General features: G+C 40.0%; 1 protein-coding gene across 1 annotated transcript; it reads left to right on the top strand.

Moving 5' to 3' along the window:
* The first annotated feature begins 46,141 nt into the window (after window positions 1-46,141).
* Window positions 46,142-52,441, top strand: LOC122005665 (serrate RNA effector molecule homolog). The gene is made up of 4 exons (XM_042560783.1): window positions 46,142-46,393; window positions 46,511-46,950; window positions 47,048-47,139; window positions 52,105-52,441. Exons 1-4 carry the CDS (start codon window positions 46,282-46,284, stop codon window positions 52,109-52,111), a joined length of 651 nt encoding a protein of 216 aa, XP_042416717.1. The 5' UTR covers window positions 46,142-46,281; the 3' UTR covers window positions 52,112-52,441.
* The last annotated feature ends 19,648 nt before the right edge of the window (window positions 52,442-72,089 follow it).

Below are 72,089 nucleotides of genomic sequence, written 5' to 3'. Positions count from 1 at the left end.
ATCATTGCACGCACGACGAGCAGTGTGATAGGAACCTGACTCCTATTGTTGTAGGGAATTAGAGAAAGGTCTTAAGTGGATTTAATGGTCATAGAATTTTAATAATTAAATTGATTTAATTAATTTATTATATTATTTATTTTTAAAATTACATGACGTTTTTTATATAATCACATAAAATTGCCTTTTTAAAAAAATATTTAATAAATCTAATAAAGTATTATAATTGAAAAGAGAAAAAAATCTAATAATTTATTTTAAAAGAAAAATTAAATATAAACCTATTTTAAAAAGAGAATAAATAAATATAAGATTTTGAAGGAGTTATTTGAATATACAAGTTAAATAATTATATGTTTCCATAGCCCTTCAAAATAACTTTGTCCTTAAGGTGCTTTAGTAATAAATTTTGACCGCTTCAGAATTTTTCCTTCAAATGGGCCACGCAACTAAAGGATGTTGGGCTCCTAGACTACTTGTTGCGAGCGCTTCCCAATTTACCCTGATGGTCGGTGGGAAACTTCCATGAGACTGGGTTGGTCACCCCATGCTCGACGTTACCCAGCCTGATTAATCATTTTTTCTTTTAGTAATAAATTTTGAAAAATTTTCTAAGGTTCAATCTTAACTTCTCCATTAGAATTCACTTCAAGAAGATACTATTAGGAAGTAAATTTGTAGCCTAATTTTTTTTCTTTAAACAAGACACATGAAATAAAGGATGTATTTTAGAATTTTGTGAAGGCTACAGACGATAAACAACTGATCCAATGTGCTCTATCATCTTAAGGACCATAAAATTTTGGTGACAACTTCATAAAAGTTAAAGTATAGATTAAAGCTTACTTGTATGTCTTAAGTCTTTGGGAAAAAAACTCAATCTTCTATTGCAAATTATCTTTTTGAATGATGTTTGTCTGTCAATTGCTTCATTCTTAATTGTGCATGCATAAGTTATTTTTCAAAAGTTGCAATACTTAATCTCTTACGTGTAGGTTTTGGTCGACTTGATGCAAATTTATTGATCCATATGTGTATGAGTTGATCAAGGATGGTACACATTCATAGATTGACTCAAATGGTATAATCTTAGTAACTAAGTCGTGTTGTACCACCATTCTAGCTACATATGCTAATGAACTCATTCCTTTGGTTTATCATCAATTAGGCAACATAATTAGTTCTCTAAACATCGATTAACCACCTCTATTTATCCATCTGATTGTGGGTGGTATAGTGTGTTGAAATTAAGTTTAGTGTCCTGTAATTAAAATAATTCTTTTCAAAATTCACTCATAAATATTATATCTCTATCAATGACAATAAATCTTGATAGGTCACGTAGCTTGATTATATGGTTGATAAATACTTTAGCAGCACATGGAGCTATATAAGGATGTGATAATGGATAAAAATGAACATATTTTATGAGGTTATCAATGACCACCATGTTGGGTTTTTCGGGCCGCAAAAATCACTTTTTACGTTGCGGAAACCCCAAAATTCCCATGCCACAGATCCATGCGAAGAAATAAACACTACAAGAAAATCCCCATTCAACAACACTCAAACGACAACGATTTTATGCCAAATCGTTGTCTTTTTGCCTTTTAACAACGGTTTTAACAAAAACTGTTGTCTTTTAGCAGTTTATTTAGCTTACGACAACGGTTTTTAAAAACCGTTGTCTATTTATGCTTTTTTAGGGCTACGACAACAGTTTTTAAAGGCTACGACAATAGTTTTTGAAAATTGTTGTCTATGTGCGCTATTTTTTGGGATTACGACAACAGTTTTTGAAAACCGTTGTCTATTAAATGTTGTTGAATACCATTATTTTTTCCCTTCGCCATTTTTCCCCTTCGCCATTTTGTCGCCGCGTTTTTTCTTTCTCTCTCCTCGAAATTTTTTTGCCGCCGCATTCCCCCCCTTTACGATCTCTTCATCTACTTCACATTTTTCTTTCTCCTTTCCTCTCCAAGCCCTAAACCCACCGCCCCTTCTCCTTTCCTCTCCAAGCCCTAAACCCGTCGCCCCTTCTCCATTCCTTTCCAAGCTGCGCTGCCCAATAATCACTACTTCTACAAATCCTCCTCCCAGTCGTCACTGACCGCGAGGGAGACGCTTCCCTGCAGGGCAAAGCTGGATTACTCGCGCAGCCCAATAATCAGCTCGTCGTCGCCCATAGATCTGATTCCTTCGTCGAAGACATTTCCGACTAGCGTTCCGCGGAGTCGATTCCCAGTTCTCGCATATCCATGTTTTTCGAGTACTGAGCCCTACGATGCATCCCGACCAAGGAAGTCGGTGCTCGAAGTAAGGAGAATTGATGGTATTTAGGAGAGCTTGAGTTTGATGCTAGGTTTCCTTGCTTTTTGGGTTTGATCCCGACCAACGGGCCATGCGCTGGTATTCTTTGTTGTACTAGGGGTGAACTTCTTTACGCCTTCATCTGATTCTTGTATTTATTATTATTTTTTAGTTTGTGCGGGATCGAAATGCAGTTCGATAGTGGGAATGCACTCCAGATTGGAAAAAGTTTTCCTTTTTTTTTTTTAATTTCTGATTCGAAGGAGGTGTTGTAAGGGAAAGGCGGAGAGGTTGTTTTTACAAAGTCGAAGCTGATTTACTGCATCAATCCATGGATGAAGGAGGCTCCTTAGATGGACTATGGTGGACCTTTTGAGGGATATGTGGTTGGCTTTGGGACAACCGATGAGCTACGTACTGAGGTGTGATAAGTCGACACCAATGGTTGTGTTGATGATATTGCAACCCTGGTGCTACTTCTTTATGTTATTTGATACTTCACTTATCCATCTTGCTTTTGTCTTGAGATTACTTAGTTTTCTCCTCTTGTGTTTTCTACTATTGTAGGATAATTACTTGCCTTTGGAAGTAAGAGATCCTTTCAGATAGGACAGTAATGTCTACTTAACCCGATCAAAAGTTTTCCATGCTAAACTTAAGGTTGATGCTACTTCGATTTGTTTGCAGAATACTTGCAACATTTCTTGGGTGTCACAAATAAATGATATCTGAATTTCTGAAATAGGAATCACTGTTCTTTAAGTTCCCTTATTTTTATGTTCTGAATGTCTTCAGCCTGATGCTTTAGTTTGGTATTTGATCTAATAGCCCAATAATCACTGTTCTTTAAGTTCCCCTATTTTTATGTTCTGAATGTCTTCAACCTAATACTTTATTGGATTACTCGCGCAGCCCAATAACTGCTTTATGCATCAGAATATGTTATTTTTGCCTTTTGCGCATGTAGCTATAACATATTTTTATCTTTAATTTGGTCATTTACTTTTCTCATTAAAGTTTGTTGTATGGATTAAAGCTTCAGGATATAGATGTTTTGTCCAACTTAAACATAACGTCATACATTTTACTAACACATTAAAATGAGTCCAACTCAAGTACAACTACATCAACAACTTCCCCTTAAGTTTCTGAAAAACGATTGTACCATAACTAGAGATGATACTTTAGGAAGGTTCAAGTCTATCTAAGTACTCACTAGAATTCATGACCTTGCTTGCCTTTCATGTAGTCATGTTGGCTTCTAGGAGATGATACCATAACTAGAGATCTCAGCATCCAAGTCGTTACAAAGAAAATAACCTACAATCCAATGGAATGGACCAACAAATAGACTCCATCAATACCAATAAGTATAGTTGTATGATAAGTTATATGCATTGGCTTGTGATATGAGTAATCTATTATGTTTGTCATGTTAAAGGATTATTACTTCACTTCCATAATGCAATAATTCAATTGATGTCTATTGTATCGGTTAAAGGATTGTTTTTGACCTCACATCAATTATTGTTTTCTTCCTTTTTTAAGCAGAAATGGCTAATGAATGTTGCTCTATCCAACTGATTGACGGAGATGGTGTATTCAATGTCACGAGTCTTGAACACTTGATGAAGTCAGTAAAGTTGGCAGAGCATGGATTCTCCTATGCTGTAGTTTCTATCATGGGTCCACAAAGTAGTGGTATGTCTTTGAGTTTCTTGAATTTTATTTTCGTATTTTATGTGCTTGAAGGCTATGTTTATTATAAGGTGATTTGGTCAAATATTTTTCCCTAATTGTTTTTATTGTGTTATCAGGTGATTTGGTCACATATTTGTGAATCTAGGGAAGCGATATCACTTTCAAGATGCAGAACGAAGCGGGTGAAATGATGAATCTTTATATCCTTAGAAAATGGTGATTATCTTATTAGTAATTAGATCTTCTGCAGCATGGATATATTGATCGATTATGTTGATTATTGTGATGTTTTTTCCAACTTTCGCTTTCTCCCCTAGTTCTGCTATGAACAGACTAATCACTGCCAAGGATCATGCATCCGTCCAAATCAATATTGGACACTTGGATGATAATGGAGTGTACACCGGCCAGTATACCACTTTTGCTCTTTCTGGCTTTATTCGTGCTCAGGTTTGTTCCATCTTTGAACTAAAAGTATGATTTTTATATGTATTCTCCCTCTATTGAAATTTACTTTTTTGTATAGTGTAGCCTGTTTAGTTCCATATTAATCAGGTCCTAACCAGGATTTATTCCATTATAGTGTAAAATGACCTGATAATTTCCCCTAGTCTCACCTCCAAAGTGCATGTTATCAAGTTGTCTTTTTTGCTAACAAAAGTTTACTTTTCAATTTCGAATGACATGCAAACTGTCCTGGATTGGTTGCGTGATACCTTGTTTCAATGCATTATTGATGCAAGGAAAAGTGGCAAGCTTGAACATTTGTGATGTTAAGTGTTCAGATCAATAAAGTCTGTTAAGTTTCAATGCCCATAGCGATTTTTTACAAGTAAAAAAAAATCTAATTACAATTATCATGTCATATGTTTCGTAAAAATCACATGTTAAGGCTATTAACTAAGCATATCGAACTTGAAGCTTTCGAGCATCCAATGAGCAACAATTAACATATTGATATGGGGATATTTTCTTCCCAGATTAGTTTGCCTTTTAGAATTTTGACTTGGCATTTAAAATATACTTGCAATCTACCTATTATAGATCATGGAGGAAAGTGAGACCTCTAAGGAGAATGCTGAAAGGCCTCCGCGAGTGGATCACTGGGCAGAGAAAGGATTAATCCCCTAGCACGAGAGCCAATATCCCTGTCAGATAATTAGTTTGTGTTTGATGTATCTGCCTTTATTGTGCTGACTTCCTTTTACCATCATGCTTTGTTCAACTACTTTATTTTATCAAGATCGATTAGAGCAAGGATTAAATTTTGTTTTCCCTTTCCATTCGATAACTTTTGAATTGGTCATGACTTTTGCAACTGCTTCTAAGATTCTGTTCAACTACCTTCTTCTTAAAGAATTGGATGCTCCATAGTTGTGGGCGAAGTAATACTGATGACCTACTTGCACAAGAAGCACAATGAAAAGGGAAATACATAATTAATATAAGACAGTTCTATAGTGGTGTAGTGCAAATGTACTATTATTAAAGGTTAAAACAAAATGATAATCTTAAAATTACCAACTTGTGTTGGAAAGCTTGCAATGCCCCCCTTTGATGGATCAAATCAAGCTCGATTATTATAAGTTAAAGGTAATAATCTGCAGTCCAATGTGATGGATATAGTTTCCCATTAGATGTGTAATGGGCATTTTTCTTGTAGGGGAATGGTTGGCTGATCAAGAATCGGACAAGTAATATATATTATGTGACTTCCTTTTCTCCAGAACATAAATAAACAAAGGAAATAATGCCTTCTAGTTTTAAGTCTGAAATTTATTTCTTGTTTTTATTTTTGATTTCTCTTGCATGGCATAATGTTTTCTGCTTGATTTTTCTGTTGGAGCAGCTCATGCTATCCGATGGTTCTGGAAGATACTCTATTTTTTAGGATCTACTATATGAAAATACTGTATGAGAAGTTTAATTTAGAGTATATCACAATGAAGAAAATAACAAACCTTGTTAGCCAGTTTTTGTTATATACTTTGCAAACTCTAAAGCTCTATATTACTGGAGACTAGCTAGACTTGTTGTTGTTAAATTGGATTAAAATCATGTGATTTTTATTTTCACAAGAAGTAAAAGGGTGTTTAGAAGATGCACAAGTAGAGAAGATTTGATCCAACAAAACAAGATACTTTGGCATATATATGTGTGATATATTGTTATGGGTACTATTTAGTTTTGTAAACTTTGGTGATGTTTGGATGTTGATGTTTGGTACTTTAATGATGTTTGGATGATGATGTTTGGATTGTAGGTTCTTGATCAATGATATTTTGTAGATAACTTGAACTGAAAGTGAGGTGTGCAGTAATTTTAGTTTGTGCCTAGAAAGAAGTATTGTTATCATATTCAAATGTGTACAGCGTCTTTGTCATCATCATCTTTACGCCATTTACTCCTGGGAAATGACTTAACTTGCAATCATATGCTATTTACCTTAGGGAAAAGATAATGACCATACCCAGAAAGGAGAAGAAAAGAGAAGCTAGGAGGGAGGAGAAAGTAGAAAAGGTTGCAGTTCTCGATATGGTGTTTAGAAGATGTACAGGTAGAGAAGATTTGATCCAACGTAACAAAACAAGATATTTTGGACTTCATATATATGTGTGATATATTGTTATGGGTACTATAGTTTTGTAAACTTTTGTGATGTTTGGATGTTGATGTTTGGTACTTTAATGATGTTTAGATGATGATGTTTGGTACTTTAATGAAATTTGCACTGGATTATGATGTTTGGATCTGATTGTAGGTTTTTGATATATGATATTTTGTAGATATATTATTTAAATAAAATAATGGTTATTAAATGATGGAAAAAATTCAATTTTTTATTTATTGTCAAAATATTGTATATTGTACCCAAAGACATCAGTTTAAATATGTGAAACTGTTGTCAATGGCATTAAAAGACAACAGTGAAAAATCATTGTCAAACTGATGTTAAATAATATTGTTGGCTAAAAAGACAACGATTTTTAACCGTTGTCAAACCGTTATCATTGGCTAAAAAGACAATGGTTTTTAGCCGTTGTCGTAGACAGTTCAAAACTGTTGTTGAAGAGCCTATTATTAAAGGCATACGTTCAAAGACAACGGTGAAAAACTGTTGTCAATGACAAGACAACGGGTTTTTACTGTTGTAAAATTGTTGTCTGTCTTCAAAGACAACGGTTAAAAACTGTTGTCTTTGAGCACCCCCTTTAACAACACAACCTTTAACAACAGTCCGAAAGGGGCTACGACAACGGTGAAAAACCGTTGTTGTAAGGCTTTTTTCTTGTAGTGAAAATTCGTAAAAACTTTCACGTACGAGTTTTCTAAGCCTAGATCTACTTTAGATCTACAAGATAAGAATTTACCCTTGATGCGAAGCCCTTCGCTTAATCCTGCTCGTCCACGGTTCGCCGAATCTTGAAAGTATCAAAGTAGATACTCCTTTATGTGTATCCACACAAGCAAGAGATGGAGAGAAACCACTAGGATGTGCTAGCACCCTTGATGGTCTCGGCAAGGAGGAGGAGAGGGAGAAGAAGAAAAACAAAGTGAAGAAGATGAAAATCAATTAGCACACAAAATGCACTAATTCACATCTTTAAGTGGCTGGCCACTTAATGGCTTGTAACCCCCATGGAATATCAAGAGTCAAGGCTCTTGATTTCCCATATGAGGTGACACTCCACTTAAGCAACCTTGATGATGTGGCATATCACCATTAGCCACTTAATGCCAACTTATCAATGAGGTGACAAATGGTCAAGTCAAACTTGACTCTTCATCTTCCTCTCAAGTCAAGTCAAACTTGACCACTTCTCTCCCTTGGTTGATCTAATCTAACCATTGGTTCAAGTCAATTTTAATTTAATGAATCTCTATTCATTGAATTAAATTAATTAAATAAGTCTAAGTCCAAATTAGACTCACTTAACACATGAACCAAATTGAGTCCAACTCAATTAGCTCAATTTGGATTACTCTTAATCCAATTTAGTTCATCACATGAACCTAATCCTTTAGGTTCATCAAATGAACCTAATCTCCATCTAATTGCCCTTTGTGTGTGACCTTATAGGTTCTTGTAACGTTGGCAATGCTCCTAAACCCATTTAGAAGCATAAGTAATGAGTGGTATCTAGCAACACATCATTACTACCCAAGTTACAAGAATGTCGAGATCCGACATCACCTTGTGACTACTAATTGTGACTCCTCACAATATATGACAAGTGTCATTCTATCCTTGACATCTAGATTGATCAATATGAGGCATAGACCGTGTCATCCTCTAATCAATCTAAATCTTGAATCCCAAGTAGACTCACTCAATCAAATGAGCTCAATATCTCATATTGACTCATTTGGGCATAGCCATGCACTTCGTGATCTCACTCTATCAAGAATATCGATGTCACTCCCGTCATATAGGAGGGATAGATCCCATCTACATCACTCACATCCCTTCGTATAATTTGTTACATACCCAGTAATCGCCTTTATAGTCCACCTAGTTATGGGTGATGTTTGACGAAGCCAAAGTACGTAACTCCTTATGTATGGAACCATGGTGACTTCAGGTCCAAGGACTAGTAGTCATACTAATAGCCACATGAGAAAGTATATGACACTCATATAACGATCCATGATACTTTCTCATGGCAGGTCATTCAGTATACATTCTCCAATGCATACCCATGTGTCAACTTGATATCTCCATATCCATGACTTGTGAGATCAAGTCATCGAGTTGGCCTACATGCTAGTCTCATCGCATTAACATTGTCCTTGAATGCTAATACTTGACTAGGAATGATTAAGAGTAGTGTTCCCTATATCATCTCACTATCGATTCACCCAATCGATTAATATAGGTAAGAACATTCTACTCAAGGACGCTATTATACTTAGTTATTTGGCACTAATACAAGTAAATATAATAACCAAAAATAAATACCTTTATTTATATATACAAGAATATGATACAACGAGTTCATACAACAATCATCAAATGATTGACTCTAGGGCTCTAACTAACACACCATGATAATGATTCATCCTTGTAATGTTGGTAACTCATCTATGAAATCTATAGAAATGTCTGTCCATATTTGTTTGTGTATAAGAAGGGGTTGAAGACTCGTTCTTGTTATATTTTCTCTTTTATTTCTTTGATATACATGGCATTCAACAATGAAATTTTTTATGTTTTTTTTCATTCCTTTCCAATAAAAGGCCCTTAAAATTCATTTATACGTGCGCAGGAAGCCAGAATGCCCAACAATTGGTGAAGAATGTAATTCCTTTAATATTACTCTCTTTTCCTCTAAGTTTATCGGAAGGAAGTTTCTATCTTTATATTGTAAAATTTTTCAACCCAAGAATGGTTGGGTTATGATGATGAATTTTGTAGTATTCTTTGAATGAGAATTTAGGCAGTTGAATTTTCCTTTAACTCTCTTTTTATGTTGCCATATTCTTGAAAGTTACTAAATATAAAGTAGCAAACTCCATTTGGTTAGGAAGTTTAGATAAAGCATCAATGAATTCTCTATTCCTTTCTCGTAAATGATTTCATAATCATATCTAAAGAGTGTCTTAATCAATTTCTATTGATTCATGTTAGAGATATGTTGATCCAGGATGGACTTAAGGCTATTATGGTCAGTTTGTATTTGAAAACATTGCTCAAGAAAATAAGATCCCCATTTTATAATGACATGTATGATAGCCAATATCTCTTTATCATAAATAGACATCTATTAATGTAGAGGAGATAATGCATTGCTAGTAAAAACTAATTATCATCCTTCTCGCATAAAAACTGCTCCAAGTCTAACTCTAAATGCATCGACTTCAATGACAAATAGTTTATTGAAACCATGTAATGCAAGAATGGGTGTTATCATCATAGCCTCTTTTAAATTATGAAATGCCATGTCTTTTGTGCTTCAGGACACTATTTGAATGCATTGATAAAGATGTTAGTGTGGAACACAAATCTTTTCATAATTTTTTACAAATTTATGATAACAGCTCGTGAGACTCAGAAAATTTCATAGTGCCTTGATATTCTTTAGGGTGGGTCACTCCTTCATACCATGTACTTTTGAGGGATCAACAACTACTCCCTCTCGACTGACAATGTGATCAAGGCATTCCACCTTAGTTATTCCAAAGCTACACTTGAAATTCCTAGCTCCATCCTTGAAGAAAATCAACACAAACTTATGAAGACAAGACTTGAAGATATCATTCAATAAACTTTGGAAGGTGGAAGGTGCATTAGTTAAGTTAAATGGCTTGACTAAAAAGTCATAACGACCATTTATGAGTTTGAAAAATTATTTTTGGAATATCTAACTAATGGATTTTTATCTGATGGTAGCCTGAGCAAATATCCAACCTTGAGAAAAATGAGTCACCTCTTAATTCATCAATGATGGAAATGAGATAGTTGTCTTCACTATGGGTTAATGATACAAGCTTGAAAGCATCTCCTATACAATTTCTCAATTTCCTCCTTCTGAATATGAGGGTAGCGATAAAACCTAACATTTACTGGTGCAATGGTTAATATTAGAGGTATACGATGATTATGTGAATGTGGTGGAGGAAGCCCCTTTGGCTCACCAAAGATCTTAGAAATTTTGAAAGAAGTCTCTCGTAATTCTTGGGAAGTATGTGATGTATCTCTAGATTCCTTCTTAATAGAGAGTTGCATGAGAAAAATAGAATGATCTTTCTTTAATAATTGCTCTATTTGACAACTACTAATTGATGTAATAGTATCATGCTCCTTGCCTTTGATAGAAACTTTTTTTTCTTGATCTAGAAATGCATTGTTAGCTAAAAGAAATTTCATATTATATCTCCTAATGTTCTCAACCATTATGTTTTGAGTATGACATCACATCATGTAGGATCGTTGCACTAGAGAGGCAATGAATAACGCTCGCGGCTTTTCATGTTTTTTGAAAATTGATCGCGTAAAGAGTAAGTGCAGTGGAAATAAAGAAGTAAAGAAGGAAAATAAAAAGCCAAGCTAACACTTTTGGTTTTATTTGGTTTGAAACCTGTGATAACTCCTACTCCAAGGCCCACACTCATTGAGTGTTTACTTTGAATAATTCACTAGCAATTCCGAATAGTACAAAGACGAGCACAATAAGTTAATAATTTAAGTGATACTACTAAAAATTATATCGACAACTAAGGTATTGAAGTTGCCAATTTTTGATCATCGGAGTAGCATTATGGCTTTGTAGGGTCATTGGAGCAGTGTGCAAGAGAGAGATGGTCAATCTAAGTTTTTTCCAAAGGGATGCTCGAATGCTTCTTTTGTAAGTTGTTAAAGGTGCCTCCAAGACCATCCAAGACGCTTCCAGCTGTGATTTTTATCCCCAAAGCCTCGATCATGATAAACCCCGCATTCTACGAAATTTATTCCACTGAAGGCACCTTCAAGACATTCCAAGCCACTTTCCATGTATTCCAGGGTGCCTTCTATGCACTTCAGGGTGCCTCCCACAACGAAAACCTTATCCCCAAGGTTTATCCGTGTGATGGCGCCTTCGCTCCATCCAGGGTGCCTTCAAGCTGGTCTGAGACACCTCCAATCATCTCTGAGGCACCTTGAGTATTGTTCACCTGAGACTAATTGTGTGTTTCAGCTCCTACAAAATACATTAGTCTAAATATACAAAAATACCCTACAAAATAGAGTTAGCATAACAAATAATGTGGAATTAAAATATTCAACAACCTCTAAACTGTTTGGTTCTGATTTTCAAATTTCTCAAAAATCCTATGTCAAACTGATACCTACTGTTCCTTTAATGGGGAACACGTACTCACCTACTCCTCTCAGGAAAGTTTACTTTTTTCCAAATCGGTCCTCCAGACCATTTGAACTTTTGATTAGTGTCTGAGACAATAGGATTTTCCGCTGAACATTTAACTCCCGATCTGTCCAGTCTTCTTCCTGGTGTCCGTGACCCCCAGGACTTTCACCTAGTGTCATTGACCCTAGAATTTTGCCTAACGTCCTCGATCCGCCAAGACTTTGTCCAGTCCCCTAAACCAGGACTTCGTTGCCTAACCACAGCTATGACTTTCCACCTGCTTAGTGCTCATTATGACTCTTTGCCTAGTGTGCAACTAGGACTTTCATCTTACCTAAGTTCACTTAAGATTTTCCTGCACTCTCAGTCAAACTTATTAAATAACAACTAACCTTAACTTTAAACTTTTACCAATCATCAAAACTAGGTTCGATTATTTAGTGCTCCATGCACTAACAATCTTCCCCTTTTTGATTATGACAATCTAGTTCAAAGTTAAGTAAAAACATAGAACATATACAAAGAAAATAAGTTAAAAAATGCTATAAGTTAAAAAAAAATGCTCCTCCTTAACTTTATCTCTCCCCTGAAATTAAAGTCTTAGGGAACCTTAACTTTTAACCTTATTCTCTCCCTCTTTGACATATATAAAAAAAAATCAAGGAATCAAAACAGCATGATATGGAAGAATAATTAAGAGAAACACTTGGAATTTTTAAGACAAAACATTATTTTCAAAAGATTTAGTTTTTTTAAAAGATTTTTCAGAATAATATTTAAGATATTCCAAAGCATTTGCATAAATTTTCAAAGTATCTAGAGGGTTTTAAAAATATTTATCAATTGTATTTGATCATTTCTCTCTCTTAAAAATACTTGGCTAAATACTTAGATTTGAAAAAGAACTTGACCTTAAATTTTGAAAAATACTTGATTTTGAAAGACTTCACTTTTAAAATAACTCTTAATTTTGAAATCAGTACTTTCAACAAATCATAACTTTTGAAAAATACTTTTGTTTTAACCTTCTTTTTCTCTCCCCTTGATTAATGTCTTTAGAAAATTTTAAGTAATTCAAAAATTTGGAGAAAGAGAAAAAAATTATTTTGTATAAAGGAAAAATTGTAAGATTAAACATTAGATAAGGGTTCATAGCATAAGTATAGATTAGAAAAAAAAAATTCCAACTCCTTATTTTCCATTCCACCCATTCTATATTATAAAACATGTTAAGTCTTATGAGTTTGCGTAAGATAGAATTAAGTTAATCTTAAGTTGATTTTTTAATCTTAAGTTTATTAATATTTGAAAAATAAGTCAAGAAATTTAAAACAATACTTAAGTTTTGACAAATAATTAGATTTAAAATTTGAAGAAAATAATTGAATTTGAATTTTGAGAAATATTTAAGTTTAAATAATTAAATTTAAATTTCAAAACATATTTAACTTTGAATGATTAAATTGAATTTTGTAAAATAATTAAGTTTGAATTTAGAATTTAAAAGTGTTAAGTTTGGATTTTTGAAAAATAATTAAGTTTGCATTTTAAATTTTAGAAAAATAATTAAGTTTTGAATTAAAAAAATAGTTATGTTTGGATTTTAATTTAGGTTTTTGAAAATAATTAAAATTTGAATTAATAAAGGTTTTTGAAAATAGTTAAGTTTTGAAATTAATTAAGTTTTGAAATTAATTAAATTTTGAAATTTATTAAGTTTTGAAATTAATTCAATTTTTAGTTTGATTAGGTTTGGTGTGAATTAGGTTAGACAAATTCTCAATTTTAAACTTAAATCCATCTCACCATTTTTTAGATTTTCAAACAGAGAATCTTATGAGTTTTGTGAGATAGTTATTAATTTGATCTTCAATTTAAATTGAGTTCTATGGATTGATTTATATTTGAGTTAGACTTAGGTTTAACAGTTAGTCGATTAAATATTTATTTCGATAATCGACTTCTATGTTGTAACGAGGCATGGGGCCTTCTTAGATATTAGAGCAACAATCACTTCTAAACAAAACCTTTTAAGGAAATTAGATATTTATTTATTTTTTCTGAAAATTCTAGGTCTAACTAGTTAAGTGTCAATCAAGTCTACTCATTATCTATTCTAATCTAAGCATAAATAAAAAAGTGGTAAATCAAGCATCACGTAATTTTATTTGATAATAAAAATGATTTTTCTATTAGCTTCCCTTGGATCTTTGATAAGGTCTATCAAGGTAGTAGATTTGATCATTGGGAATCCAATATTAATTAAGTTCAACTTGATTAATTAAGTTAGAACTAGAGACCCATGCTTGGATTATCTTTCTATTGGTTATATTAACTAGAGATATGTAAGATCTAAATCTTTGTTTGACCTTATATCCAAGTTTAGATTGATTGTATACGACTCTTTATTTTCCAAAGATCATATCAAGATTTTTAGAATCCAAAGTGAACTGTATAGGATAAAAAAAAATTTAGATATCTCCACAATGACATGATATTGTCCACTTTGGGCCTAAGCCCTCATGGTTTTACTCTTGGGCTCTCCCCAAAAGGCCTCATGCCAATGGAGATATCTTTCTCTTTATAAACTCATGATCTTTCTCATGTGTTTTCAATGTGGGACTATGTTTGCAACCTTGCAACACCAACAATCCCCCCTCAAACAAAGGACCACAGGCTTCCCATGTCCGATCCTCGACCCACCAGGTCTTCCTGCCCCTCGGTTCACCCGACCTACTAGGACTGGTCTTCCTGTCCCTCGGTCCACCCGACCTACTAGGACTTCCTTGCCTAGTCGCAACTAGGACTTCCTGCCCGGTGTCTGGTCCTCTTGATCCGAATATACGAGCCACCACTTTCTTTATTCGAGGTCAATATTGTACCCACATGACTCAATCAGACCATATCTCTTGGCACAGTCGGCGGTTAAACCTTCTAGCAGTCCGAGCTCTAATACCAATTGTAGGATCGAAAAGAATTTAGATATCTCCACAATGGCATGATATTGTCCACTTTGGGCCTAAGCCCTCATGGTTTTGCTCTTGGGCTCTCCCCAAAAGGCCTCATGCCAATGGAGATATCTTTCTCTTTATAAACTCATGATCTTTCCCATGTGTTTTCAATATGGGACTATGTTTGCAACCTTACAACACCAACAAACTATTCCAACAAGTCCCTAAGTTCCTTGACTTGACTTTTCAAGTTAGAATTTTCTTCCTCAAATTGTTAGACTTGAGTTGAAGTTCCAGCTTAAACAGGCTTGGTCAAGGGACTTGGATTAGTCACTTCCTTAAGGGTTCTTACCTCCTTTTGGAGTGACTTGACCTGGATGTTAGATTTTGCCAGTTGTTTAGACAGGTAAGAAATTAAATTTTCTAAATGAACTACAAATGCAGTGGTGTTGGAATTGTCTAAACCAGATACAGATCCGTGGCTTTTTTTAGACTCGACCTTCGACTCGGTCTCAGACTCAGATTTATATTTGGTCTCGACAATGTGAGTTTGTACCGATAGAGGAAGGAAGCTCGCTTTAGCTTGTTCTTCTTCTTCAAAGTCATCTGATGACTTAGACCATGTTGCTTTTAGAGCCTTCCTTATTCTTTGCTTTTTGTTTGGATATTCTGACTTATAGTGCGTCTTCTGGCTACACCCATAGTAGGCCACTTCTGATTTTGACTTCGTAGTTTGATTCACACTAGCTGCTTGCTCTTGCTCTTGGACTATACCATCTTTTTTTTTCTTAAGCATTTTTTGAACTAAGTTGACTAGTTCGATGGTGATCTTGTCTTTGTCTTTAAAATCTGATTCATCTTCGAATTCGGATTCGGTTCGGTTCTTGGTTTTTGATTCCTTCATTTTGCTTGTACCTACAATTAAAGTATTCTCAATTGGCAGTGCATTAGTCTATTCATGCAATTTGAATTTAAAAAATAGTGTATCTAATCTAATTAAAGAAAGATCATTTATACCTTGTAAGCATCTACCATCGATGCCCATAAAGTATTCTTAGGAAAAGCATTTAATGCATACCTTATTACATCGTAGTTCTCCATTTTCTATCTAATCGTATAGAGACTGTTGAGCAAATCTTGGATCCAGGCGTGTAGTTGACTCACTGATTCACCATCATGCATTTTAATATTATATAATGTATTCAAAAATATATCTTTCTTACATACCTTAGTGTCGGAGGATCCTTTGTGTAGCTCGATCAATTTTTACCATAGATCCTTTGTGCTGCTGAATGGTCCAACTAGGTTAAGCTCCTCTTTGGTTAAACTGTATTGTAGGGTATGAGTAGCTTTAACGTCGGCCTTGATCTTCTTCATTAGGTGCGGGTCCCAGCTGTTGCATATCACTAGTTTTCCAATTCCATCGAGTGGTAGTGTGAAGTCCGTTTGGATGATTGTCCATATTTTAACTTGCGTCTTCAAATGGTATGTCATCTGCAAATGGTATTCCATCCGTCCTTTCCAGTAACAGAAGTCTTCATCGGAGAAAAGAGGTGGATGAATGGTACTATAATCTTCTTAGTGGGCCATTAGAAAAAATTCCCACGCACACTAAAAAGTGAAGAATGTTCCAAGACTTGGTCTTGGATTAATAGTACGTGATAAAAAGAAAACTAAAGAACTCGAGTGGTGTTGCACTAACTTCGAGAAAAAAAACTCGATTATGAAAGAATCTGATTGAAAGGGATGATAGCACTGATTCTGATCGACTCCGACAAATTAAAAAATAATACTACAAAGAATTACTCAAACCGCGGTTTCACTAATTTAGAGCGTCCTCTCTCTGATACCAATTGTAGGATCATTGCGTTAGAGGGAGGGGTGAATAGTGCTCATGATTTTTCATGTTTTTCAGAAATCGATTGCATAAAGAGTAAGTGCAACAAAAATAAAGAAGTAAAGAAGGAAAACAGAAAGCCAAGGTAACACTTTTGGTTTTACTTGATTCGAAGCCTATGACGATTCCTACTCCAAGGCCGACTGATCCAGGGGTAAAGTGGGACCCGGATGGTAGAGGAGCCAATGACGCGTGGGGGTCAGAGTCAGCACGGTCAACATCCTGGGCTCGGCCGAGCGACCGGTGTACTGCCCGGGCGACGATGCAATAGCCCAGCTCAACGCTGGGTTTCCGACGCTCAGGGGCTGAGCGGAGTCCCCGCTCGGCCGGACGGGGGACACGACTCGACTACGCGTGGCGAGGCGAGAGCAGGATGAATCACTAGGGGATGAGTGGGCCTCCCACTCGGCTCAGTCATACCCTCGGTAGTGTGGGGGCGCAGCCGAGCGGACCCCCCGCTCAGTCTTGTAGACGACTAGATGAGCAGGAGGGGATGTCTTCCTCGGGGCAGGTGTCACCGACAAATGGCATGGTTGGCGACATGGTCAGGTAGATAATCGTACGGTGGAAGCCTCCACTGTCATGTCAGGGATATGCTCGGTCTGTTAAGGTATGACGTCAGGCACGCTTTTCTGACACACTCATTACATGTATGCTTTGAGAAGCGCGCACGTCTTGGTAAACATGCACGCACCTTCAAGGAGCCCTATATAAGGACCCCCAGACTTCAACGGAGGTATGCGCTATTCACCACTATAGCTACAGTTCTCGTTACTCTGCTTCGATTTCTCGCCGCTGGGAACTGATTTGAGTGTCGGAGGGAAGCTGCCGAGAACCCCTTCCCGGCTCGATTTTGTGCTTGTAGGTTCTCGATGGAGGTCTACGCTATCTCAGAGCTTACTTGAAGCCAGCAGGGAGCGCCACGTCCCCAGCGACCATCGTCTCAACACTCAGACAAGATCGAATTAGTGTCGTCTGTGGGAACGCACCTGAATCCAAGCCGATAACATGGAGGAAGTTGGACGCTCACACACCGTGACGCTCTCTCCAGAAGAACTCGACGTGCTCGTCCAGGCGCGAGCGGCAAAATTAGTGGAGCAACAGTAGAAGGCACAAGCCGACCGGCTAGACCCGACCTCGGGCCGGGTCTGGCCCGGACCCAGCCCGGGCCCGTAACCGGGTCAACGGGCCGGTTGCCAGTTGATCCGGTTCGCCGGGTCGAACCGGAACCGGCCCGGCAAGTTGCCGGGCCGGTTCCGGTTCATTAGTTGTAAAACCGGCTAACCGGCCATTAACCGATAGGTTGAACCGGCGGTTCAGTTGCAATTTTTTTTTTTTAAAAACGGCTTGAACCGGCGGTTCATAGCCGTTGGAACCGTCGATTAACCGGCGGTTCGTAGCCGTTGGGAGGGTTTTTGGGTATTTTTTTCAACGGTTAGGATCATTTGACCGTTTTTTGATCAATGGCTATGATTTAGTGTCCGTTACTATCAAAACTCTATAAATAGAGAGCTCATTTCATCATTTTTCACACACATCTTCTCTACTCTTAATCTCATTTTCGTATTCTCTAATCGCTACACGCTTTCGTTTTCAATTTTCAATTACAATGGAAGGAGGCCGCGGAGGTGCATCATCTCGAGCTCGGAAGGGAAAGCAAATAATGAATCCACGGGAGGAGGACCCCAACATTCAATCCACCGATGATGAGATTGAGCATCTTCCGAATCCGACACCCGAAACACAAGGAAGTACCGATGCAATTACTTCTAAGGTTCAGGAACTTCCTCCTCTAAAGTCTTCTATTTTTACTAAACATTTTGAGAAGGTCACTCTTCCGTCGGGAGAAATGTGTGCAAAATGTAAGCACTGCAATGCTTCCTACAAATTCCAAGCCGGCGGCGGCTATGGGTCGTTGAAACGACATGTAGAAACGAAGCACCCGACGGAATATGGACTCGACCGTTCTCAAACACAATTATCAAGATTTTCTTCAACTAGCGGTAGTACCGATTCTGGTTTATTTTTATATTCGGATAATAAATTAAGAGAATCATTAGCTAAATTTGTTTCCGTAGAACATTTTTCTTTTAGTTTTGGATCTAAATGCACATTTGAAGATTTTTGTAAAGAATCTCTTAATCCATGTGCTAAACGTGTTCCTAGGACTACACTTACTCGTACAATTAAAAAATTAGTAAAACAAGGAAAAAAGAATTTAATTGATGAATTTAGTAAATTAGATAATAAAGTTTCTTTATGTTCTGATATTTGGAGTGATCATTGGCAAACACATTCGTATATGGGTGTGACTTGCCATTGGATCGATAACTCTTGGAACCTCCAAAAAAGATTATTAGCTTATAGAGTTTTTGATGAATCACATAATGCTCATAATATCGCACAATTATTATGTTTAATTTTAGAAGAATATGGTTTAACTCATAAAATATTTTCAATATCATTAGATAATGCTAGTTCTAATACCGCTTATATAGATGATCTAAAATTTGTTTGTCAACCTATTATTGGAGGTTTATTTTTTCATATTCGTTGTGTATGCCATGTTTTAAATTTATGTGTTCAAGATGGTTTAAAAATTTTAGAAAGTTATATTAAACCAATTAAAATTACAATTTCTTATTTATGGTCTCATCCATCTATAATGAAACAATGAGGTAGGTTTTGTAAAATTAATGGAATGAGACCTAAAAAATTTCCACGTGATGTACCAACACGTTGGAATTCAACATACCAATTATTACAAGATTCATTTCAATATAAAGAATTATTATGTTCATTTTTTGCACAAAACACTAATACTAATATATATTTATTTTCACAACAATGGAATATTTGTAGTAGTATTTGTGAAATTTTAAAAGTATTTAATGATGCAACCGAACAACTTTCCGGTGTTTATTATCCCACTGCTCAATTAGTTTTAGAAAATTTTTCTAATATAGTATTAGTTTTAAATGAACATATTAATAATGAATCTTTATCTCCTTGCATCTTAGCTATGAAAACTAAATGGGAAAAATATTTTTATTTAATTCCTGAAATTTATTTAATTGCATTTGCTTTAGATCCTAGATTTAAATTAGAAGTTTTACAAGAAATGTTAACTTTATATTATGACGCTTTAATTCCAATTAAAGATTCTTCTTCCCCTGATCCAGTTAATATTATATATAATGTTAGAATTTATTTATATGATATTTATAATCAATATTATGCAAAATATAGAACACAAATTAATATTTCTGAAATTCAACAAACTACTAGTAGTAATTTAAAACTTACAAAAGCACAACTCTTATTAAAAGAACAGACAAAACGTCCACGAGGATCCTCAAGTTCCACACAGGAACTTGAGAATTATTTTACGACTTCTTTTGATTTTAATGAAGCAGATAGCGAAAACTTCGATATCTTAAAGTGGTGGTCACAGAAGGCTCAAAGCTTTCCCGTTCTCTCCGTGATCGCAAAAGAAATTTTAGCTTGTCCAGTGTCAACTGTTGTTGTGGAGCAGACGTTCAGTGCCGACGGCAACATATTAGATGAACGACGATCAACTTTGTCTCCCGACTCATTGGAAGCCCAAGCATTACTGGACGATTGGACTAGAGCGGAGAAAAGAATCCAAGGAATGCAACTTTCAGATGACGAAGTTGAAGATTTTGATACTGAAGGAACAAATACGACAGGAACAGGAAATGAAAGTGAATGAAAATGTAAAAGGATAAAAATGTAAAAGAACTACGTGGGCTTTGATTCCCTTAAAGGGATACGTAGGCAACTTAAATAAGTGCAAGCCCTTTTTTCAATAAATTTTAATTTCTAATTTTTAATGTTTAATGTTTAATTTTTAATTTTTTTAACATATTAATCTTGAACCGTGGCGAACCGTGATGAACCGTGAACCGAATCGTGAACCGGTGATTTTGAACCGTGAACCGTAACCGTCTTGGGCGGTTAAGGTTAAGGGTCGACCTGCCTGGAACTGTCGAACCGGCGATTCCGAACCTTCAAACGGTCGGTTCCGAACCGTGGTCAGGTCTACGACCGGCTTGCGCAGCAGGCCACCTCGGCATCCGGTGGCCGAGCGGCGTTAGAAGATCGACCAGAGCATTTTTCTATCTGGGCACAGAATAAGGGGTAGACCAGCACGCCAGGAGAGGCGCCGCTCGCCCCGATTCCATTCCATCGGGCTCTATTCCAAACTTCCTCCGAGCTCGTCCAAGCCAACCAGGGATCATCCGATGAGGCTCTCGCTTGGGACGTCAAGAAAGGCAAGGTGCCTTGGACCGATGCTTCTCCCGAGCGAATCAATCGCCAGTTCTCAGAGGCGATTCTACAGGATCCGCTCCCGAGGCACTATGCCCCCTGGCAATTGGAGAATACAGTGGTGCGACTGACCCAGACGACCATCTCGGTAAGTTCGATAACGCTGCTACTCTCCATCAATACAATGACGAAGTTAAGTGCCGAGTCTTCCTTACTACCCTATTCGGCTCGGCGCAACTATGGTTCCGGAGGTTGCCGGACGGATCGATTCGGAGTTTTAAGGACTTCCGAATGGCGTTCCTCCTGTTAGAGTGTATACTAAAAGCCTAGCTTTTGGTATAAACATTAATCTAGAAATAAGAATCGCATTGGTCAAATGTCTACATTTATGATAAATGTAGTTGCTCAATTAATTTATATTGTAGATAACATTGTGTGTGGTGTCACATACAGAAGATCATGTTATCGGTTCCTTATAAATTATAAACAGTAGCTCACGACCAAGATGGAAAGGAACAAACCATTGGAAGGTCGTAGTGTAATTAGGTATTAGTTTATCTTAAATATATGATTACACTAGTACACTTAGAGTGTATTGAGTAGGACCATTTGAGGTCGTTCCTTTTATACTGACTTTATAAAAGAATAAAGACCTCAGTTATTATGGAAGTGTGTGCTCTTAATCCTAATATAATAACAAGCACATATATTTGATATTTATTTCTTTAATTTATCAATGGGTGAGATTTAGTTCGATAAATCAATAAACCCGATAAGTTGGGAAATGATATCACTTATAGTGTGTGTTGTTGATTATAGAAGGAAACTGTGTCCTAGAGATACTAGGTTGATAATGTCCTCAAGAGGAGCTCATAAGGATTGTCATGTTAAACCCTGCAGGTGGACTTAGTCCGACATGATAATAAGGTTGAGTGGTACTACTCTTGGACTTAGATATTAATTAAATGAGTTGTCAGTAACTCACTTAATTAGTGGACATTCGATATCTTAAACACAGAGAGACTAACACGCTCATAATAAGAAGGAGCCCAAAATGTAATTTGGGATTGGTGCGGTAGTTCAATAATAGTTCTTTAGTGGAATGAATTATTATTGATGAAATTAAGTTGTGTGTTCGGGGCGAACACGGGATGCTTAATTTCATCGGGAGACCAAAACCAATTCCTCCTCTCGGTCCCTATCGTAGCCTCTAGTATATAGAGATTTATACCCACCGCATACCCACCTTCTTACCCATCCAATGGGGCCGGCCAAGCTAGCTTGGAACCCAAGCTAGGGTCGGCCAAGATCAAGTGGATGAGTCATGTAGGTGGCCGGCCAAAGCTTGGGTCCCAAGCTTAGGTGGCCGGCCACTAGAATATTAAAAAGGATTTTTATATGGATATCATGATTTTAAAGAGAGTTTAAAAATTAAAAATTCCTTTTATAACTTTCTACAAAAGATTAAGAGAAGAGATTAATCTCTTTCCTTATTTGTAGATTAAAAGGATGGTTTTAATTTTTGGTAAAAACTTTCCTTATTTGTAAATCATCTACATGTTTAAAAGAGAGTTTAAAATTTAAAATCTTTCCTTATTTGTTGATTAAAGGAGGATTTTAAATTTTAAGAAAACTTTCCTTTTTAACCATGTTCATGATTTAAAAGAAAGTTTAAAAATTAATAATTCTCTTTTATTAGTTTCTACAAAAGATTGAGAAAAGATTTGATATCTTTCCTTATTTGTAGATTAAAAGAGATTTTAATTTTAGAGATAACTTTCTTTTATCCACATGTTTAAAAGAAAGATTTTAATTTATTAAATTTCCTTTTTATAAACCAATCATGAAGGGATTAAATTATTGGAGAAATTTTATAAATTTCTGGAGACAAATTAGGAAGTTTTAATTAATTAAAACTCTCCTTGTTTATAGCTTGATGGTGGCCGGCCATGTAAATTGAGAAAAGGAAAATTGTTTTTAATTAAATAAAATTTTCCTTTTCATGGCAAAAGAATTAAGGAAGTTTTTAATTAAATTTCCTTATTTGCCAAGACCAAGGATTATAAAAGAGGGGGTAGAGAAGGCTTCATGGTGAACAACCTCTATTATTTCTCTCCCTCTTTTCCTTGGTGTTGTGGCCAGCCAACCTCTCTTCCTCTCTTCCTCTTGGTGGTGGCCGAACCTTCTCTATTTGCTTGGAGCTCTTGTGGTGGCCGGATACTACTTGGAGAAGAAGAAGAAGAAGGAGAGAAAGCTTGTATCCCTTGGAGCTTGGTTGGTGGAAAAAGATCTTCATCTTTTGGAAGCTTTGTGCTTGGCCGAAACTTGAAGAAAGGAGAAGAAGGTGCTTTGGTGGATTCTCATCTCGGAAGATCGTTGCCCACACAACGTCCGAGGTTAGAAGAGGAATACGGTAGAAGATCAAGAGGTCTTTCTAAAAGGTATAACTAGTAATTTTTCTTTCCGCATCATGCTAGTTATTTATAGAAATAATACCAAATACAAGAGGCTTACGATTCTAGTATTTCGAATATGTTTTTCGAAGTTGTGTTCTTTTGTTTTATTTTTCCTTGTGATTTGATTGTTCTTTTCGGTTAACCTAAAGTTATTTTAGGAAATTAAATATTAGATTTCTATAAAAGGTTTTGTCTAGTCGGTGGTGGTTGCTCCCATATCCAAGAAGGCCATGTGCCTCGCCACGTCAGTACTGGGAACCAATTATGGAAATTAATATTTAATGGAATTAATAACTTAAGGTGATTTGGGTCGAACGTGTTAAGTTCCGCAGGAGATCCAAGTCAAAACCTAAAAGAACAAATAGATTAAGTTTTGGATCAAACGTGTTAAGTTCCGCAGGCGATCCAAAATTTAATTTAAAAGAACACATGGTAGCTAGGAAAAGGTTCAGACCTTTGTACAAAATTTTTGTACAGTGGAACCTCTAGGCTTTCCGAGTAGCAACCACCACTTCGCGAGTAGCAGGCGCTATCAGAAGACGAGCGTCAGCCTATTCTCCATGAAGCAAGGGCCTAGAGAGACTCTCCGAGCCTACATTCAACGATTCAACCAGGCAACCATGGATATCCCGACAATTTCATCTGAGACCATGATGCACGCCTTTACCCAAGGACTGACCGATGGGGATTTCTTTCGTTCGCTCATCTAAAAGCCGCCTCGCGATTACGACCATATGCTAAAAAAGGCAAGTGAGTACATTAACGTGGAAGAGGCCCAGGCGGCCAGAAGGAAGGAGATGTCTACTGAACCACCAGCGTCAATCGAGCGGAGGCAACCGGTCAGCTAACCACCTAGAGGCCCTCGAGCCGAGGGGATGAGGCCATATCAAGAAGTTAGACCACGCGCCGTTCAGCATGTGGTATCCGAACGGCCGAAGGCAAGGGGAAAGGTATGGACCCCCATGTTTTGTTCCCTACACCAGTCGGCTAGTCACAACACCCACGATTGTCGAAGGTTTGCCCCAGTTGTCTCGCCAACACCAAGAAACTATCGCCACCAATCGCCCTCGCCGAATCAGCGGCATCGTCACCAGGACGCCGGGCGACAAGAAGTTAGGCGATCATTCGAGCGGCCACATCACGATGATCAGCCCCGGACCTCTCACGAGCGGGCTAGACCATCCGCACGGGAGGAAGAAAACAGAAGCAACGCCACTCGGGGGGAGATCAATATCATGGCAGGGGGGCCCACCGGCGGAGATTCTAACCGGGCCTGGAAGTCGCACGCCCAGCAGCTAAGGATCCACGCTGTAAGCTACAGCGAAGAGAAGGTGAACGGGCCCTAGATTAGCTTTGGTCTGAGGGACCTCGAGGGAGTCGAAAAACCGTATGACGATGCTCTCATTATCAAAGCGATAATAGCCAATTACACTATTCACCGCATATTTATTGACACAGGCAGCTCGATCAACATCATCTTCAAGAAGACATTCGACCAACTCCAGATTGACAGAGCCGAGATGTTGCCAATGACAACCCCACTGTACGGGTTCACAGGAAATGAGGTTCTGCTGGTCGGACAAACCAGACTAGCCATATCGCTGGGAGAAGAGCCGCTCCGGAGGACGCGGGCCACTAACTTTATCGTGGTAGACGACCCCTCCGCTTACAACGTGATCCTGGGGCGCCCAGCCCTCAACGAGTTTTGGGCGGTCGTCTCGACTTTTTGTCAGAAAATAAAATTCCCCGTCGAGGACCAAGTAGGAGAGGTCCGAGGAGACCAGCTAGTAGCTCGGCGCTGCTACGTGGAAATGGTCCGCTCTAAAGCCAGATCCGCACGGAAGGCACCCCAGATCGAGGTAAATGCTATAACCGAGAAACCTCCTACTTTAGTTTATGAGGAAAATGAGGAGGTGCAGATTCATCCTGGCCGACCGGAGGCCACCACCTTCATAGCATCTGACCTGGACGGGGGACAGAGGAAAGAGCTCATCGAATGCCTTCAACAAAACCACGATGTCTTCGCATGGTCGACGCACGGACTGCTCGGCATTTCCCCAAGCGTGGCTCAGCATGAGCTCCACGTCCGACCGGACGCCCGATCAGTAAAGCAATAGAAGAGAGACTTCAGTGTTGAACAGAATCAAATAATCCGAGCGGAGGTTGAGAAGCTCCTGAAGGCCGACCACATTCGCAAGGTGCAATTCCCGAGCTGGCTCGCGAACGTAGTGCTCGTTTCCAAGCCAAACAATAAATGGAGAGTCTGCATCGACTTTCGGGGCCTGAACAAAGCATGCCCAAAAGACTTTTATCTTCTGCCCAGAATCGATCAGACGATAGATTCAACCGCCGGGTGCGAGCTAATATGCATGTTGGATGCATAACAGGGATACCACCAGGTGTCGCTCACCCGCGAGGACCAGGAGAAGGTTAGCTTCATCACGGCGGACGACACCTACTGCTACAACGTGATGTCGTTCGGCTTGAAGAACGCTGGGGCTACTTACCAGCGTCTTATGAACAAAGTATTCAGGCGGCAGATCGGGTGCAATATGGAGGTATATGTAGACGATATATTGATTAAATCACCCTGGGCTGCCGATCTTTGTGCAGATATAAAGGAGACTTGCCATACGCTATGGACGTACGGAATCAAGCTCAACCCCCAGAAATGTCTGTTCGACGCCAAGAGCGGACGTTTCTTGGGATACATTGTGACTGAGTGGGGCATTGAGGCTAATCCAAGCAAGGTGAAAGTGCTACAAGATATACTACCACCAAGAAACCTAAGGGAAGCATAGCGTCTTACCGGTCGGATAATAGTTGTATCAAAGTTCATTTCATAGTCTGTTGACCAGAGCCTATTGTTTTTCAAAATCCTGCATCGAGCCACGAAGTTCCAGTGGGACGAGGAGTGCGATCGGGCGTTCAAGGAACTCAAAGCCTATCTCAACTCCTTACCAGTGCTAGCCAAGCCAATAGCTAGTGAACCCCTCAAAATTTACCTGGCCTCGACCAATGACGCGGTTGGTTCGACCCTTGTAAGGCCGAGCGGCGAGGAATAGTCTGTATACTTCTTGAGCCATATATTGAAAGACGCTGAATCCCGCTACACCGGTCTCGAGAAGCTCGTCTTTGCACTAGTTCTCGCTGCTCGGAGGCTTCGTCCATATTTTCTCGCGCATACTATCAGAGTAATGACCAACAACCCATTGAGTAGGGTCCTCCTCAATCCAGAAGCATTAGGGCGGCTGATCAAATGGACCACGGAGCTCAGTGAGTTTGATATTCAATATCAGCCCTGGACAGCTATAAAGGCACAATCTCTGACAGACTTCGTCACCGAGGTGCAAGACCCCAAGCCCGAAGTCACTTGGAAGGTGTACGTGGATGGGTCTTCCACCTGGTAAGGGAGTGGGGTGGGAATACTACTGATCTCCCCCAAAGAAGTGCGGATGCAGCGGTCTGTTCGACTGGACTACCGAGCAACCAACAACGAGGCCGAGTACGAGGCTCTCATAGCCGAGCTTCAAGCCCCTCAACACGTGGGTGCCATCAGAGTTCTGATTCATTCGGACTCACAATTAGCCACCCAGCAGCTCTCCGGAATGTTCGAGATCAACAGCGCTCGGCTCAAGCTCTACGCCGAGGCTTTCGAAAAGTTGAAAGCCAATTTCTAGGAGGTAGTTATAAAGAAGGTTCCCCGAGCGGAGAATCAAGCGGCGGATGAACTAGCGAAACAAGCCAGCTCCATATCGCCGATCATCATTCAGCAGTCGATCGACCAAGTGTCCCTCGTGGCCCATATCGACTGGATGGAGGGACTCACCTTTCCCAGCGATTGGAGAACGACGCTCATAGAGTTTCTGCGAGCAGGAGCTACGCCTTCTGATCGGGAAGAGGCTCGCCTGCTGAGGGCAGATTTACATTAATCGGAGACTAGCTGTACAAGAAAACTTTCTCCCGACTGCTTCTCAAATGCGTCGGGCCCGAAGACATCGAATACATACTACAGGAGGTACACCAAGGCTCCTGTGGAGGACATCCGGGCGGTCGTTCGCTAGCAAGGAAGATTTTGCTGGCGAGATACTTTTGACCGACCCTTTAGGAGGACGCCGCTCGGACCATATCCACTTGCCTGTCCTGCCAAAGGTACCACAATCTCTCACACCGCCCGACGGAAGAAATGAAGTCGTCCGCGGTATCTTGCCCGTTCGACTAGTGGGGCCTGGACATAGTGGGGCCCTTCCCCTTGGCAACTGGTCGACGAAGGTTTTTACTCGTGGCCGTTGATTACTTCTCCAAGTGGGTAGAGGTCGAGCCACTGGCCAGGATCACTGAACAGATGGTCAAGAAGTTCATCTGGCAGCACCTTATTTGTCGGTTCGGCATCCCACACCGGCTCATCTCAGACAACGGAAGACAGTTTGTCGGTCGGCAACTCAGAGAATGGTGCGAAGGATACGACATCCAGCAGACCTTCACCTCAGTGGCTTACCCCCAGAGCAATGGGCAAGCCGAAGTAGCCAATCGGGAGATCCTGCGAATTCTCTGAGTTTGACTCGACCACGTCGGAGGCAGCTGGGTTGATGCGCTCCCAAGCGTATTGTGGGCAATCCAAACGACGCCAAAGGAGGGAACGGGTGTCACGCCTTTCCACTTGGTGTATGGGGGCGAGGCAGTCGTTCCCGTCGAAGTTGGAATAGAATTTGATCGGGTGCAGCAGTACGGCGCGGATAACACCGAGCGAAGACAACTGGAGCTTGATTTGGTGGATGAGATGCGTGCCAAGGCGGCCGCTCGGTTGACAGCCTATCGACAGAGAATGAGGCAAAGCTACAACCGGCGAGTGATTCCCCGATCCTTTTAGGTCGGCGACCTGTATGGAAGAAGGTAAAGCCGGTCGGCGACGTCGGCAAATTGGAGGCTCCGTGGACTGGACCGTTCAGGATCATGGAGAAGCTCTACTCGGGAGCTTACTATTTATAAGAGGACGGACGACAACTGGAACATCCATGGAGTGTGAACCATCTCCAGCCGTACCGAGCTGGGTGAAAGGTGAGCCGATGTATTTAGTACCGTGTATCCCTTCTTTGCCCCTCGTCTTTTGACTGCAGGGTTAAAATCGAAAAGCAAAGGATTGCAAGATCATTACTGAACGACTGGGCGACTCGGAAGACCGTTGAGCGGCGACGTTAAACGCTAGAGCTGAACTGACGTCTATAAATACCCGGTTTGAAGACCGTCGAGCGGCGACGTTAAACCCCAGGGTCGAAGCAACGACCATAAATATCCCGCCTGAAGACTGTTGAGCGACGACGTTAAACGCTAGAGTCGAACCGGCGGCTATAAATACCCGGCTTGAAGACCGTCGAGCTGCGACGTTAAACGCCAGAGTCGAACCGACGGCTATAAATACCCGGTTTGAAGACCGTCGAGCGGTGACGTTAAACGCCAAAGCTGAACCAGCAGCTATAAATACCTGGCCTGAAGACCGTCGAACGGCGACGTTAAATGCCAGAGCCAAAATCGGCGGCTATAAACACCCGGCCTGAAGACCATCGAGCGGCGTCGTTAAACGCCAGAGCTGAATCGACGGCTATAAACACCCGGCCTGAAGACCGTCGAGCGATGACGTTAAATGCTAGAGCCGAATCGGTGGCTATAAACACCCGTCCTGAAGACCGTCGAGCGATGACGTTAAACGCTAGAGCCGAATCGGTGGCTATAAACACCCGGCCTGAAGACCGTCGAGCGGCAACGTTAAACGCCAGAGTTGAACCAGCGGCTATAAACACCCGGCCTGAAGACCGTCGAGAGGCGACGTTAAACCGACGGCTATAAATACCCGGCTTGAAGACCGTCGAGCGACGACGTTAAACCTAAGCGGCGACCATAAATACGCCGCATGAAGATCGTCGAGTGGCGACGTTAAACCCTAGAGTTGAGCGGTGACTATAAAGTTCTTCCTTCGCACCATTTCAATCTAACATGGGTCCTCGGGAAAGGAGGCGATCCTAAACTCGATTGCCGAGCAGCAGCTCAAAGATCAAAAAATGAGGTCCTGACGAATTTAGTAGCGACCGAGGGAACAGGTAATCCGCTCAGATATATACAACTAGAGAACAAGCAATGGAAGGCCCAGAAAGAGTTCATTAATCAAAATAAGCCGAATGGCGAATACATATATCAAAATAGGCCAAACGACAAGTTTATATCAACGACTTCACTCTAGATAATTAAAGACCTCATCCGGGATCGTGGTAAGAAGCCCGTGGTCACGGACAGGAATGGTGAAATTTTCAGGGAGACGACCCTCTGTCTTCAGATAATCGACCGTGGCAGTGACAGCCAACTTGAACGCACGAACGAGCCGAGCGCTTGCTATCTCAATAAACTCTGTCGAGTGGATATAGTTTTGCCGCAGGACGACGACGCAGATTGGCTCGGACTCTTGATATTCTTTGAACGCATCTCGGGAGGCCTCCAGCGCATCCTGAAGGTTCTTTAACTTCTCTCGCAAGGTAGTCGCCTCTGCCGAGTGGGCAGTCTGTTCCACAGTCAGCAGGTCTGCCAACTCCTGGACCCTCCGCACAAGGGCCTGGGCCTCAATGTTTTTTATCTCTAGATTGGAGATAGCCGTGTTCTTTCTGGTGTTGGCCTGCTTGATCTTTTTGTCATACGTCTTAACCTTGGTCTTGAGTCGATCCACCATAGTCTGCAGGCCAGAAGATTTGTGCTGCTCTGCCTTCAGCAGTCTCTTGGTCTTGTCAAGGTCCGCCTTCAACTCGGCATAAGAGGGGCCTTGAGGGGAAGCCCTACCAAAAACCTTGAGCTTCTTGAACGCCTCTTCTAGGGGCGCCAAGTGATTGCTCACTGCAATACTTTCCACCCAATACTGCAACAAGATCAGAGGGGAAAATTAGTGTCGAACGGAAATGAAAAAGTGAAGGTTATGATGAGAGTTACCCCGGTGGCCTGTTGTATGTGGCTGTTGCCGAGCAGCCCAAGGGGCATCAGAGCAACGCGCGCCCGAGCGTCCTCCCAGACCTTCGCCAGGGGTCCCCGAATGGTTATTTGGTGTTCGGGGCTCGCCTGTCGGTCGATCGCCTGCAGATTTTCCTCCGTCAGTAGATGGAGTATGACCTTGATAATCTTGCACCTGCTCGGGGTAGATTGAGCATAGGCTGAAGGGGCAGAGGACTGGCCGATCAGATCGGAGCAGATAAGAGATCGCGACAACGATGGGGTCAGAAGGTCAATCGCCTTGAGAGGGGGTCCGGTCAGAAGATAGCGCTTCCACCATCGCAGGAGCCAACAGAGGGGGAACGTCCATCTGCTCGGACACACGCACGGCTGAGGTGGCCGAGCGGGTGGGTGTGCCCGTTCGGCGTCGTTTGAGTCTAGCCAACGGAAGTTCATCACTAGAAGACCCGGCTTCCTCGGCCTAAATGGCCGGTTGAATACCTGACGGAGCGGTCTCTCCTGCCGCATCGGTAGTAGCTGTCCGAGCGGCAGACGCATAGCCCGCCGTATACGCCTCTTCACTCTCGCCTTCATGAGAGCCGACCGGAGCAATGTCGAGTTTCTCCGCCTCCTACGCTGCAGCTGCCTCTATCTCGGCAGCCTTGCGTTTCATCATGCTGAGCACCACCGACTTCATCATGGTGGTAGCTGCAAGAAAGAGAAAAGAAGTCAGTTAGACCCAAAGAAAAAGAGAGAAAGTTATTTCTTACCAGGGCCGCTCGGAAGCCTCGTTCGGGTCGGACTTAAGTCGAACATATACATCATTCCTTTGGGGAGGAGCTTATGGATATCCAGCTTCAGCCCGGCCAACAGGTTAGCTGCGTTGAGGTAGGCCGGCTCGGTCCTATATTTCTTCAGGTCGGGCGCAGGTGGTAGGGTGGTCTGCCACTTGGTCCGAAAGGGAGGCCGTTCGAGGAGATGCAGATAGAAAAAGTAATCCTTCCAATGCTTATTGGAAGAGGACATTTTATCAAAAAGACAAGGCCGATCCGAGACTGAAACAAAAAGGTACCTATCTCAGATTGTTTCAGATAATAAAAATAATGGAAACATGAGGCCTTATGGGAATGTTGTGCACTCGGAAAAGCACAACTACGCCACATAGCAGCCGAAAGGAGTTTGGGATGAGTTGGGCGAGCGGAATGCAGAAGTAGTTGCAGACTTCTATTATGAAAGGGTGAATGGGAAATCTAAGGCCAGCTACGAATTGATCTTGAAAAAAGGTGACAGTGCCGGCCAGCGGGTCGTGAGGCCGATCGGACGACTCGGCTAAAACTATCTCATGGTCAGGGGAAAGATTGAAAGCACCTATCAGGCTGGTGGCGTCACTCGAGTCGAACCGACTCTCTATGTTGTGATACCAAAGGCCAGGAGAAGGGTCAGAGGAACTGGCCATGATCGGAAAACGAAAAGCTCGATGGTTTCACCGAAGGATCAACGGGAAAAGCCCGACAGGGGTAGAAACAACGCACAGGAAGGAAAGCCAAAGCACGAAGGAATGCTACGACAAGGTAGAGCAACGAGGAAGCTTACAAGAAAGTGAAAAGCAAAGGAGAAGTGTGCCGAGAGTTCGCCGGAACGCTAAAGGAACAAGTCGCCGGAGCACTGGGAACGAAAGAAGTCGCCAAAGCACGAAGGCAACAACAATGGAACAAAAGTCAGCCTCAGGGTTTAATAGAAATTGAGTTCAGCCAGCCAGAGACGTCCGATCTAGGTCACAGGGATCGAGGCTTGCTTCCGGCGGTGAAATTCAAACCGCCGCATGCCCCAACGGAGCTGACGCCCCCGCTGTACGATGACGGCGACAGCGCCACGTGGCGTTAGGTTACAGGGCGGCATTTAATGGAGGCCATCAATCGGCATGGGCGCGTGCTCGGTTTTGATGACGGGAATTTGGATGAATTCCGAGGGGATTTCGATGACGACAACTTTGACCACAAGCAGACCCGGACATGGAGCGATAAGATTAACAAGTATCGACACACTCCCCGTCGAGCGACCAACGAAGGTTCGGCCGAGCGGATCGCCCATGCCCACCTTAAGCATTTCATCATCACGACCGAGCGGCCAACAAAGCACTAAACCAATTTGTCCAGTCAGTCGTACTTACAGCCTCCTTCGACTAGACTTGAAGGGGAGGCATGTGATCCAAGGGTAAAGTGGGACCTGGATGGTAGAGGAGCCAATGACGCGTGGGGGTCAGAGTCAGCACGGTCAACATCCCGGGCTCGGTCGAGCGGCCGGTGTACTGCCCGGGCGACGATGCAACAACCCAGCTAAATGCTGGGTTTCCGACGCTCAGGGGCCGAGCGGAGTCCCCGTTCGGCCGGACAGGGGACACGGCTCGACTACGCATGGCGAGGCGAGAGCAGGATGAAGCACTAAGGGACGAGTGGGCCTCCCACTCGGCTCGGTCATTGTTGGGTTTTTCGGGCCGCGAAAACCGCTTTTTCGCGTCGCGGAAACCCCGAATCACCCTAGCCAACGGATCTCGTGTGAAGAAAAATTCGAAAATATACGAGTACGAGTTACAAAACTTCTAGATCTACATGATGAAGATCTTTACCCTTGTTGCATGACTTTTTGCATATCCCGCTCGTCCTCGGTACGCCGGATCTCGAAGTTGTCAATGTAGACAACTCTCTACACGTATCCACACGAACACACTAGGTGGAGGTGACCAAAAATCAAGGTGTGCTAGCACCTATGTGGTTCGGCCAAGGAAGGAGGAGAGGGAGAGCTTGAGAGGAAGAAGATGGAATAATACCAATTGAATGAAAAATGAATCCATTTCATTCTAAAATGTGGCCGGCCACTTCTCCATGTGTAACCCCAAATTAATTGCATTAATTGCAATTAATGTGAAGCCATTAAAGAGAATGACTTTGTAACTTCCATGAGGTGGCACCCATGATGATGTGGAGTAACATCATTGGTCCACATCAATGCCAACTCACCAATGAGGTGGCATAAAGTCAAGTCAAACTTGACTTTTAATCTTCCTCTCAAGTCAAGTCAAACTTGACCAAATCTCTTCCATGGTTGATCTAATCTAACCATTTGATTCAAGCCAACTTAATATAATGAATCTAATTCATTAAATTAAGTTGATTCAATGAGTCATAATCTAAATTAGACTCATTGAATACATGAATTCACTTGAGTCTAACTCAAGTTAGCCCAATTAGGATTACTCTTAATCCAATTTGATTCATCAAATGAATCTAATCCTCTTGGTTCATCATATGAATCTAATCTCCATCTAATTGTCCTTAGTGTGTGACCCTATAGGTTCTTGTAACGTTGGCAATGCCCTAAACCCATTTAGGAGCATAAGTAATGAGCGGTATCTAGCAACACATCATTACTACCCAAGTTAGAAGAATGTCGAGATCCGACATCACCTTGTGACTACTAATTGTGACTCCTCACAAAATATGACAAGTGTCCTTCTATCCTAGACATCTAGATTGATCAATGTGAGGCATAGACCGTGTCATCCTCTGACCAATCTAAATCTTGAACTCCAAGTAGACTCACTAAATCAAATGAGCTCAATATCCTATATTGACTCATTTGGGCATGGCCATGCACTTCGTGGTCTCACTCTATCAAGAATACCGATGTCTCTCCCGTCATATAGGAGGGATAGATCCCATCTACATCACTCACATCCCTTCGCATAATTTGTTACATACCCAGTAATCGCCTTTATAGTCCACCCAGTTACGAGTGACGTTTGACGAAACCAAAGTACATAACTCCTTATGTAGGGATCTATGGTGACTTCAGGTCTAAGGACTAGTAGTCATACTAATAGCCACATGAGAAAGTATATGACACTCATATAACGATCCATGATACTTTCTCATGGCGGGTCATTCAGTATACATTCTCTAATGCATACCCATGTGTCAACTTGATATCTCTATATCCATGACTTGTGAGATCAAGTCATCGAGTTGACCTACATGCTAGTCTTATTACATTAACATTGTCCCTGAATGCTAATACTCGACTAGGAATGATTAAGAGTAGTGTTCCCTATATCATCTCACTATCGGTTCAACTAACCGATTGATATAGGTGAGAACCGTCTACTCAAGGACATTATTATACTTAGTTTATTTGACACCAATACAAGTAAGTATAATAACCAAAAATCCAAATGCCTTTATTTATATAGAATATGAAACAATAAGTCCAAAATACAATCATCAAATGATTGGTTCTAGGGCTCTAGCTCACAATCTCCCACTAGCACTAGTGCCAATCAGTGTAGGCTCTAAGCCCAAATGACCTAGTGTGACCATCATGCTTCCTCTGTGCCAAAGCCTTGGTCAAGGGATATGCGATGTTAGTCTCTGTAGGTACTCTGCAAATCTTCACATCTCCTCTCTCGATGATCTCTCGAATGAGATGGAAGCGCCGTAGTATGTGTTTGGTCGGTTCCTTCGCCTGTGCTATAGCTCCATTGTTGTCACAATAGAGTTCAATGGGGTCAACAATGCTAGGAACCACCCCAAGTTTAGTGATGAACTTGATCCAAACCGCCTCCTTTCACGCCTCGATGCAAGAATATACTCATTGTAGAATCACCATCGTATCCGCTTGAACTCTTCCACCGACACCACCATTGATGCAAAATACAAACCCGGTCGTGATCTATAGTCATCCGGTTCGAAGCTAGCATCAGAACCCTTTACGCCTAGCTCATCATCGCCCATATATCAAGAAATATTCTTTAGTCCTTTTAAGTACTTAAGAATATTCTTGATCGCTATCCAGTGACTTGGATCTGACTGGTATCCGCTCGTCATGCTCAAAGCATACGAGACATCCGGTCGAGTACATAGTATGGCGTACATGATCGATCCTATGGCCGAGGCATAAGGGATCCGATCCATGCGGTCTCTCCTCTCTAGAAGAGGGACCTTGAGTCTTCGAAAGACTCACGCCATGTGACATCGGCAGAAATCCCTTCTTGGAGTTCTGCATGGCAAACTGTAGGAGTACCTTGTCAATGTATGTACTCTGACTTAGGCCAAGCAATCTTTTAGATCTACCTCTATATATCTGTATCCCTAGAATACGGGATGCCTCACCTAAGTCCTTCATTGAGAAGCAACTCCCTAGCCAGGTCTTGACAGACTGAAGCATAGGGATGTCCTTCCCAATGAGTAGTATGTTATCCACATACAATATGATGAAAACAACTATATCCCCTACAACCTTCTTGTAGACACAAGGCTCATCTTCATTCTTGATGAAACCAAACTGTTTGATTGCATCATCGAATCGAAGATTCCAGCTCCGAGAAGCTTGCTTTAGTCCATAAATGGACCTATGCAGCTTGCATACTCTACTAGTGTGGATCTACAAAACCCTCAGGTTGTGTCATGTACACATCCTCGAGCAGGTTTCCATTCAGAAACGCGGTTTTGACATCCATCTGCCATATCTCATAGTCATGGTAGGCTGTAATAGCAAGCATGATCCGAATGGACTTAAACATCGCTACTGGAGAAAAAGTTTCATCATAGTCAATACCATGAATCTGCTTGAAACCTTTAGCTACCAAGCGACCCTTATAGATAAGTCCATCCATGTCAGTCTTTCTCTTAAAGACCCACTTACACCCAATGGGTTTTACCCCTTCAGGTGGATCAACCAAAGTCCATACTTGGTTGGTGTACATGGATTCCATATCGGATCTCATGGCTTCTAGCCATTTCTCGGAATCTGGTCTCATCACAGCTTCCTGATAGGTGTTAGGCTCATCCTCTATGAGCACAACGTCATCATGGTTAGACAAGAGAAATGAGTATCTCTCAGGCTGACGACGTACCCTATCAGACCTGCGAAGAGGTATGTCTACTCGAACTGGTTGTTGTTCCTCAACTCTTTGTGGAACAACATCATCCACAACACTTTGTGGTTCCAGTTCAACTTCCATCGAGGCATCAGTGCTATTGTTCACATCTTGAACTTCTTCAAGATCGAACGCGCTCCCACTAGTCTTTCTAGAAACAAAGTCCCTTTCTAGAAAGACCCCAGTCTTTGTCGGAATGTAGAAGTAATATCCCTTAGTTTCCTTGGGATATCCAATGAAATAGCACTTGTTGGATTTGGGTCCTAATTTGTCTGAGACTTGACGTCGTACGTAAGCCTCACAACCCCAAATCCTCATGAAAGACACCTGGGCATCTCTCCCAGTCCATATCCTATATGGTGTCTTTATCACGCCCTTGGATGGAACTCGGTTGAGTATAAAAGCTGTCGTGTCTAGTGCATAGCCCCAAAGGTATGTCGGAAGATCTGTGTGACTTATCATAGACCGTACCATATCTAATAGGGTACGATTCCTCCTTTCGGATACACCATTCCACCGTGGTGTTCCAGGAGGAGTGAGTTGGGATAGAATCCCACACTCAGCTAGGTAGTCACGAAACTCATGGCTAAGGTATTCTCCACCTCGATCTGATCGAAGTATCTTAATACTCTTGCCAAGCTGGTTCTGTACTTCATTCTTGAATTCTTTGAACTTTTCAAAGGATTCAGACTTATGTGTCATCAAGTACACATAACCATATCTACTAAAATCATCAGTAAATGTGATGAAGTATCTATAACCGCCTCTAGCAGCAACATTGAAAGGGCCACATACATCACTATGTATGAGTCCTAACAAATCAGTTGCTCTCTCGCTGTGCCCACTAAAGGGAGTCTTGGTCATCTTGCCTCGTAGGCATGACTCGCATATCTCATATGATTCTAAATCAAATGAGTCCAGCAAACCATCCTTATGGAGCTGGGATAAGCGCTTGTTGACCTAAGCGACAGTGCCAGAGGTAGGTTTGGTTCATGTCATTTGACTTGAACCTCTTGGTATTTATGTTATAGATAGGGCTCTCAAGGTCTAGAATATAGAGTCCGTTTATCAGAGGTGCACTACAATAGAACATATCGTTTAAATAGACGGAACAACATTTGTTCTTTATTATAAACGAGAATCCTTTCTTGTCCAAATAAGAAACTGAAATTATGTTCTTAGTCAAGGCAGGCACATAACAACAATCATCTAATTCTAGTACTAGCCCAGAGGGCAGATGTAGATGGTAAGTTCCTACAGCAATAGCAGCAACCCGTGCTCCATTGCCTACTCGTAGGTCTATCTCTCCCTTCGTCAATGCCCTGCTATTTCTCAGCGCTTGTACATTAGTACAAATGTGCGAAGCACATCCGGTATCTAATACCCACGATGAAGAAATAGAGAGGTTGACTTCTATAACATGTATACCTGAAGTAGAAATCTTATTTCTCTTCTTCTTAAGATCTTCCAGGTATTCTTTGGAGTTCCTCTTCCAGTGCCTTGCTTGTCCTTGATATGGGTGACAAAGATGTTCAACCATATCGTAAGCGCTCATCAACTCATGTTGCTTCTGAAGCTCTGAGTTCATGGTTGCGAGCATAAGACAGGACACATCTAATGTGTCATCTTGATGCTTCTTGTAAGCATCTCGGTCTGCTCGCGTGGCAGTGGCAGGAGGAGCCTCCGGAATGGGCTGCTCCAGAATGATTCCTGTACCAGTCCAGGAAATTTGCTCCGTTGAGCTTGTCCTTCTTAAGGACAGATCGCAGAGAGAAGGTGTTCATATTCGACGTCATGGAAATTCTACAACAGAAATAAATACAGAAATAAGTATCATATTCTTAATCATTTAATTAGGCCTTTAACTAAATGATGCTCCCACTGAATTCTATAATTCACGTGGGACAAGATCCACATCATACTAACCCTTGAGTTAGCTTTGGCTAATACGCCCAAGACTTAGTATGATTGGTAGGTAACGATTACCAATTACATCTCTATGCAACTCTTGTTTATAGGATCAAGATCCGCATTGATATTAAAACTCGAGTTAGCTTTGGCTAATACGCCCGAGAGTTAATATAAATGTGATTCTGACCTATCTTTCCAACCATTGGAAGAATGCCTATAGTTATACTCGATCCAACCGAGTTAACTAGGAATACTCAATCTAATTGAGTTGTACTCACCCATGCGTTGATAGGCGGGACCAAGATTGTCCCTCCGTACCCTACCAAGATAGTATGTATGTGTTGCTCTGCTTTGGCAGATTCAACAACATCATGTGATCGAGGTAGTGGTAGGTATCACGGCATGGTAGGCATTTTGAGTTGTCGTGATTTAGATCTAATCTAAATGATGTTGTATCATATACACGAAATAGATCTAATATAATCGATAGAGTACATCTTGTACACGATGTAGATCTAATCTAATCGTAAGGGTGCATCTTGTGCACGATTTAGATCTAATCTTAATCGCTAGGCACTAATTAATTACTTAATTAAACATGCATCACATACACAAATAATTAATTAAATTTTGTGATTATGTCATGGCCCCTACTACGATCTTCTCAAGCCAATGAGAAGATCGGATGGTCAACCTAAGGTCAACTTCTCAAGCGCCTTCCTTTTGACCACCTTGTGCTGCTCGCGCCTTCCTCGTAACTCCGTCTTGAGTGGACCTTCCACCGCTCCAATTTTGTACATTACAATTTTGAAACTCGAGTTACATTCGAGTCTAAATCTAATTTACAACAAGAATATAATCAAGGAAGGCACGACGCGCAGGTCGCGAATAAAAATAAAATAAAATAAAATACAGCACACACGTCACATAACGGCACGCAGGCCGTATTATGAATTACAACACATTTCCAAATCTAATTTGGGTCGTTTGGGCCATGACTATCACAAAATTAATATATAATTCAAAATTATATATTTCTGTAATTTTTCTGTAATTTTTCATAATTTTACAGATTTTATGAGTAAATTTTTCCCGGCGATCCCGATTAGCGATTTCGGGCGCAATCGCGGAGCAAATTCCCTTGCGGGGTTAGGGGCAGTACCCCTACCCGCGATCTAACCATCGCGGGTTGCTCCTAAGCGATCCAAGAGCGCCTTATCCCGCTGTCCCAAAAGGATTTGGGTAGAAACGATGCCATTTCGGAAAAAACTTCTCGGTAGTCGAAGCCTACAAGTGTATAAACACTTGTGTTTCGCTTCTACGAGAAAAATTACTCTTAAAACTATAAAAACCATAAATTTACAGAAATGTACAGAAGCTTTAATTTTTCATAAAAATCAAATTAAACTCGTACAAGCTTCGCACGTGGCTCTGATACCACTGTTGGGTTTTTCGGGCCGCGAAAATTGCTTTTTCGCGTCGCGGAAACCCCGAATCACCCTAGCCAACGGATCTCGTGCGAAGAAAAATTTGAAAACATACGAGTACGAGTTACAAAACTTCTAGATCTACATGATGAAGATCTTTACCCTTGTTGCGTGCCTTTTTGCGTATCCCGCTCGTCCTCGGTACGCCGGATCTCGAAGTTGTCAATGTAGACAACTCTCTACATGTATCCACACGAACACACTAGGTGGAGGTGACCAAAAACCAAGGTGTGCTAGCACCTATGTGGTTCGGCCAAGGAAGGAGGAGAGGGAGAGCTTGAGAGGAAGAAGATGGAATAATACCAATTGAATGAAAAATGAATCCATTTCATTCTAAAATGTGGCCGACCACTTCTCCATGTGTAACCCCAAATTAATTGCATTAATTGCAATTAATGTGAAGCCATTAAAGAGAATGACTTTGTAACTTCCATGAGGTGGCACCCATGATGATGTGGAGTAACATCATTGGTCCACATCAATGCCAACTCACCAATGAGGTGGCATAAAGTCAAGTCAAACTTGACTTTTAATCTTCCTCTCAAGTCAAGTCAAACTTGACCAAATCTCTTCCATGGTTGATCTAATCTAACCATTTGATTCAAGCCAACTTAATATAATGAATCTAATTCATTAAATTAAGTTGATTCAATGAGTCATAATCTAAATTAGACTCATTGAATACATGAATTCACTTGAGTCTAACTCAAGTTAGCCCAATTAGGATTACTCTTAATCCAATTTGATTCATCAAATGAATCTAATCCTCTTGGTTCATCATATGAACCTAATCTCCATCTAATTGTCCTTAGTGTGTGACCCTATAGGTTCTTGTAACGTTGGCAATGCCCTAAACCCATTTAGGAGCATAAGTAATGAGCGGTATCTAGCAACATATCATTACTACCCAAGTTAGAAGAATGTCGAGATCCGACATCACCTTGTGACTACTAATTGTGACTCCTCACAAAATATGACAAGTGTCTTTCTATCCTAGACATCTAGATTGATCAATGTGAGGCATAGACCGTGTCATCCTCTGACCAATCTAAATCTTGAACTCCAAGTAGACTCACTAAATCAAATGAGCTCAATATCCTATATTGACTCATTTGGGCATGGCCATGCACTTCGTGGTCTCACTCTATCAAGAATACCGATGTCTCTCCCGTCATATAGGAGGGATAGATCCCATCTACATCACTCACATCCCTCCACATAATTTGTTACATACCCAGTAATCGCCTTTATAGTCCACCCAGTTACGGGTGACGTTTGACGAAACTAAAGTACATAACTCCTTATGTAGGGATCTATGGTGACTTCAGGTCTAAGGACTAGTAGTCATACTAATAGCCACATGAGAAAGTATATGACACTCATATAACGATCCATGATACTTTCTCATGGCGGGTCATTCAGTATACATTCTCTAATGCATACCCATGTGTCAACTTGATATCTCTATATCCATGACTTGTGAGATCAAGTCATCGAGTTGACCTACATGCTAGTCTTATTGCATTAACATTGTCCCTGAATGCTAATACTCGACTAGGAATGATTAAGAGTAGTGTTCCCTATATCATCTCACTATCGGTTCAACTAACCAATTGATATAGGTGAGAACCGTCTACTCAAGGACATTATTATACTTAGTTTATTTGGCACCAATACAAGTAAGTATAATAACCAAAAATCCAAATGCCTTTATTTATATAGAATATGATACAATAAGTCCAAAATACAATCATCAAATGATTGACTCTAGGGCTCTAGCTAACAGTCATTCCCTCAGCAGTGTGGGGGTGCAACCGAGCGGACCCCCCGCTCAATCTTGTAGACGGCTAGATGAGTAGGAGGGGATGCCTTCCTCGGGGCAGGTGTCACTGACAAATGACATGGTTGGCGGCATGATCAAGCAGAGAATCGTACGGTGGAAGCCTCCACTGTCACGTCAGGGATATGCCTGGTCTGTTAAGGTATGGCGTCAGACACGCTTTTCTAACACACTCATTACAGATATGCTTTGAGAAGCGCGCACATCTTGGTAAGTGTGCATGCACCTTCAGGGAGCCCTATATAAGGACCCCCAGACTTCAATGGAGGTATGCGCTATTCACCACTGTAGCTACAGTTCTTGTTACTCTGCTTCGATTTCTCACCGCCGGGAACTGACTTGAGCATCGGAGGGCCGCCGCCGAGAACCCCTTCCCGGCTATGTTTTGTGCTTGTAGGTTCTTGACGGAGGTCTACGCCATCCCGGAGCTTACTTGAAGCCAGCAGGGAGCGCCACGTCCCCAGCGACCATCGTCTCAGCACTCGGACAGGATCATCCACATTCATCGAGTGTTTACTTTAGGCAATTTACTAGCAATTCTAAATAGTACAAAGATGAGTACAATAAGTTAATAATTTAAGTGATACAGCTGAAAATTATACCGATAACTAAGGTGTTGAAGTTGTGAGCTTTCGATCATCGAAGTAGTGTTATGGCTTCATAGGGTTGTATTTGGAGCAGTGCGTAAGAGAGAGATTATCAATTCAAATTGTTTCCAAAGGGCTACTTGAAGACTTCTTTTATAAGCTATTAAAGGCACCTCTAAGACCATCTAAGGCACCTCTAGCTGTAAATTTTATCCCCAAAGCCTCGGTCATGATAAATCCCACATTCTGTGAAATTTATCCCACTGAAGGTACCTTCAAGGCACTCCAAGACGCCTTCTAGGCACTCAAGAGGCACCTTTCATGTGCTCTACGGCGCCTCCCCGAGGCGAAAACCTTATCCCTAAGGTTTATCCATGCGAGGGCACCTTCGTTCTATCTAGGGTGCCTTCAAGCAGGTTCGAGGAACCTTCAACCAACTCCGAGGTGCTTTGAGTAGTATTCACCCAAGACCAAACTGTGTGTTTTAGCTCATGTAAAACACATTAGTCCAAATTCACAAAAGTACCCTATAAAAAAGAGTTAGCATAACAAATAATGTGGAACTAAAATATTTGTCAGTCTCTAGATTATCCGGTTCTGACTTTTGGATTTTTCGAAAACTCTAGGTTGAACTAACACCTATTGTTCCCTCAACAGGGAACTCATCCTCATCTATTCCTCTCAGAAGAATTTACCTTTTGTCAAACCAGTTCTCTAGATCATTTGGATTTTTACTCAGTGTTCGAGACATCAGAACTTTTCGTTGGATGTCCGATCTCCGGCCCGTCCAGTCTTCCGCCTGGTGTCTGCGACCTCTAGGACTTTGACCTGGTGTCCTCGATCCTAGGATTTTACCTAACGCCCTTGACTCGCCAAGGCTTTGCACAATCCCCCGGACTAAGACTTTATTGCCTAATTGCAACTAAGCCTTTCCACATACCTATAGTCTACTAGAACTTCTTTACCTAGTGTCAACAAGGACTTTCACCTTGCCTAAGCTCACTTAGGATATTTCTACACACTCAGTCAAACTTGTTAAATAACAATTAACCTTAGCTTTGAACCTTTGTCAATCATCAAAATCAGGTTCGGTTATTTAGTACTCCATGCACCAACACATCCATCTAGGGGTAATTAATTAATAATTTGGGAAGAAAATTTAAACATTAGCACACTTTCTTAGACTTGTAATTGATCTTCCATCTGCTACCTTAACATCTAACATAGATCTTTGCTCTACTTTTTGTTTAAACCTTCTTGCCTAGGTTGAGTTTAGAAAATTACTAGCATTACTTGATTTTATAAGTATTATCACTTGTTGTTTTTTAATGAATCCTTTTACCTTCATCGTTTGTGGAGTTTGTAGCCCTTCTAAGGCATGGATTTATATTGTCACAAAGTCATCTTATATTTCATCGATATTTTCTTGTGTTCACCTTCATTGAAATCATCTTCTTCCTCGGAGTTCTCTATTGGTTCAATCATCAATGTTCTCTTTTGCTTACATTGATGACCATAATGTCACTTTTCATCACAATACCAACATAATCCTTTTATTATTCATTCCTTGATCTTTCTTTTATTAGTTTATGGGGTGTTGAGTAACAAGATGTATTTTCATGAATTACCTTGTTATTTCTTCATTCTTCCTCATTGATCTTCTCTTCTTATAGTCGTGCAAAGGATAAGGCGACCTTCATATTGCGAGGTTGATTCCTTTTTACTTCTTGTCATATGTCAAGGTGAAGTCCCTCAATAAAATTACCTAATAATTTCTTCTTTGACCAATCACGAGTTTGGTTGGAGAGTCACTCAAATTGTCCTTGGTACTCGAGTATGGTTGTAGTCTGTTGGATTTTGACTAATTACTCTCAATCAACATTCTCATACCCGGAAGACCAAATTGATTAAGACTCTCATCCTTAAAACCTTTCATGTTGGAGATCATGGCATGGCTCAAGCTAGTCATACCATTGGATGACATCACCTTCAAGGTTTATAGATGCTACTCTACCTTTGCATAGTATGATGTGCCATGGAAGTAGAATTTTTTTCAACCCTTGAAACCCATCTAACCGGATCGTTGTTCGCCCAATGAGGAAATTCCATCTTTATACGTGGGAGGTTGTGTTCTTAATCTTCATATAAGTTAGCTCCATGATCATATTATTGTTGTTGAGATTGCTAATTTGTTCCTCTTATGATTGGTGTGCTTGAGCAGGAGTCATCATCTAAATGATCCTTTAATTCTTGTACTATTGTGATCAAGGATGCTATAGTTTTTTTAGTTTCTCCATTCTTACCTTGTGCTTAGCTTCAAATTTTATATGTCATTTAGTGTTAGGTTGAGATCCTCCTATCGTTATGTCAGAGTGGATTTTCTTCTCCTAAAGTCGAGTTAAGACTATGCATTCATAGTGAATGTGAGCTTAAGGTGTTGAAGAATTTGATGTTTAATGCTTGCTATAGGGCGATGATGATAATAACTAAACGTAGTTTTGATACCAAGTTAATAAAAACATGTGTAATATTTTATAAGGAATAAGAGTAAGGATGGGATTAGAGTAAGAGAATGGGATGATCACTTCGAGGGGATCGACTGCCAATAATCAAATTAATTTAATTAATCAATCATATTATTTGTCTCTAAAGATCACATAAAGTCTCTTTATATAGACACATTGTAGGACCGGATTGCGATAGAGGAGGAGAGGAGTGAATATTGCACTTAAAAATGTTTCTTTTCTTTATAAAAAACAAAGTTGCAGTAGAAAAATAAGACAAAGAGATTTACTTGGTTTACAGTCCAACGATTACCACTTTAAGACTTACGATCCCTTAGATCATTTTTGGATAGATAATCAACCAATCTTCTCCTTCCGAAAATCACTTAAAGATGAAGAAAGTCTCGTACAATGGTATAGAGAATAATACAAATCACTATTTTTTATTATAAGTACTTTAGGGAGTTTTGATGTTGATCAACCAAGTTAAATTATGTCTTGTTATTTTGATGCTATATCTAAGTGTATAGGAACTTAGGAATATAAGAAGTTGAGTGAAAAATATAGCGAATGAGAAAGATGGCACGGGTAGAGAGTCGACGGGATTGGTGCATCCGAGGGACGAGAAGCTGCGGAAGAGTACATCAATGGAGCAAGAAAGACGTACGTGACTCATCCGAGGGATGATTCCATATCAGGCCCAACGTGGAGATTTTTGTTGATTCTTCCTTATTACATTTTAATATCTCCGAGAAGTCGAAATAACCAATGGATAATATATTTGAACTCCTTGTAACCTTATAAATCTACAAGAACTGAAATGGATGCAATCTGAGGTTTTTAGGTCTATTAGTGGATTTTGATTGAAACTCACTAATGGACCTAGAGAGCTCCGATTGCACCTATTTCAGTTTCTATGAAATTTTGAAATTATAAAGAGTTCAAATATGCTATTTATGGTTTATTTTAATTTCTTCAAATGTATTAAAAATATTATCAAAAAATTAATTAAATCTTAAATATTGTGGGTCTGATATAATTTGTATATCAGGCCTTAGTATGTATGCATGTAAAAAGAAAGGAAAAAAAAAGAAAGAAAAAAAAAGAAAGAAAAAAAATAAGAAAAGATGTGCATAAGAGAAAGGAGAGAAAAGATAAATAAACGAGAGAGTAAAATAATAAAAAAAATTAGATTAATTAATAGGATAGAATAAAAAATATATTTAAAAATATGTCCCTCGGTAAATATTAAAATAATATGTACTTTTGATCCATTTATAAATTTAATTGCATCTTTAGTAAATTATCTTTCGTTTTTTTAATTGGAAGCTCACATTGAGGGTAGTTTGACGTGCCAGTCAGGTGATCTTACAGCCGCATAATAGTCGGGATTTAATTCCGACCGTGTGACGAACGGTGGAGATTAAATCCGTAAAAGTATGTTCTGCGTCCCATCTCTGTCAACCAGCCAAGCGACACTTTCTGCGAGCTGTCTGAATTCCCATCGTCGCCAATCCATCTGTCGAAGGCGACAGCAGTAACGAGCTGTTTGTACTGATCATTCCCCCATTTCTCTCGTTCGTTCCAGATCTCAAAGCAGCCATGCCGTCAGGTGCCAAGAAGAAGAAGAGAGCTGCTCGGAGGAAGGGCAAGGAGGAGCTCACAGAACAGGGCCTCGCCCACCCACCGGGTGATAACCCCGTCGCTTCTTCAGGTTTCTTTCTCCCTTTTGCAGCAACCAGATCGCTACCTTGTTTACTTTTTCGAAACAATTTTTAGACTTCTCTTTGGGGAAAAAAACCGATCTTTTAGTTCGCTCATGAACGGCCAGACAAAGACCGCGACGCTAAGGAGAAAAGCAGCAGTAGCAGCAGCAGCAGCAGTAGCAGCGATGAGGAGGAACAGAAAGAGGGCAAGGAGTCACTAGCTACTGAGGTTGCTCAGGTGGAAGAGGTGCCGGTTCCCGTGTCGGCAGAGGTCGAAGCTGTTAGCGTAGAGTCAGTTGACGTTGATAAATCTGGGGTGGACTTGGAGGAATCATCGGCAGTGACCGTGGCGTCGGTGGTTCCGACCGATGCCCCGGTTCCTTTGGAAGAGGAGACTATTGAAGCTGCTGAGGCCGCTGCAGAGACCATGGAGACTTCCCTGGAGATCCACTCATTGTCGCATGAGGTTGAAACGAAATCAGTACCCATTTTGGAAGAAACTCCTGTTTCAATGGAATTGCCTCGTGTTAGTGGCGAGCTCCCACCCGATAGTATGGCCCTTGAGGTGAGTTTACTGCCTGTTGACCTATTTTTATTCTCCATGGACCATGATTATGGTTCGCAGACTGACGTGTTAGTCTTAATTGGATGCATATTGGTAGCCCACTACGGCACCCGTGGCAGAACATCGAGTTTCATGCTTGAATTGTTGTGGATTGCTTGATGTTATTATCGGCTCAAAAGATAATATCAGGTAACTAGAAATAATTCTTTGGCTATGGAGGTTGTTGTGTATATCTCCACATTCACATTTTTTAGTATTGTTTCTTTTATACGAATCACTTCATAGCTCTTTTTTCTTTCTTTTATTTTGTTGAAGAATATCATAGGTAGAAACGCACTGGAGAGAAAAATTAAAAAGTAGGATTGAGATGAATAATGCATTCATATAGAATAGATCAACAATTTTTTTTTTTTTTTTGAAAAATGAACACATAGAGTGAACTGAAGTTCACCTATTCATGATGCATTGCATATATCAAAAGTTACGTAACTGTGACTATAACTAGAGCAAAGCAGTTGCAACAAAAATCAGAACACGACCATCAACCAAACATACTAGTGTTTCATCAACTAGCTACCATAGGGAATGTTCAACTACAGCTACAATTATAAACCAGCAGCTACAATTGACAAATAAGGTGAACATCAAGGTATATGATTGAAACATGAATATACTATAGTTGAGTGTTGCAGGACAATGAGAGGACAGAATAGACAGCTAAATGAAGAAATTAGAATTAGTCATCCCTATACTTTGATGCAATCAACTACACACGCACATTCAGAATCTCATTACTTTTTCGTGAAGTTAATATTGCAAGTTTCACACCTCCAGTACTACTTCATTATGCCACATTTTCATAAGCTACATGTCATCTACTATATAGATCGAGCATTTATGTTTCCTAGTTGGCGAAGTTATTATCTTGTTGCTCATCTGAGATGTTTACCTTTTTTTTATTGCATTTTTTCTGAAAAAATATTAAACACATCACAATTATTCTTAGTACATAGATTTTGACGAAGTAAATATTCAAGTCATAGTTATCAAAGTTTGTCATATTATCATAGCTTGAGATTTATAACGAGATCAAGGATTGTCATTCAATCTTGTTTCCACGCACTAAACATGGTGCCTAACCTATCTCTCTCACACTGTTGATTGAGAGGGTTATGGTGGATGAATAGATAAGACAGTAAACTCTCAATTAATACTAGCACAGGCATAAAACTGTGATTCCTTTTAATATTGTTCAGTTTGGATGTTTCTAAGAACCTAACTAAACCCTATACTATTGAATATTACAACATGATATGATTTTCTTAGAAAAATATAATAATAATTTAGTACTAGTTAGTAAGTCTACATAAATAATCTGGATTTATTATTTATGAAAAATCTGTTTGATATAACATGTAAAACTATAATACAGATCTATCTCACAATAATTTGATATTATCGCCCCTTCCAAAAATCTATGCAGGGATGACAGATAATCTGTGCTTTTTGGTTGATTTTGTTCTATACACTGGACTCCTTAACCTTTGCAGAACTGTCGACATTATGGGAAACAACAAATCACAGTGAAAAAATTGAGTTGCTGTTGGCTAATTTTACATTATTCTTGTAGACATTGATGTGGCTGCAATGCTCCTTGGTTGGACTGTATGAGGAACTGGGCTGTAATGCTAGATCTCAGCCTTTGCAAGTGCTCTAGTTCCTTCTCATCCACACCTCTTGAACCCTCCACTGTAGAATCTAGGGAATGTTCGTTCCAGCTGAGCCAATCCAAGCAAAGATGTCTCTCTCTCTTGCCAATCTTGGACGAAGAAGAGTGTTGACCCACGTAAACAGCATAAGTTTTCCCATTTAGAAAACACTACATAGGAAACAAAGAATTGCCTAAATCAATAATTGACTGATCAATTTTGATCATAGTTGTTTTAAACTTTTAATATAAGTAAATAATGGAGATCCAAACAGATTCATGCTTAAAAACAAATAACACATTAACACCTAAATAATAAAAATCCCTGCAGTGGTCTCTTATCATTGTTGACAGGACAAGAGAGAAAAGGACAGAACTGTTTAGGCGTCCACAACCATAAAGAGGGTAGAGGGAAGAGTGGTCTGTTGATTACCCATAATATCTCACCATTGACATCTAAAGAGAGAAGTGTGGAAGAGTGGTCCATTGGTCTAAGGAGAAGGAAGGAGTAAATTGGAACCTAGTGTTGCAAAGCAATGGAATTTGGCCAGCAATTCTATCCTGATTTGTTCCATGAACTATGTTCTGTATGTAAAATTCACATGTGTTTTGCTCTTAATATGGGATTGTTATATTATTTTTTCCTCCTACCTGAATTTGATTATCTCTCCAGCCTGATCTTCCACTTGCTGAATATATACTACAGTAAACCTGTAGGACGTCAAAAGCTTAAACTTCAGTTCTGGACTTTTATGGAAGTTCAATTAGTGTTCTGAACTCTGGCTTGAGTTTTTTTTTCCCTTTAATTATCTCTAGAAAGACTTAATAAGTCTCCAGCTACCTTGAGCATCCTGTTCTTTTCTAACTAAATTGGACAAGCCTTTGGAGAAAAAAATGCCTATCTCACTTAATTGTATTTAGAGTCATGGTTATTTGCTGATTCAGTTTTAAAGTGTCTCAGCCCTGCTTTCTTTGCTTGGTTCTCAGTCATCCTTTATTTGTTTTATTTGTCATCTTCTCAACAATAATACACTGAATTCCTAGCTCATCAGCGTGACACAACAATGACAAATAACAAATATTGTCATTTTTCCAAAGGAATTTGGCAATAAAAGCTCTATTTCTTGTACCATTGCATTCATGGTACTTGTGTTAATGAATAGAATCTTGTGAATTGATTTGCTCAACTGATGTGCAAAATCTGCAAGTGTACGATCGTCGTCAAATAATAAAATTCATCCACTAGGATTGTTAAATTGAGTGTTAATTCGAATCGTGAAGCAGACTATCTAAATCAATCGAAATCGAGACAGGTGTATCTATCCAAATGCGGCATCTACTTTCAAGGTAACCTTATTAAAACGCTCGCTTTCTAAGGGAGACTCTTGTTACGATGCCTCCACGATCCTCTAGGTGCTATTTCCTACTTCGTGACATTGAATTGGGGTAAACCTATTAAGCTCAAACCCTCAAGTTTCGAGCTTTATTGGTCGAAGAATTGGGTTCACCTCTCGGTCCTTCTCCGCATCCCTATGGTATGAAGACACACTCTAGTGTCGTAATCATGTATGCATAATAAAGCCAAATCATAAATTAACCCATCATATGAGAAGGAGAGATGAATAAATAGAAAATGAGTGTCAACAATGCATTGGGCTACTTCTTCATCATAGAATTAGAAAAATTACTCTATGGAGATGGAGTTACAACTAAAAGACATAATAGAAAGAATTCTACAACTTAAATTAAGGAGAAAAGAGAGACAGAGTCATCAATGTCGTAGTGGTCTTTGGAAGTACTCCAAGCTCTCCGGAGGACAGAATTCTGACCATTCCTTGGAAACAACTCTCCTACGGTTCCTGTCACTGGGAATCTTGACACCTTAAGCATGAGTCCCTTGGTGCTTTTTAAATCCTCCAAAACTGTTACAACTTTCCAAAAATGTCGGGGCACCGCCATTGGACCACGGTCGTGTTGAGAAGCATGACCTACTGTGTGGTGCGCTAGATGGCAAAATCGGGCCGAACATGGTCGTACTTGGTTACCCATGTAGGGTTCTAGAAGTCCATATGCTGCCCCAAATATCGTTTGACTCCTCAAATGGTAAACAACCGTGTTGGAGGACACGACTAGACCATGCATCAGGCTGGAAAATGAATGCTCTAAGACTTCTTTGACTCCATTTTAGCTCGAATTTATGTCCTATCAATAAAAACATATGAGGAGTAGATCTCCAAACTACCTAGATGAAATTATGCACAATATGCTGATGTAATGAACAAATTCATGCAAAACAATACCGAAAATTTATGCATGAAACACACACATCAACAACCAATTATAGACAAGAACTAAGAATTGGTATTGTTTATGGATAATCTTATGAATTGATCTACAAGGCTTCTTCAGATATGTAATATATATTTACGCATTGTAACTTGTACAATTTATTATAATGCATACAACAAATTTAGGATTGTTTTTATAATTGTTAAGATAGGGGATGTCAAGTTATCTATACCTTAGAGTGTGTAAGTATTGGGGTTGAGAGATATGTCTTATATAGAATATAAGTAAGATGGTTGAAATGGAGGAGAGCATGGAGAGCTCTTTGTGATCATAAAATATCTTTAAAATTTAAAAGGAAGTTCTACAAAACGATGGTAGACTTGTTATGTTATATGGAACTGAATGTTGGATTATAATTTGTGCACATGAGTAGAAAATAAGAGTCGCAGAGAGGAAGATGTTAAGTTGGATGTGCAGATAGATAAGAAATGAGAACATTAGACAGAAAGTTGGATTAAAGAAAAATTGTAAGAGATGCATTTAAATTGGTATAGTCTCAGAGAAATACTAATAAGTTGTAGGTTTTCCTCTAATTACAACCAAAACCATTATTATAACTTTTTCTCTGATCACAGGGTGAATAAAGAAATCCCTCTTTGTAGTGACCATAGTGTCTATCTTGCCAATCGTTTGGTCTTCTGCCAGTGTTGCAAAAACCTGTATTTTTTAAATAAACCAAAGGGTGAATCAGCAATCTTTTTGGTTTGGTGCTTTTTACTGTTGAACTGGTCCAAAATTTGATTGAATTGGAACTTCTCCAAGGATTCAAATGCATCATCCATCGGCTTCCACATCTGGTTCCATGTTTACTCCGACCCAGTCCTATTTTCATAAACTGGAGAAACATTAGGATGACCTAGTATTCAGTTAGAAGGATCTTCAATAACAAATGAAATGCCCGCATATAGGTCTTCGATTTTTTTTTCTTTTCAAATTGGTATAATTGTTGCTGATTTCATTGTATTTTTTGTTTCTGATTTTATTGTATTCTCTACTTATTCACGGTTTATAGTATCAAAATCAATTGTTGTGTATCCTATTTCCTAGACGCTATCTTATACAACTCACTGCATTTCTTTAATTTGCTGACAAAACAGAACATGAGTTCTGGAGCAGTTGATCACATGCTTGATTCCATTGTTGAGCAAGTGATTTTGAAACAACCAAGTAAACTCAACAGTTGTAACCAAGTAAGTGGTTTTGTGATTGTGTGCATCTCTAATCGCACAGCTGTGCAATATCATTGTGTGTCGCATCTCGCTTCCTTGTGTGTGAGTGGACATCTTTTTTATGGTTATCTTGTTTACAGTTTTGTGTCTCACCTCGAAGTATAACTGCAAATTTATTTTGTTGCTTGATTCTATCCTGTACTCCTGCGACATTCTCAACTTATGTTTGGATCAGCTATATGTTTCGGAAAGGCTTTAACCACCAGATGTTACAATAATGACTAAAATTTATTTCTAGCCGAAATCAGCTTATTTGTATTCGAATCTAAATCAAAAGATGTTTACATCTAACATAATGATTTACAACATAGTAATAATATGAAATGGATATTTGAAGTGACGATTAAATCTTAGAATTAAATTCTGATTCACTTATTCTGGTGTCTTTGAACTATATTTTTTCATTAGATGAGTGCAGATAAATTGACAAAGTCAATATCAAAATGAAGAGTTTGAAGCAAATAGAAAAAAAATTCCAACATATACAAAAAGTTATAAGAAAGTCGTAACATGAAATAGAATTTTGATCCGGAATCATGAAAACAATCACAATGTCCTTTGCGTGTTTTTTAAACAAAAAAGAGTCCCAATTTATTTATTTATTATTTTATTTTATTTTTTAAAGTTGATATCAATACATTTATGTTGATTAATACTAAAATAAGTAGTTTGATTTTATAAACACTTCCGTCATCAGGATAAATTAAAAAATATTTTGGATAATTTATCAATTCAATCATCTATTAAAAAAAATTTATTTATTAATTTATTAAAATTGAGATTTAATCTTTAAATATTAAAAAAATTGAGTAAATACTTTATCAGTCCGGGATATGTAAAAATTAGGGATATGCAAAAATTGAATTAGATGGGTAGAGAGTGACAATGTATTTGTAAAAATAAAATAAAAAAAAAAAATAAAATTCAAGATAACATCTTTATCTTTTGGAATTGACAAGAGGCTCTCTTTTTTATTTTTATTTTTTTTTATCAAACATCACTTTACCCTACTAATTTCCTCTTAAAATAATACAATTGTCCTCTAGCTCCCATAATACATATTAAAAGTTAAATTGGTTTAGTATGTGGTAGAAGTTATGAAATTGTAGTTGCTATAATATGAATAAGTAAGTCAAATTCATGTTGTAGCAACACGGTTTTATAGCTGTTATAATGTGAATAGTAGGTGAATAGGGTTGAATTCGTATTATAGTAGTTATGAAACTGTAAATGTTCCAATGTGAATATTTTTGAATAGGTTAAGTATGTATTCTAGCAGTTACAAAATTATAACTACTATAACATATATAGTAAAATATGAAATCGTAACTACTATAACATATGTAGCAATTGTGAAACTGTAATTGTTATAATGCATCTGATTGATTAGGAATTTAATGCATATGGTGAGAGATAATAGTAAAAATAATATATTAGAAGCTAGTTGGATAATTATATGAGTTACTGGTGAGATGAAATACTTTTTAATTAAATAAAAAGGGGATGATTTAAAAAAAATAGGGCCCCTTTATTTTTGTAAAACAAAAACCAGAAGAAGAATTAGTGGTCATGTGATTTGATGTGCTAAAAAAACCTGTGATTTGATGTGCCAAAAAACTGAAGAAAAATCACAATGTCCATTGTGTTTTTGGTTCCTAAACTTTCAATGGACATTGTATCTATTGGTCAACTTATTGAAGATGTTCTAATTATTACTTTTTTCCTCTTAGTTGTATTGTGCATAATTGGATGGGCTATGAGGCCGAGTAGACAGTCCTTCAGGCTTGACTTAGGTAGAGGTCTAATTTTTTAAAATTATACTTGTATTGTTGATGACCCATGATGAAAGAGATAATCTGAAACTCACTCAGGCTTAAGAAAGGTAAAAAAAATATATATTTACACTTATACATGCAAATCTATCATCCATCAATTACGTCTCTGGATAAATATTCAATTCATCCCCTTAGCGTCACCCTTCCCATTCTACTTGCACATCATCGTGCCGACTAACTCTTCTCCTATTAGTCACCACCGGAGAAACTACCCTTCTCCTTGAACGCCGATTTCATCCACTTTTGCTTGAAATATTAATTTATCCAACCAAATTTGAGGTGGGTAAATATGATTTTGTTTTAATTTTTGAATTATATGCTAATAAATTTTATAAATTTTGTATAGGAGTTGGAATTTCGAGAATTCAAGGTATAAATTTGAAAACTCTTAAATTTGGATATACGCCCTTATTTTTGAAAATTAGGATCGAAGATGAGCAAGTCCTCATTCTTAATTAAAAATATTAAAATTTAAAGAATAAAAGTGTGAGTATTGCATGAGGAAAACTAGAAAGATGTATTAAAAAAAAGATTTTTAAAATAAGAGTACGTGCTTCATGATAATATATGGTGTCCTCTTGGTTAAGTCAATTCATATCTTATAATCAAGAAAAGGATATGCAATTATCATTTTGATTTAATCATTGCTCTATTTAGATAAATTCATACACACAAACTTAGTGATTTAATTACTATCTATAAGATTTTGTTAATCATCCAATAATAATTACATTGACAAAAAGAAGTATCTCGAATTTGAAGTTAATAAAAAATTATCTTCAAACAACATTATGATAAGATAGATTAAATGAGCTACCAATGTTATCGATTGAGAATGAAATAGTTTGACAATTGGATTATGCATATTTAATAAATATTTTTGCCTCTAAAATGCTAGATGAGTAGTATTTATGTAATTATTTCAAATATTTGTTAAGTTTTTATTGATGTAATATATTGTTTCTGATTTATTTATATATTTAGTGTATTTATTATTTATAAATTGAATTTTATAATTATTTATCATAATAAAAGGTCTACATTTTATTATTCACTTTAAGTCCCATCGAACATAGGTATAGCTCAATGTGAAAGGACATAAGCTTAGATGCATGCTCATCCTTGACAAACTCATTGACTCCTATACTCTCATAGCTACTCATGTGTTTGCACCACCATTTAGGGTGCATCTCTCTCTCTCTCTCTCTAAACATTCTCCTTTAACCAACAAAAGTGCTTTGAGTACTATTTCACAAACAAATCTGGATTCTAGATTACCTTTTGTAACAAGTAAACTATAAACTTTTTTCTTAGATATTGTTCACTAATGTGGGACTTGCATCCATCCTCTCAATGGAGGGTGCAAAGTATTATATTACTTTTATTATTGATAAATTTTCATCCTGCACTTGGATTATTTCATGTAAGTTCACTTAGATCTTTTATTTTCTTATCTATAAAGAATTTTCCACTATGATTAAAACTCAATTTTCAAAATCTATTAATACCTTTTAGTGTGATTTTAGGGAAGAACAATTTTCAAAATAACTTAGTGATTATTTAAAATCATAAGGGACTCCTCTTTCTTTAGTCATCATGTGTTAATTATTTTTTTTTTTTAAAAATCACAAATGAAAGCATTGACATCTTATTTAAGTTCTCACTACCCTTTCTTCGTCCACTAAAAAGAAATTCTAAGGTTAGAACTGAGTTGGTAACTATATGATAGATTTACAGAATGAAACAAAGGTCGAATTTCGATGAAGTCGATGAAAAATGCCCTCACACATGGGGGCCTACTCGGTACCTAATTTACTCCCTTCTAATGACATGGGGTGTTGGTGCAATTATTCTTGGGTCAAGGTTGACTAGTTTGACTAAACTTAGATTGGTCCGAGCATGAGTTTTGATGTTTGACAATGTTTGAGAGAAAAATCAAATAGGTCAAGGGAGGACCAGATACTTGACTGGAAAAGTCTTAACTGAATGTTATACAATGGAAAACCCTAACTTGAGGTTAGGTAACGAAAAATCCTAACTGGAGGTTAGGCAATGGAAATCCTAGTGGGGCTAGGCAATGGAAAACCTAGTTAGGAACTAGGTAATGGAAGTCTTAGCAGAGCTAGGCAGTGGAAGACCTAGTTAAGAACTAGGTAATGGAAATCCTAGTGACACTAGTCGAGATGAAAAGTCCAAGTGGATCATGAAGAATCGAACATTTAGAATGAGATGGTAAGTCTAAGTGGGTCATGTTGGTGCGGGAAGCATCCGACGATCAAACCTAAGTTTTGATAATGGAAAAGAGATTCAAAGTTAAGATTCCTTGTTATCTAATGTGCTTAAATGAGATTGCAGGAAAGTCCTAACTGCGGTTAGGCAGGTGGAAAATCCTAGGGGGTGGTAACCCTAGGTCCTAGGGGGTGGTAACCCTAGGTCCTAGGGGGTGGTAACCCTAGGTGGTAGAAAACCCTAGGCGTGGTAATCCTAGGTCGTAGGGGGTGGTAACTGTAGGTGGAGAAAAACCTTAGGGGGCGGTAACCGTAGGTCTTAGGGGGTGGTAACCCTAGGCAGAAAGTAACCCTAGTCAGGTCCAATCGGTCTGGAGGACCTGACTGGCATCAAGTAACTCTCCTGAGTGGAGTAGGTGAGGGCGCACTCCCCGTAGAGGGAACAGTAGGCGTCGGGTCGACCTAGGGTTTCCGGTCGAAAATATGAAGTCAGACCCGGACAGTCTGATGACTGTCAATTACTTGATTTATCATATTTATATCTGTTCTAACTTTGTCTTGCAGGGTATGTTGTTGTTTTGGGACTAACGTGTCTTGCAGGTACGAAAGGAACAAGCTAGGCCTCGGATGAACAGTGTCCGAGGCGTCTCCATGGAGCTTGGAGGCGCCTCGGGTGCAAAGCGGGAGCTGGCTGCGAAGCAGTGCTGGAGGCGCCTCAGATGAAGCTGGAGGTGCCTTGGACCAAGGCTTGAAGGCGCCTTGAAGAGGCTTGGAGGCGCCTTAAAGCAGATAAGTGCGACCAATTCTGTGCTGATCCACGCGTGCGACTCGGGCAGCCTGGAGGCACCTCGGACGTGCTTGGAGGCGCCTTCAGCAGTGTATAAAAGGGGTTGTCGAGGTAGCACTTAGACAATCAATCCTCTAGAGTTCTTTCTCCTGTGTGCTGCTAACAAGACGATCCGGCTGTGCTACGGCAATACCCCGACGACTCGAAGCTTCAAGATAGTGATTTTCATCGTCGGTATAATTTGTATTCCAGTTTTAATATTGTATTTCAAAGTTGTACTCTCATTTACGATATTATAGTTGTTGACCACCGAAAGCGATCAACGATCGCGGGCCTTGGAGTAGGAGTCGCCACAGGCTCCGAATCAAGTAAATCACTTGTGTTCGCGTGTTGATTGTTTTATTTCCGCTGCGTTACTTACATTCTTTATGAAACCGAAACGAGTGAAAGCCACGAGCGCTATTCACCCCCCCTCTAGCGCTTTCGATCCAATAATTGGTATTAGAGCGGGGTAGCGTTGATATGGTGCAACCACCAATCACACAATTTTTTCGTGGTGTTTTTTATTTTTCGGAGTCAATTGGAAATTGGCATAATTACTATTTTCTGATTAAGTTCTTTTCGTTATCGTACTCTTTTCTCGAAGTTGGTGCAACACCACTCGAGAACTCAATTAATTATTGTCTTTCATACAACACTACTAATCCAGGATCAAGTCCTGGGATATTTTCTTCCTTTCTTCTCTCATCATCGATCTAAAATGGCCCAACAAGAAGGCTATAACACTGTCCGTCCCCTGCTCTTCACCGGAGAGGACTTCGGTTATTGAAGGGCAGAATGGAGAACTTCCTGAAGATCCAGTTCGAGACATGGATGATCGTCAAGACTGGATTGGAACTACCAACTGATAAAGACGGCAAACCTACACCCTGCGAGGACTAGGAACCAGCATTAATAAAAAAGGTGGAGGCAAATGCCAGAGCAACTTGTACCCTCCAGTGCAGACTTACAAAGGAGGAGCTCAACCGCATCGGTTCATTCTCGAGCGCCAAAGAGCTATGGGAGAAGCTGATCGAGCTTCACGAAGGGACCTCCGATACCAAAGTAAGTAAGCGAGATTTGTTATTCAATAAATTGTATAACTTAAAAATGTAGGAAGGTGAGACGATGAGCTAGCTCCACGCCCAAATTCAAGAACTACTCAATGGACTCCATGTGATCGGATAAAAGGTAGATAACTGGGACATCATAAGGTACTTCTTAAACGCCTTTCCAAAGAACACCTTGTGGGCATCTATGGTAGATGCCTACAAGGTTTCTAAGGACCTCTCTACTATTAAATTAGATGAGTTGTTTTCTGAGTTTGAGCTTCATGAACAGACTAACTCACGTCCGGCCGAGAAAGGGTTGGCTTTGATTGTAGGTACAGGAAGAGCACGCGAGTCAAAATCAAAACGTAGAACCGAACAAGAATCAGAAGAGGAACAAGATTCGGAAGACGACAACGAGCTCACAACCGAAATCGTCAACCTGATGAAGAAACTCTACAAAAATAAGGGCTTCAACAAAAAGGATGTCAAAAAGGCTATCCAGACCAAAGAAGCCCAAACAAGCTCAAAGGTTAAATTCGAGGTGACTTGCTATGGGTGCAATCAGAAGGGGCACATCAAGGCGAATTGCCCGAACCAAAAGGATCCAAAGAAACCAAGAAGGAAGAAGGCTCTGAAGGCAACTTGGGACGAATCTTCGTCCGAGGAATCCGACGATGAAGAAGTTGAGCAGGAAAGCTTCCTCGCATTGACAGCCCAGGACGACACCAGAAGCGAGGACAAATCGGAAGCCGAGTCCGAGAGAAGCCACAGATCCGCATCCGTTTCCGAAGGGCCAAACCCCTCTGAACATAAAGAATTGGATAAATGGATGTTGGATAGTGGATGCTCCAGACATATGCCTGGAGATAAATTAAAGTTCACAAAGCTCAAAAATTAAAGAATCTAGGATCGGTTGCATTCGGCAACGACGACAAACTTAAGATAATCAGAAGAGGTAACATCAAACTCAATTCTGACTTTATCATTCGAAAAGTATTATTAGTTGAAAATTTTAACTTTAATTTACTCAGTATAAGTCAATTATGTGATAGTGGTTATTCAGTCAACTTTACCAAATCTGAATGTATAGTTAAAAGTACTGATAATCCTGAAATCATACTTAAGGGCACTATGAAAGATAACGTTTAAACCATTAACCTACCTACATCCTCAATAAAGTGTTTTCTAACATAACAAGAGGAAACTGAGTTGTGGCACAGAAGACTGGGCCACACTCACATCAGACTCATTTAAAAAATAAGTTAAAATGGTCTAGTTAGAGGTTTGCTCAAATTAAAAACTATTGAAAACTCAACCTGTAATGCTTGTTAATAAGGTAAACAAACCAAGTCAAACCATAAAATAACCAACCTAGATAGAACTACCTCAATACTTGAGCTCCTTCACCTAGACTTGTTTGATTCGCATGGAGCCAAGTCACTAAGTAAAAATCAATATTGCTTAGTAATAATCGATGATTACTCAAAATTTACTTGGGAAAATTTATAAAAACTAAAGATGAAACCTTTGAAGTATTTAAAATCTTCTGCAAATTAATAGAAAATGAAAAAGATACTCAAATAAAAAGAATTAGAAGTGACCACGGGGGGAAATTTAAAAATCACAACTTTACTGAATTTTGTGAAATTCATGGGTATAAACATGAATACTCTTGCTCTAGGACCCCCCAACAAAATGACCTAGTAGAACGTAAAAACCAAACCCTATAAGAAGCCGCTAGGACTATGTTAAACGAATACAAGCTATCCAACCAATTATAGGTTGAAGCAATAAATATAACATGTTATATACAAAATAGAATTTTAATTAACAAATCTCATGCCAAAACACCCTATGAAATATATTATAATAAAATCCCAAATTTAAATTATCTAAAAGTTTTTGGATGTAAAGTATATATTTTAAACACTAAAGACTGTTTAGGAAAATTTTCATCAAAAATAACCACAGGAATATTTTTAGGGTATTCAACAATTAGTAGGGCATATAGAGTGTATAACAAACATACTCTAAAAGTTGAAGAAACAATAAATGTAATATTTGATGAAGATAATAAAGTAACCACTATAAAAAATGAAAATAATATAGAATATTAACCCACTAAATACAGAAGATAACGAAATTTGACCTGAACCCAATGAATCTGAAGAACCAATCACTAACCCAAACTTAAGGCCAACAAGAACAAACACAAATCACCCATTTGACCAAATTTTGGGTGACCCATCTCTAGGAGTTAGAACTAGGTCATCCTACAGAAACAGTAGCCAAATAGCCTTGATATATGAAATTGAACCCAAAACTGTAGATGAAGCTCTACCCGATCCAGACTGGACACTAGTAATGCAGGAAGAATTAGCCTAATTTGAAAGAAACCTAGTCTAGGATTTAGTACCGAAACCCACTGATAAAACTATAATTGATACTAAATGGGTTTTTAGAAACAAACTAAATGATCAAGGAGAAATAGTTAGAAACAAAGCAAGATTAGTAGCTAAAGGGTTCAATCAAGTAGAAGGGTTAGAGTATGATGAGACCTATGCTCCTGTAGCTAGACTTGAATCTATTAGGATGCTGCTGTGTAACGACCCGCCTCCTACTGACTAGGTTGTGAGGCCGATCATTACGTAATGCTGTGCTAAATTACTATTGCGGAAATCTGGATTGATTAAAATTTTTACTAAACTAATTACTGTAAACTAAACTTAATATTCTAGGTGTACCTAGGAGTCGTACACATGCTAGGGGAGATATTCTATGCCTTTCGGATGTCCTGCTAGCTGTAATCAGGCATTTCAATCGATCCATGGATCGATTGAGGCTGTCGGATCGATCCAGTGATCGATCCAGCTTGATACTGGCACGGAAAGAAACCCTGGATCGGTCGGTTGACCGATCTATAAGCTACACCGCTTCTGTATGCAGCTGGATCGGTCTACCGACCGATCCAGGAGTTCACTGATCGGTCTGTAGACCGATCAAGTGACTCACTGATCGGTCGGCTGATTGATCAGTGAGCTTTTGCACACACTGTTCGCCTCTGGATCGGTCGACTGACCGATCCATAAACTCTCTATTCACGACTAGATCAGTCAGTTGACCGATCTAGTGGCACAACTCAACTCTGATCGATCCGTAGATCGATCGGAGTTTCTGATTTCGCACTGGAACTCTGATTTCAGCACTCTGGCGTGCCAAAACCTCACACAACAATTCTAAAATCAATTGGAATATATTCTAGCAACTATTAACCGCGTTCTAACATAATTACTAACAAACTAAATAAATCTCCCATAGTTTAAACATTCTAAGGTCTAAAAAATGCATGAAAGAAGAAATACTAAGAATTCAACTATTTAAGCTTGCTAAAACCCCTGAGAATCTTTTATTCCAGTTCCTGCCACACACACCATCTTTGCATTGAACTCCAGCTTCCTTTGCTAGTCCATTTTCCCTTTACCTTTATCTGCAGTATAAGGAAAGTAGAATCTGTAAGCTTAAAGCTTAGTAAGAAACCAACTACCTCACTAAAATATGCAACGATGCAAACATGATTTTAAAGAATGTTATTTGAAAACATGTACTGGCATGGCATACTCTGGTTGCAAGCATAAACTGAAATAACTGAACATGTAAGCTGAAGCATGGCATAGCAGGCTAATCACATAAAACAATAATAGAGAACTAAGCTAACTGAAGCTAACCTGAAGCTGAAATCAAACTCAACTAACATAACTGATTTTATGAGTTTTGAAAACTAATAGCATAGTAGATCAAAATAATAATCATATGCTGTTGGGCCCGACAACTGTACTTACTGTGCGTGCATCCCTAACTAAACCCGGGTTTGCAAGTCCCGAATTTAGTAGGGTTTACTAGGTTATCTGAACCTAGGGACGACTGTGGGAGTCCAACCCAATGGATATTTAATCCGGTACAGTGCCAACTGAAAAGTAAAATACTGAATATAGCTAAACTGTTCTAAATTGCTGTTTCTAGGTTATCTGGACCTAGAGCTAGGTTGTCTGAACCAGAGGTGACTGTGGGAGCCCACCCATTGGACCGTAGTCCCATATAATCTAGAATAAACTGATTTACTGATTTAGATGCTTCTAATGCATTCAACTGAGCAGTTAAAATGCCTAGTTTACATTTTTTACTTAACTAGCTATTTTATCGAACACTTAGAGTGCCCCAACTCTCCTCTCTATTAGGGAGACCACTTCTAGGCACCCGACAACGTCTAGAAACCCCCACTGAAGAGGGATTACGTGTCCAGCCCATCTAGAAGTGCTCACTAAATCCCTAAACCTGCGAGAAGGGTCAATTTCACGCTATGCGTTGATAAAAATCTACATATAGCTAAACTAATGCGTAGAAACCCAAACGGAACTACTTATACTGCAGGTGAGGGGTTTCTTACCTCGTACGCTAATTTCCTTACAATTCTATTCGCTAGAATTCCGGTGGAGACGACTTCTCGACGATCTTCTCGCGTCTAAGCGTTCCCCTCGCGAAGGAGAGCGTCCTCGTGCCGGAGTTATCGCCGGAAGATGTCCTTGGGGCCCTAGGGAGAGAACCCTAGGTCTTCCTTGTGGTTGGCGCCGAGAGAAGGAGGAGGAGAAGGGATCGGCGGAATTAGGGTGAGGGAGGAGAAGTTGTCGAACCAAAAAAATAATCCTTCACCTAATTAATTCCCTATTTATATTAAGTGGGTATTTCGGCGCAACTTTAATATAAATATAATTGATTCCTCTTTCTTTCAGCACGGCCCTGCTGGGTTCACCGGTTACTAAGGCTAACTAAAAGTTATCGGATCCGAGAGGTTCCGGGTTCGATTCCCGCCTAAGCTATTTTGCGGTTCTAATTATTTTTGCTGCTTTCGCTACTCGAAAAATTCCAGAAAAATCATAGAATATTTATAATGCAGTTTCGAGATTTTTCGGGCGTTACAATCCCCCATACCTTATAAAAAGTTCATCCTCGAACTTAGAATAATTCTGGGTACTTCTGTCTCATGCTGGCTTCTGTCTCCCAAGTTGCCTCTTCTGCTGTGTGACTGTGCCAAATGACTTTGACTAATGGTACTTTCTTGTTCCGTAATTTCTTAATTGCTCGGTCTATTATCTGAATATGCCGACTATCATAGCTGAGGTCTTCGCGGATCTGTACCGACTGGGGCTCAATCATCTGGGTGGCATCTGGGGTATGATTCTTCAGCATAGAGACATGAAATATGTTGTGGACAGCCGACATTTCCTGGGGTAGCTCTAGCTCATATGCTACCTTGCCCACTCTTCTGCTGATAAGGTATGGTCCCACATATCTGGGACTTAGCTTGCCCTTCTTCCCAAAACACATTACTCCCTTCATGGGAGCTACTTCGAGGAACACTGAATCCCCTACTGAAAACTCTAAGGGTCTGCGCCGTGTATCAGCATAGCTCTTCTGGCGGCTCTGAGCTGTCTCTATCCTCTGACGGATTTGCTGTATAGCTGCTGTGGTATCTGCTACTAGATCTGTCTGAAGCTCTAGTTCTTTCTGTTCACCACTCTCATACCAGCAGATTGGAGATCTACACCTCCGCCCGTAGAGAGCCTCGTAAGGTGCCATACCGATAGTGGCCTGATAGCTGTTGTTGTATGCAAACTCTGCTAAGCTCAGATATTTGCACCAACTTCCCTTGAAGTCTAGGGCACATGCTTGTAGCATATCTTCGAGTACCTGATTTACTCGCTCCGTCTGACCATCTGTCTGAGGATGGAAAGTTGTGCTAAATTTTAACTTCGTGCCCAAAGCTGTTTATACACACTCCCAGAAGTGTGATGTGAACCTACTGTCTCTGTCTGAAATAATGGTTCGTGGGACTCCATGCAACCTGATGATCTCCTTGAGATACAACTGAGCTAACTGCTCCATGGAATAGGATATTCTGATAGCTAGGAAGTGGGCTGATTTAGTCAACCTGTCGACTATTACCCAGATGGTGTCGAAACCATTCGTGGTTCTGGGTAGTCCCACTATAAAATCCATAGAAATGTCTTCCCACTTCCATTCTGGAATCTGAATGGGCTGCAAAACTCCTCCTGGTCTCTGATGTTCTGCCTTAACCCTCTGACAGGTTAGGCAGGTGCTGACATATCGAGCGATGCTCCTCTTCATCCCCGGCCACCAAAAACGTTTCTTCAAGTCCTAGTACATTTTGGTGGAGCCAGGATGCATCGCATAGGGAGTCTTGTGAGCCTCATCTAAAATCTTCCTTTTGAGTTCCTCCTGATCTGGAACGCATAGCCTGTCACCGAAATACAACACCTCGCTATCTGATATTCTGAACTCTCCACCTTCTGATTCTGCTAAACCTTGCTTGATTCTCTGAATTTCAGGATCCTGCTCTTGAGCTGTCTGGATGTCGCCAAGCAAGGTAGACTCTAATGTCATAGTAGAGAGCTGTCCGACTATGAGTTCGAGACCGAAATCTGTGATCTCTTTCTGTAGGGGCGGTGACATGGCTGCTAAAGATAATAGGGTAACGCTGGACTTTCTGCTGAGGGCGTCTGCTACCCTATTTGCTTTTCCTGGGTGGTAGAGGATATCTATGTCATAGTCTTTGACCAGTTCTAGCCATCTGCGCTGTCGCATATTCAGATCCTTCTGAGTGAAGAAATACTTCAGACTCTGATGATCTGTATACACCCTGCACTGAGCTCCATACAAGTAATATCTCCAAATCTTGAGAGCGAACACTACTGCTGCAAGCTCAAGGTCATGGGTAGGATAGTTCCTCTCATAATCCTTGAGTTGTCTGGAGGCATAGGCGATCACCTTGCCATCTTGCATCAGCACTGCTCCTAGTCCCAACTTCGAGGCATCACTATATATGTCAAAGCTATCTGCGTTCTCTGGCAGAGTCAGAATAGGTGCACTGGTCAATCTCCTTTTCAGCTCGCTGAAGCTGTTCTCGCAGTCCTCTGTCCACTGAAATTTTCTGTTCTTTCTGGTAAGAGCTGTCAGTGGGGAGGCTATCCTGGAGAAGTCCTCTACGAATTTCCTGTAGTAACCTGCTAATTCCAGAAAGCTTCTGATCTCACTGGCGTTCTTGGGTCTTTTCCAATTGCTCATAGCTTCTATCTTACTGGGGTCTACCATGATACCATCCTTTGAGATGATGTGACCCAGGAAGGACACCTGATCTAGCCAAAATTCACATTTCGTGAACTTGGTGTACAGCTGATTCTGCTGAAGGGTCTGCAATACTGTCCTCAGGTGCTCTGCATGTTCTTCCTGAGTTCTGGAATAGATAAGGATGTCGTCGATGAACACGATAACAAACTTATCTAAATATTCTCTGAATACCCTGTTCATGAGGTCCATGAAAGTAGCTGGAGCATTTGTCACGCCAAAAGGCATGACTACGAACTCATAATGTCCGTATCTGGTCCTGAATGCTGTCTTGGGTATATCCCCTTCTTTAACCTTCACCTGATGATAACCTGATCTAAGGTCTATTTTAGAGAACACTGCTGCTCCCTTTAGCTGATCGAACAGGTCATCTATTCTAGGAAGATGATACCTGTTATTGATTGTGACCTGGTTCAGTGCCCGGTAATCTATACACAGGCGCATGCTTCCATCCTTCTTCTTCACGAACAATACAGGCGCTCCCCATGGTGAGTGACTAGGGTGTATGAAGCCTTTGTCAAGTAGCTCCCGTAATTGCTCATGAAGTTCCTTCAGTTCGGCTGGAGCCATGCGGTAGGGTGCTTTGGAAATAGGGTTGGTACCGGGAATGAGCACTATCTCAAATTCAATCTCCCTGTCTGGTGCTAATCCTGGTAACTCTTCAGGGAAGACTGCTGGGTAGTCACTTACGACTCGGACCTCTGCTAGCTGTTGGTCCTTGTCCTGACTGGTACTGACTACGTGTGCTAAAAATTCCGTACACCCTGAATCCATTAATCTCTGTGCCTTCATAGCTGAGAGAAACCTCTTGGCCTTTCTCCTTGGTTCCCCGATGTATTCAAACTATGCTTCTGCTTCAGGTTGGAATATGACTTTCTGCTTACGACACTCGATGGAAGCACCGTATCTGATCAAGAAGTCCATTCCAAAAATGATGTCATAGTCAGTCATATTTAGCACGATCAGATCACAGAAGAGTTCTCTGTTTGCTATAATGACTGCTACTGCTCAGAGCCAGTGCGTAGATGCCATAATTTCTCCCGAAGGTAATGTCGTCAGAAACTGACTACTGAGTACCTCTGGAGGTATTGCTAACTTGTTTGCGAATGCCCTGGCTATATAAGAATGGGTTGCCCCAATATCGAATAAGACAGTTGCTATTTGCTGAAAAATACTAATCTGACCTGTAACAACTGTCGAGGCATTTGCTACGTCCTCTCTGGTGAGTGAGTAGATCCTCGTATTGGTCATAGCTGGAGGGGCTTCTAATCTGCCCTGGCTGATGTGTGGACCATCTAGAGTGGCCTGCATCTGATGCAACTGTGCTGGCTGGCCTCCGTACTGAATCGGCTGTGGCTGAGGAAGACTAGTCTTGTTTGGGCACTGCTTAGCCATGTGCCATTCTTGTCCACATTCAAAGCATCCTCGTGTGCCCTTACGACAAACTCCAGGATGAAATTTCCCACAAGTAGCACACTTTGGATAACTGGGCTGCTTGCTGGCTGGTCCTCCTTTTGGGTAACTCCCTGGTTTGCGCTTGTTACTGGAGTTCCCTTTCCAGTTTGAGCCATGAGAGCTGTGGCCCTGCTGCTTCTGGGTACCTGAGCCTCCTTGACCCTTAGGTTCTGAGGGGATTTGCTTCTGCTGCTTGATACTATTCTGGTAGTGCTCAGTGGTCAAGGCGCTGCTGACTAGTTCTTCGGTGGTTTGCGGCCTGTGGATGCCGCCAGCCACGTTCATTGCTATTTCCGGCCTCAGCATCTTGAGCATCAACCGGACTCGTTCTTTTTCTGTGCTGACTAGTTCTGGGCATAGACGAGCCAACCTGTTGAATTTCTTCACGGCTTCCTCCACTGAAAGGTTGCCCTGACGAAACTCTGTGAACTCGTCGTAATGGCGGTTCGTGACCCGCATGTGAAAGAATTCCTCAAAGAACTCCTTCTCGAAGTCAGCCCATAACATCTGGTTCACTGGGCGCTTCGCTCTGATTCTCTCCCACCACATGCGTGCATCTCCTGTCAGACAGAAGGAGGCGCACTTCACCTTCTCGTGTTCTGGCCAGTCCAGAAGCTCCATCGTACTCTCCAGTGTTTTGAACCAGGCTTGTGCATCCCATGGTTCACTAGTGCCTGAGAAGTTCTCTGGCTTGACTCTCTGCCACTGGATCAGATAAGCCTCTCTCCTTGCCTCTGCTGGGCCGCTAGTGCCGGTCGCAGGATGGTGGAACCTCCGAGACCACCGGAGTCGTCGGTTGGTTCCGAGGTGAATGTGGGGGTATTATCGATTAGCCACGAGGGTGGCTATCTCTGCTTTGTTCAGCTGCTGTGAATCGAGCCACTAACTGTAAGGTCCGGGGAGGCACCGAACCGCCCGCCTTGGGGCTCAGTAGCTGGTGTCCTTCTAGCTGGGCGTCCTCGTGCCATTTCTAAAGACATAGAGGACAGGACATGTATAACTAATACAATTATAATTATATAACTATTGCTATCATGTTATCTATTATCACATACTAACATGCATCAGTTATCTATAAACATGAACTATAACAAGAAAGCAAGGAACATAAATAAAGTAGAGGTATTCTTACTTGGAAGCTGCAGGTTCAATGCTGATGTGTGTGTAGGAAGTATGGAACACTGCTCTGATACCACTCTGTAAAGACCCGCCTCCTACTGACTAGGCTGTGAGGCCGATCGTTACGTAATGCTGTGCTAAATTACTATTGCAGAAATCTGGATTGATTAAAATTTTTACTAAACTAATTACTGTAAACTAAAATTAATATTCTAGGTGTACCTAGGAGTCGTACACATGCTAGGGGAGATATTCTATGCCTTTCGGATGTCCTGCTAGTTGTAATCAGACATTTCAATCGATCCATGGATCGATTGGGGCTGTCGGATCGATCCAGTGATCGATCCAGCTTGATACTGGCACGGAGAGAAACCCTGGATCGGTCGGCTGACCGATCCATAAGCTACACCGCTTCTGTATGCAGCTGGATCGGTCTACTGACCGATCCAGGAGTTCACTGATCGGTCGGTAGACCGATCCAGTGACTCACTGATCGGTCGGCTGACCGATCAGTGAGCATTTGCACACACTGTTCGCCTCTGGATCGGTCGGCTGACCGATCCATAAACTCTCTGTTCGTGACTGGATCGGTCAGCTGACCGATCTAGTGGCACAACTCAACTCTGATCGATCCGTAGATCGATCGGAGTTTCTGATTTCGCACTGGAACTCTGATTTCAGCACTCTGGCGTGCCAAAACCTCACACAACAATTCTAAAATCAATTGGAATATATTCTAGCAACTATTAACCAGCATTCTAACATAATTACTAACAAACTAAATAAATCTCCCATGGTTTAAACATTCTAAGGTCTAAAAATGCATGAAAGAAGAAATACTAAGAATTCAACTATTTAAGCTTGCTAAAACCCCTGAGGATCTTTTATTCCAGTTCCTGCCACACACACCATCTTTGCATTGAACTCCAGCTTCCTCTGCTAGTCCATTTTCCCTTTACCTTTATCTGCAGTATAAGGAAAGTAAAATCTGTAAGATTAAAGCTTAGTAAGAAACCAACTACCTCACTAAAACATGCAACGATGCAAACATGCTTTTAAAGAATGCTATTTGAAAACATGTACTGGCATGACATACTCTGGTTGCAAGCATAAACTGAAATAACTGAACATGTAAGCTGAAGCATGGCATAGCAGGCTAATCACATAAAACAATAATAGAGAACTAAGCTAACTGAAGCTAACCTGAAGCTGAAATCAAACTCAACTAACATAACTGATTTTATGAGTTTTGAAAAATAATAGCATAGTAGATCAAAATAATAATCATATGCTGTTGGGCCCGACAACTGTGCGCGCATCCCTAACTAAACCCGGGTTTGCAAGTCCCGAATTTAGTAGGGTTTACTAGGTTATCTGAACCTAGGGACGACTGTGGGAGTCCAACCCAATGGATATCTAATCCGGTACAGTGCCAACTGAAAAGTAGAATACTGAATATAGCTAAACTATTCTAAATTACTGTTTCTAGGTTATCTGGACCTAGAGCTAGGTTGTCTGAACCCAGAGGCGACTGTGGGAGCCCACCCATTGGACCGTAGTCCCATATAAGCTAGAATAAACTGATTTACTGATTTAGATGCTTCTAATGCATTCAACTGAGCTGTTAAAATGCCTAGTTTGTATTTTTACTTAACTAGCTATTTTATCGAACACTTAGTGTGCCCCAACTCTCCTCTTTATTAGGGAGACCACTTCTAGGCACCCGACAACGTCTAGAAACCCCCACTGAAGAGGGATTACGTGTCCGGCCCATCTAGAAGTGCTCACTAAATCCCTAAACCTGCGAGAAGGGTCAATTTCACGATATGCGTTGATAAAAATCTGCATATAGCTAAACTAATGCGTAGAAACCCAAACGAAGCTACTTATACTGTAGGTGAGGGGTTTCTTACCTCGTACACTAATTTCCTTACAATTCTATTCGCTAGAATTCCGGTGGAGACGACTTATCGACGATCTTCTCGCGTCTAAGCGTTCCTCTCACGAAGGAGAGCGTCCTCGTGCCGGAGTTATCGCCGGAAGATGTCCTTGGGGCCCTAGGGAGAGAACCCTAGGTCTTCCTTGTGGTTGGCGCCGAGAGAAGGAGGAGAAGGGATCGGCGGAATTAGGGTGAGGGAGGAGAAGTTGCCGAACCAAAAATAACCCTTCACCTAATTAATTCCCTATTTATATTAAGTGAGTATTTCGGCCCAACTTTAATATAAATATAATTGATTCTTCTTTCTTTCAGCACGGCCCTGCTGGGTTCACCGGTTACTAAGGCTAACTAAAAGTTATCGGATCCGAGAGGTTCCGGGTTCGATTCCCGCCTAAGCTATTTTGCGGTTCTAATTATTTTTGTTGCTTCCGCTACTCGGAAAATTCCGAAAAAATATCTAAAAATTCCAGAAAAATCATAGAATATTTATAATGCAGTTTCGAGAATTTTCGGGCGTTACATGCTGGCCTATGCAGCACACAAAGGATTCAAGCTCTACCAAATGGATGTGAAATCCGCCTTCCTAAATGGATTTATTAAAGAAGAAGTATATGTTAGCCAACCCCCTGAGTTTGAAGACTTAGAGCATCCAAATCATGTCCTTAGACTAAAAAAGGCCCTATATGGCCTAAAACAAGCACCTAGGGCTTGGTATGAACGACTGTCTAATTATCTTTTAGAAAAAGGGTTCCACCAAGGTCAAGTAGATCCAACGCTTTTTGTGAAAACCTTAGAAAAAGACATTTTCATAGCCCAAATTTATGTAGATGATATAATATTTGGATCAACAAACTCAAAATTTTTAAAATAATTTACAAACTTAATAGAAAGTGAGTTTGAAATGAGTTTAGTAGGGGAGCTTAACTTTTTCTTAGGTCTACAAATTAAGCAAACAAAAGATGGAATTTACATATACCAAACCAAATATGCCAAGGAATTAATTAAAAAATTTGGTATGGAAAATTCAAAAATTATAAATACACCAATGGAAACTAATATCAACATTGATGCTGACCCAGAAGGAGAACCAGTAGATCCAAAACACTATAGAAGTGTAATAGGCAGCTTACTCTACCTAACTGCAAGTCGACCTGACATACTGTTTGCAGTAGGTATGTGCGCAAGATACCAATCCTGTGTAAAAGAGTCACATCTAACATGTGCTAAAAGAATACTTAGGTATATTAAGGGCACCCTAAATGTAGGACTCTGGTACCCTAGAACCTGCACCTTTGACCTTTTTGGTTATTCTGATTCAGACTATGCCGGGTGCAAACTAGATACAAAAAGCACAAGTGGTAGCTGCCAAATTTTAGGTCAGTGCCTAGTAAGTTGGTCAAGTAGAAAGCAACACTGCGTTGCTCTATCCACTACTGAAGCTGAATACATAGCCCTAGGAGAATGTGCTTCTCAACTTTTATGGATGATGCATACACTAAAAGACTATCAACTAGAATATAAAAATACAAGAATTTTTATTGATAATATATGTTCAATTAATCTAACCATAAATCTAATTCACCACTCTAGAACTAAACACATAGAGGTAAAACACCATTTTGTAAGGGATCATGTCGCTAGAGGTGAAATTACACTTAACCATGTTGAGTCCAAATCAAACCTAGCTGACATCTTCACAAAACCCTTACCTGAACTCAAGTTCAGTACACTTAGAAGGCAAAAAGGAATGTGTTGGGTAGACTAGATCTTGATTTTCAAACAAATTTCCTACATCTAATTTTAATTTTTTTTCTTCCAAAATTGCTTAATTTTAAAATTATCTTTTAAAATTCTAAGAAAAATGAGGTTTTCAAAATCCCAATCTTATTAGTCTTTCAAAATTTGGACTTAGCCTAGAATCTACCCCTTAGATATCATGCTCCCCTAGCTTCAGCCAGAGCATCTCACAAACACACTAGGCATAACTTATTTGTGTTTGAAAGAAACTTAGACCGGCGTGAGATGCATAGGGTACAGCCTGGACTCCAGAATGCTTATATCTGTGCATCATAGTGAGCCTGGGCATTAAAAACTAACATTTCATTAATCAAGTTAAATGATCCAACCCTAGTCAAATCTAACTGGATTACTAACTTAACTTGACTAACCAAGTGAAAACTGTTGCCCTCTAGGCATTCA

The sequence above is a fragment of the Zingiber officinale genome, chromosome 7B (assembly GCF_018446385.1).
Source record: "Zingiber officinale cultivar Zhangliang chromosome 7B, Zo_v1.1, whole genome shotgun sequence".
Classification (NCBI taxonomy): Eukaryota; Viridiplantae; Streptophyta; class Magnoliopsida; order Zingiberales; family Zingiberaceae; genus Zingiber; species Zingiber officinale.
This window is presented reverse-complemented; position numbering and strand designations above follow the sequence as displayed.

What these genes read in the sequence shown, in the direction of transcription:
- LOC122005665 (XM_042560783.1), top strand. Translation starts at nt 46,282, where the DNA reads ATGCCGTCAGGTGCCAAGAAGAAGAAGAGAGCTGCTCGGAGGAAGGGC. An exon ending in TAACCCCGTCGCTTCTTCAG is followed by an intron (nt 46,394 to 46,510) that starts GTTTCTTTCTCC and finishes ATGAACGGCCAG; the next exon opens with ACAAAGACCGCGACGCTAAG. An exon ending in CCGATAGTATGGCCCTTGAG is followed by an intron (nt 46,951 to 47,047) that starts GTGAGTTTACTG and finishes GCATATTGGTAG; the next exon opens with CCCACTACGGCACCCGTGGC.